Source organism: Hevea brasiliensis, chromosome 3 (assembly GCF_030052815.1).
Source record: "Hevea brasiliensis isolate MT/VB/25A 57/8 chromosome 3, ASM3005281v1, whole genome shotgun sequence".
Lineage (NCBI taxonomy): Eukaryota > Viridiplantae > Streptophyta > Magnoliopsida > Malpighiales > Euphorbiaceae > Hevea > Hevea brasiliensis.
In genome coordinates, this window is record NC_079495.1 from 116,401,308 (window position 1) to 116,473,396 (window position 72,089).

The 72,089-nt window shown below is 33.2% G+C and overlaps 3 protein-coding genes across 12 annotated transcripts; 2 read left to right on the top strand and 1 right to left on the bottom strand.

Moving 5' to 3' along the window:
• The first annotated feature begins 30,324 nt into the window (after positions 1–30,324).
• On the top strand, positions 30,325–35,888 carry LOC110637205 (type I inositol polyphosphate 5-phosphatase 8). 4 transcript variants are annotated; one of them, XM_021787201.2, is made up of 10 exons: positions 30,325–30,822; positions 30,913–30,997; positions 31,077–31,145; positions 31,449–31,536; positions 33,154–33,258; positions 33,489–33,960; positions 34,083–34,279; positions 34,395–34,503; positions 34,629–34,777; positions 35,432–35,888. In XM_021787201.2, exons 1-10 carry the CDS (start codon positions 30,709–30,711, stop codon positions 35,691–35,693), a joined length of 1,650 nt encoding a protein of 549 aa, XP_021642893.2. In that variant the 5' UTR covers positions 30,325–30,708; the 3' UTR covers positions 35,694–35,888. The 4 variants fall into 4 exon arrangements, with proteins under 4 accessions (XP_021642893.2, XP_058000681.1, XP_021642894.2 ...); XM_058144698.1 differs by having other exon boundaries at positions 31,449–31,528; positions 33,152–33,258; XM_021787202.2 differs by having other exon boundaries at positions 31,452–31,536.
• A 14,710-nt stretch (positions 35,889–50,598) lies between these two features.
• On the top strand, positions 50,599–54,539 carry LOC110637218 (uncharacterized). Of its 7 annotated transcripts, none has more exons than XM_021787218.2 (6): positions 50,599–50,896; positions 51,122–51,265; positions 52,263–53,531; positions 53,610–53,678; positions 53,797–53,995; positions 54,116–54,539. In XM_021787218.2, exons 2-6 carry the CDS (start codon positions 51,263–51,265, stop codon positions 54,181–54,183), a joined length of 1,608 nt encoding a protein of 535 aa, XP_021642910.2. In that variant the 5' UTR covers positions 50,599–50,896; positions 51,122–51,262; the 3' UTR covers positions 54,184–54,539. The 7 variants fall into 7 exon arrangements, with proteins under 7 accessions (XP_021642910.2, XP_021642912.2, XP_021642913.2 ...); XM_021787220.2 differs by having other exon boundaries at positions 50,599–50,766; positions 51,729–53,531; XM_021787221.2 differs by having other exon boundaries at positions 50,599–50,766; positions 51,745–53,531.
• Positions 54,540–57,572: 3,033 nt separating this feature from the next.
• Positions 57,573–58,851, bottom strand: LOC131178469 (WAT1-related protein At2g37460-like). Its single transcript, XM_058143433.1, has 3 exons — positions 58,696–58,851; positions 57,832–57,931; positions 57,573–57,733 (listed from the first exon to the last, which is right to left on the bottom strand). Exons 1-3 carry the CDS (start codon positions 58,849–58,851, stop codon positions 57,573–57,575), a joined length of 417 nt encoding a protein of 138 aa, XP_057999416.1.
• Between the last annotated feature and the right edge of the window lie 13,238 nt (positions 58,852–72,089).

The following is a 72,089-nucleotide window of genomic DNA, read 5'->3' on the forward strand; positions in this document are numbered from 1 at the left end:
AAATAAAAAATATTATTATTTTTTTTACTTTTAGTTAAATTAATATTATTTTTATATTAAATTAAAATAAGAATATTTTAATTTTATTTGTGATAAAAGAGTTTTATGATTTTTAATTTTAATTATTATATAAAAATAATAATGTGTTATTAAAAATAAAAATAATTAAAATGAGTTAAAAGTAGAAAATGGGCTAAATTTGACGTACTAATGAATAAAAGTTGAGCATTATTCCTTAAATATTTAGTTTGTTTGGCACGTGTGTCAACTTTAGATGGACTCACAAATTCCTTGAAGGGGGATAATCTGGTATATACTTCAAAGAGGAGGGCGTGAGATCCACAAGACGTCTTGAGGGGAGTGATATGGTGGATACTCCAAAAACAAGGGGCCTAGAAAAGAGGAAACCGAATAAGGCAATTTGGTGTCTTCGATCCTATTTGTTCGATATGATATGTTAATGACATGGCTAGGCAATCACCAGTGGCAATCACTAAGCCCCTAGCTCACTCCCTCTTTTATTGTCTCTCCCTTTAGGGACAATTCTAAAAAATATAGTCAATTAGTTTTGCTTGCTAAGTTTCAAATGTTACTGCCTCAATTTTACTCAAAGTATAAAAATAAATCTTAATAGATCATAATAATCATAAACATAAGATTCAACTATCACCCTAATAATAGATCTTGAACAAATAGATTCTCACAGATTTAGAAAGCGTACCTGATGTGGAGTTTAATTGAGTCATACTAATAATTGAGTGAGACCCTTTAATTTAATAAACCGATTCTCCCTCTTGACCCTTCTTGACTCACACACAAGATTTTAGCGATGGAAGATTTTCTTAAAATAACCCTATTATTTCTGACTTTATAAAAGAGAATTTGCGTGACCTTATGGGTAGAGAGAGGACCGGCTCATATATATATATATATATATATATATCCAATACTTAATCTAGTATGTCCACCAAGTATCCTTATACAATTAGAATTAGGATTTACTTCAATTAAAGTAATCATTGTATAATTAGTATTTGTATTAATTAAAGTAAATATCAATTAATATTGGGCCATAAAAGAATTGATTTTGACCCGTATGGTAATATTAATTATCGGACAAAATCTTACATTCTCCTACTTGATACAATAATTAAGTGATATAAACTTTAATAATATAAACATTAGGCGCGCATGAAATAAACAAATCCTTTCTATAATGTACTTCGTAATTACCTTCATATAATAAATTATTAAGTGTGAGTTATGGCGGTTATACATTATTTAATCATATAATTCCTTCCATATACCACAACACTGGCAACTTACCATAGTAGGTACATAATGGATATATGTATATCACACCATGGTCCACAATAATGTCTTGAAAAAACTTTTTCTGTTATCATTCACTCAAGATATTATGTGTACACAATTATGAAAAAATAGAAAATCCATTAATATATGTCAGCAAATACATCAATGAGCTCAAAGTGTCAAGGAAAATACATCATTAATTAATACAACCAAGACCCATTCTAAGCATATATTTTTTAAATGTCTTAGGTTGTAAACCTTTAGTCAATGGATCTGCAATCATGAGATTAGTATTAATGTGCTCAATAGACACTCTTCGTTTCTGAACTTCCTCCTTAACGATAAAATACTTTAATTCCATATGTTTGGCACCCTTTGAATATTTGTCGTTCTTGGAGAAAAATACTGCTGTGGAATTATCACAATAAATTTTGTCACACCTTACCCCTCTATAAGGCATAACATGATCCCGTAGAATACCTAATGAACTACCGAACTTCACCTACCGATAACTCATTAAGTACCCTACAAGGAATTTTAAAACAATTTTCTTATTTTTGGTAAGTGGTGAGCATTTTCTAATAGGTGTTTAAAACATTTAATTGAAATTAAAAACTAGTTAAAACTTTTGGCCCATTTTATTTTTCTGCAAATTTTATAAAAATTTTGACAGAGTTCTGTTTGTATTTTGAGAAACCAGTTCTTCAAATACCTGTAAAAAGCACTTCTAAAAATTTTTCTCAACAACCACTTCAATTTCACAATCAAACTCAATCCATTTCAACAACTCCACAATCATTTCAATCAATTTCTCAAGTTCAAATTCAATAATCCTCAAAATACTAGCAATACATTTCATTCAGATTAAATAAAATAGTTCCACTCATATTTCATTAGAGACAAAATAATTTATATTCATCATACTAGAAATTTACATTAAGAAAATTCAAACTAAATTTATTACAACTTTATGCAAACTTTGTACAAACTGCTCAAGACCGATTTTACAAGTCCATACAATTACGTGCAATACATACATCAAAATGAATATTTACAGTCAAGGTATAAATTATACCCGATAACTTCTAGCAGGTAGCTCCCCTGTCCTCAGCAGCTCAATCTGCTGCTCCTCTAGTCTCTATATCTGCGACAGCATACAAAGCTATCGCTGAGTGGTGAACTCAGTGGTGCACAAACTAATAATTTAAAACTTAATACAATTTACGGTTGACAATTCATAACAAATAGAATTTAAAATTTTCTAATTTCTTCAAAATTCATGACCTTCAGAAATCAATATTTTCATTCATGCAAATTATTCATTTGAATAACATTTTGATCAAATAGTAACTATTTATTTACATTTCTTTTAAATTCCGAAACAATACAAAAAATTTTGAATCACTGACAAATTATTTATTTCAATAACAATTTATCAAATCATGCAAAATTTAAAGGGCGTTGCCAACAATACACACAGTCGAACCCATGACCCAAAATTCAAATAAATGCTGTGTTGTACACCACGACATTTCACATTCTCCCAATAACCGAGGCTAAAAGGGAGAAACAAAGACTAGCTAGTATATATGAGTACTCATTCACATCATTCTCCAACTGGCAAGCCAGAGAGGAAGAAACTCTTCCCATCAAGTGGAGGAGTTATCTCACTAGACAAGCTAATGAGAATTCACAACATATTTTGTCATGTCAACTGTGATTTCAAATCATATTCAAAATAATTTCTATTTACAAAGTGTTTACAAATCATTAACATATTTAATCATCATAAATTCATGCTCAAGGTTGGCAACACATCAAACTTAAAATTTACAATCCTCAAAATAATGCAATAAATCCTTAAATGCATAAGAAAATTTATATTCAAATTATACAATTTCATTCAATAAGTTAAAATTCTCAACACAACAAAAATCATAAATCATACAATAAATTTATTTCAAATCAATTTGGAATTGAAAAATAACAAAAAAGTTAGTTGTGCACAAATCTCAAGCGAGTCGCCTCTTGGCCTTGACTCGGTTCCTCGGGTTCTTTCCCGGTATTCTTTTCAACTGAAACACACAATTTTATAATGTTTCAGTACTAGAACTTAACATAAATTCAAAATAAATTTAGCTTCACTTTTACCTAACTCTAACGTGCTAAACTCGACATTCTTGAAATTTTTGTGTTTCGGGTTACTATTCACTACACTATTCAAGTCAAATTATTGACTTTCTAAGGCTTAATAGGTATGGGAACTCCAACTTCACACACATACCATATTTTGGACACTAAACTTGTTGGTTTTGGTCATTTTCTCAAAACTTAGGTCTTTTAGGCAAAATTGCCAATTTTTAGTTTTGTTGTCCCTAATTGTACTGTTTCATTGGTCAGTTTACTGTTGAAATTTGGCAAAACTTTCTTCATAGAAAATGTTTCCCATTGTTTTAAGTTTATTCTCCTTTTTGAATCACCCCAATTGGAGTTTTGTAGCTCAAGTTATACCCAAATTATGGTTACTGTTCATGCTGCAGAATTTATTTCTGGCAGATTTATTGCTCCAACTTCATTCAGCAATTTGATCAAGTTAAGTCCATAATTTGGTCTAACTTTCTTCATATGAAATGTTCTACTATGCCTTAGGTTTCCATTGGTTCAAGAATCACCTAAATCAGAGTTTTCTAGAGAGAGCTATAGCCATTGAAACTTTACTATTTAAATGGCAAATCTGCAGTCTGCAGATTCAATGATCCAACTTGGCTCAGTAATTTGATTGGGTTAATGGCATAATTTGGGTTGGTGTTCTTCATGAAAGTTTTAGGTCTATATCTCATCTAACCACTGGTAAAATTTCAGATCATTTTGACCTACCTAGCTCGAGTTATGACTAAATGAACAAATACTGTTCATTTGGTCAGTTTGTGCAGGGCAGCCTGCCATTTTGCAACTTTGGTCACTTTGTTCACTAGGTTTTAGTCACTTTTTGGGCATGCTTTCTGAATGAAAATTGTGTCATTTAGTTCCTATTTTCAGTCACAATTGGTCCCATACCAATTGGACTTGTAAAATTCCATTTTTGGTCCCTCAAAGTTGACTTTTGGTCATGGTGCATACCAAATCCGAATTTGACTTTGATTCAAACACTTCTAACACACTTAATTAGGTCACAAATGACCATTTCTCTCCTTAAACTATGTCAAAGACATCATTTAACACTTCTTCACATTTTTGGTCTCTAAACCCTAATGTCCAAAACCCTAATTCATGTCATTTGTTGCATTTAACTAATTAAACACTTATAAACATGCTCCCTTAACTCAATTAAGCTTCCTAACATGTTTAGCTCAACAAATTTATACTTTGTCCAACCAAACCCTAGCTGTCCAAAATTCTATATAATCCCTCAACAAATTTTCTTTCCATTTTAAGTTTATTTACAAGCTCAATAAGTTAGAAATGTAAGAATCAAACTCAAATTATCAAATTTGATTACTAACCTTTTATGTAGAATTTCCAAGTCTTTATTTCTTCAATTTTTCCTTTTCTTTCTTGCTCCAATCTTCTTTTCAAGACTCAAAGACAAGGTTTAACATGAGGAACTAGGAAATTTATGGTGTAATTTATGGTTTTAAAAGCTTAAATATAAGCTTTAATGGTGGAAAAATAAAAAGAAAGGGAGAGGAGAGCTTGGGAGAGAGAGAAACGTAAATGAATGGAAGATGAGTGTTTTTTTTATTTTTTTTCTTTTCTTTTTCTTTTATATCTTTAGTCTTATGGAAGACCATAAATCTAATTAATTAAATATATTAATTATTATTTTTATGGCATCATGCATGATGTCATGCATGATGTCATCACCTTTTTAACTTTTTTATTTTCCCTTCTTTTTTTTATTTTTTTATTAGTTCTTTAATTCAATTCTCGATTCCGAAATTTTTTTTTCTCAGATTTTATTTCATAGTTAGGTCAGGAGTCAGCTCTCGGGGTCAATTGACCAAATTGCCCCTCGCCGGTTCATCCCGGTTTGCAATTAATTCCATATTTCTTCCGGCTCCCTGACCTAATTATTTGACTGGCTTAACAGTTCTTTTTCATGATTTTCTCTTTTCCACCGTGTTCGTAATGGTCCTAAGGACTGCAGCGTCACATTTTACGGTTCGAAATTTGAGTTTAAAATGACTTCGCAGTCGTTCCCGAGACGGTCATCCATCGCTGTGACTCTCGGCTCGTTTAACTTCTTATGTTCTGTTTTTCTTATTCATACTTAACTAATTGGACATTACTAATTATTTGTGTTTATGGTTTATCTAGTTGTCTTAAGTATGGTTCTAATCCTCTTAATTGTCCGGACCGACATCGGTCACCGGAACAGTAAAATATACCAGGCTATACAAATAGGGGTGTTACAAATTTTCAGCGGCTTGCTAATGGTGTCGACTACCCCAAGTCCCGAGATAAAGTTCTGCATCCATAATGAATGAATTGTGGCTTCAAAACATGCCACAAATTCTGCTTACATAGTGGATGAAGCAATAATAAACAGTTTGGCACTTTTCCATGATACTGCCCCTTCAACTAATAGGAACAAGTAGCCAAAAGTAAACTTTCTACTGTCAACACATCTAGCAAAATCTGAATCTGAGTATCAAACCACTTCTAAATGATTAAATCTCCTATAAGTGAGCATGTGATCCTTAGTTCCTTACAGGTATCATAAAACTTTCTTTACAGCTTTCCAGTTATGGATTCCACGATTGCTTTGATATCTACTGTCACACCTTACCCCTCTGTAAGGCATAACATGATCCTATAATATACCTAATGAATTACCGAACTTTGCCTACCGATAACCCATTAAATACAATACAAGGGATTTTAAATAAATTCAATTCATTTTAAGATATAAAGTGATGTTAAATCATTATTAAAAAGCCATTAATTGGAATTTAGGTTATGAGTTAAAATTTTAATTAATTCGTTATTTCTGCAAATTTTACAAAAATTTTAGCAGAGTGCCGGCTATAATTTGAGAAAATAGTTCTTCAAAAACCTGTTAAAAACACTTCCAGTAAAGTTCTTAACCACAACTCCAATTAATCTCAACAATCCATCTCATTTCAATCAACACAATGCAACACATTTTCAATAAATCTCATCATCATTAATTTTAACTCATTTTACATATAAAAGTCTCAATCTACAAAAAGAAAACAAAAAATAATATCATTACAAACTTTACTGTACAACTGCTCGACTAGTTCCATAGATACATAAGAACAAAATTTACATCAAAAGAAATTACAAGGGTATAAAATATTATACCCGTAAAAAGTCCTCAAAAGGTGCTTCTTTGCCACTATAGCAGCTTACTCTGCTGCTTTATCCTTTTTCCTACCTGCGACAGCAATAAAAAGTCATCGCTGAGTAATTTTAATCAGTGGTACACAATAAAAATTTTAAAGTTACTGAAGATAAAAGCATTCATCGATAAACAAAAATTTAAAACCTTTCACAATTACATTTCACAAAATTGATGTTAACATTTATAATACCATTTTATCAAATAATTTATAAATCATAGTGTTGCCAATCAATAACACAACTTAGGTCATGACACAAAATTTCCAAACAATGTCGTGTTATACACCACGACAAAGCAATCTTAACCCCACTAATCGAAATCAATGAGGGAGGTGGCCAGCTAGCTATATGAGTACTCATCCAATCTCAACCTCAGAATGGTAAGCCAGAGAGACAGGAACATAGTCAATCTCAACCCCATGAATAGAGGAGGAACACAATGATATTGTCATGCCAAGTGTGAATCCAAAACCAAATTCAAATTCATATTATTCAAACATTTCATGCAAAGCACTAAGCATTTTTCATTCCAAATTTTCATTTGTAAAATCGGCAACACAACATTTCTCAAAGCCATAATAAGCACAAATTGTTCACCATAAATATTCAAATAAAATTTTCAAGTAACAAATAAGAAGTCAAGAATTATTGTGCACAAACCTCATATATTAGCTTTTCCGTAATTCACTCCCGTCTATTTCCTTCTTTGGAAGGCTCCTTTTCCATTGAAATATAAAATTAAGGTGTTTCAAGATTTATCAAATTATTTCTAATAATAAGTCCAACAATTGAATTTTTGTATACTAATTTCACTTATAAGGTTTCATAAGTTAAGTTATTTGTGTTTTTTTATTATGATGATTACTATTCATTTAGCTAATTAGGTAAAATATTGACTTTTTCATACTTAAGGGGTATACTAGTTCTAATTGCACCCACATATTACATTTTGTGTTACAATTGTGTTGGCATTGATTGCTAACTGAAATTCAAAACTCCCTAAGAGAAATTTCAAAATTTCAGTTTAGTCACTTGGGTTTACTATTCTATTGGACCTATCTACAGTGGAGATTTGGCCAAATTTTTCTTCATCAAAGTTATTCCTTAATGTATCTAGTTTAATTCCCCTTTTGAATCACTTCATTTGGATTTTTGTAGCTCAAGTTATGCCATTTTTACTAAGGCTAGCCGGATTGGTCGAAATCCAGAAATTCTGGGTAAATTTAGGTCTGGTAGATTTGGGGACCTAAGTTTGGTTGACAATTTGACTAGGTTATGGTCAGAATTTAGATTTGTGTTCTCCATAAAAGTTGTTCTAATATGTCTAAGCTTTCCAATGGTATAAAAATCAGATCATTTAGACCTTTCTGTACCAAGTTATGACCATTTGAACATGTACTGTTCATATAATCAGTTTTGTCCAGTGGCAGGGTACCTAATCTGGATTTAACCAAATTTTATACTAACTTTTGGTAGGTTTTAGGGCAAGGTTTCTACATGAAAATTGTTGCTTTGGATCTTAATTTTCATTTTCAATTGGTCTCACACCAATTGGAGCAATAGCATTTCAGTTAGAGCCATTTGAGTGGACAAGGGTCAAGCTGTCCAGATTTGGACATTACCACATTCACACTTCAATTCCATTCCATGTATTCAATCATACTCATAAGCACACCAATTGGCCAATTTAAGCATCAATTATGTCAATTGGGCATTAATTCACCAAAATCCCCAAATTTCCAACCAAAACCCTAAGTGCCAAGAACCCTAATTTCCAATTGTCACAATTCATGAAATTAAAGTGTACCACTAACATCTACTCACTCAATTGGGCTTGTATACATGATTAATTGAATTAAATAACATCATTTCCCTCAATTAACCATGGCTACCAAAATTTCCTATCCCCTTAATATGCATGATTTTTCCATTTTTCTAAGTCAATTCTACTTGCTCAATATTAATTCCACAACTATAAACCAATAGGAATGTAAAAAGAAACTTACCTTATATAGAGCTCTTAAATCCTCAATTCTTTCTCCAAATTCTTTTAATTTCTCCCTCCAATTCTTCTCATCAAGGTCAATTAAGAGGTTTTAATGGGTTTTTGTTAGGGTTTATAGGGTGGAATTAAGCTTTGAAAGCTTGAAAATGCTTAACAATGGTGGAAATTTTTTAGAGAGAAAATGAGAGAGAGAGTGGCAGCACTTAGAGGAAGAAGAAGACCAATTTTAGCTTTTTAATTTCCATTTATTTCCTATTTATACTTTCCCAAAAATAGTTAAGTAAATCATAAATATTTATTATGTCATGCTTGCATCATATGGTGACGTCATAATTCCTTTTAAGTTGATTTTCTTTTCTTTTTCTTTCACTCACCTCTTCACTTGTAATCTATTTTTCACAATTTTAATTTTTTATATTTTAATGCACTTTTAGGCCAAAAGTCACCTTTAAGGGTGAATTGACCAAATTGCCCCTTACCGGTCTGATCTATTTTTCCAATAGCATTAAATTACTTTCGGAACTCTGATTTAATTATTTAAGTTGGTTCTCTATTCTTTTTTGTGGTTTTCACAATACCATTAACTTTGCAATAATCCTTAGGCCTGGGGTGCCATAAGGTCCCACTCGAAAATAGGACAGCGACTGAACTCGCAGTCACTTCCCGGTTCGGTCACCCATCGCTGTGGCCTCAGCTCATTTAACCCATTATGCCTTGTTTCCTTGATTTCTATTTTACCTTCATGTAATTATTATTAATTTTTGTTTGTGGCTTTTCTAGGTGACTTAAATATAGTTTTAAACCCCTTGAATGTCTGGACCAACACTAATCACCGGAACAGTGAAATGTACAGAACTAATGAATATAGGGGTGTTACATCTACCAAGCATTCCAACGACAAAGCTAATGTCGGGTCTTGTGCAAGTTTGAGCATACATCAAACTGCCCATAACTGAAGCATAAGGAATTGATTCCATTTCTTTATGTTCTACATCATTCTTTGGACATTGATTGAGACTGAATTTGTCCCCTTTTTATATGGGAACAATTCCTGCTGAATATTTATGCATATTAAATCTCTTTAGAATTCTATCAATATAGGCTATCTGAGACAATCCCAACAGCCTTTGTGATCCATTACGGAATATTTCTATTCCAATCACAAAGGATGCCTCTCCCATATCTTTCATTTCAAAATTCATTGAGAGAAAATCTTTAGTCTCACGTAATATGCCCAAATCATTTGCAGCAAGCAAGATATCATCAACATACAGAATTAAGAAAATAAATTTACTCCCATTGATCTTTTGGTATATACATCGATCAACGACATTTTCCTTAAAATCAAAAGACTTTATGATATCATTGAACTTAATATACCATTGGCGGGAAGCTTGCTTAAGTCCATATATTGATTTCTTAAGTTTACACACCATATGGCCTTTTCCTTCAACTGAGAAATCTTCAGGTTGGTCCATATAAACTTCCTCTTCAAGTTCTCCATTTAGAAAGGTTATTTTCACATCCATTTGGTGCAACTCTAAGTCATAATGAGCCACCAATACCATGATAATTCTTAATGAGTCTTTCTTTGAGACTGGTGAAAATGTTTCTTTATAGTCAACACCATCCTTCTGAGTTATCCCTTGGCAATAAGTCTTGCTTTATATCGTTCGATTTTGCCATTCGAGTCACGCTTGATCTTAAAGACCCATTTACACCCAACTCATTTAGATCCTTTAGGCAATTTGACGAGATCCCATACTTTGTTTTGTTCCATAGATTTTAACTCATCTTTTATGGCATCTAACAACTTATCAGACTCATTGCTTTCTATAACTTATGAAAAGAAAACTGGATCTTTATTAATTCCTATGTCAAAAATCTGACTCTTGCAAGTAAACCACGTAATCATCAGTAATTGCCGATCTTCTTTCTCTTTGAGATCTTCTTTCTTTTTGAGATCTTCTTAATGGCATTTCTTATGGTTCATATTGCACTCATTTCATATAGGCATTTTAGAGTAGTTTTGCATCCATTTTGCCCTTACATTTTAGTATATTTTATGTTTTCAGCTTTATTTTAGCTTATTTGTTAACTTTAGTTACTTTATATTTGATTTTTATAATTTTGTTGTTTTAATAGGTTTTGGTGGCAAATTGAGGGCCAATGAGTGCATTAGGAATTGATTTGAAGAAATTTGGAGTTCCTTAAGCATGGAAGAAAGTTGAAGAAATCAAGCCTTGAAAGATCAAGTTAGCTAAAATTTGCTTAAGACTTTGCTTATGATGCTGCTCAAAGTATGTCATATTGCTTAACCTTAAGCTTGAGCAAGCCACAAGTCAAGCACAGCTTAAATCCTACACATTCAAGCTTTCATCTCAAAACCTGCCGAGATTTGCTTAAGATCTTGCTTAGGGTAAGCAGCAGTGTTTAAAGTGCAACACAAGTCAAGCTGAAAGTCAAGCATGAGCAGAAAAGCTCATTTTATTTCAAATCTGCCGAGATTTGCTGAAGGTCTGCTTAACCTTAAGCAGACAGTGCAACCACAGTCCGAAAGTTGCTGAAGAAGCTGCTTAGGATAAGCAGTACCCTAAGCAGATGTCAAAAATGTGGATAACTCTACTGACATGGATATTTTTACACCTCATTTTCTATCCACTCCTTGGCTCTTATCTATTTTTAGGGCAACTTTTGGGACCATATAAAAGGATCATTTTCTAGTTTTTACCACAAGAGGTAGTAAGAGGAAAGAATAAGAAACAAAAAGGAAAGAAAAATTACAAAAAGAAAAGGGAAGAGGACGCCATAAATTCTGCAGAAGAAGAGCTACTGCAGCCATTTCTGGAAGCTCCAAGACTCGAAGTTTTTGGTCCCTCTACCTGAGTTTTTCTATTTTTAGTCCCCTTATCATGTTTTTGTTTACTTTTCCATAAATTTCTCTTGTAAATACCAACATGAGTGAGTAAACTCTCTGGATTTCAGAGTTGGGAAATATGTTTTAGATTAATTTGTGGATTTGGACTGGTTATTTCCATATTTTATATAAATATGAGTTTTGATTCTTTGCTTGTGTGCTTGATTTACTTGCCTAATGTTGGTACCCATTGGATATTGTGTTAATCTTTGATTTAAGGACCAAAAGGTGAAGATCATTAATAGATAATCAAGGATTGGAACTTAAAATCACCTAGATTTAGAAATAAACTAGGGTTTTAAGAGGAATTAATAATTGGTTACAAAACTTAATGGGTTTTAAAGTAATCAAATATCATACGAAAGTAGGTTTGGTTATTTTAGAACACACTTTGGTTTACTTGAAAAAGATATCAAAGGAACTTAGAATCAATCACCTTCAAACTCTATTTTCCTTTAAAATTAGAATGCTCAAGACAAATCCTAATTAATTTATGCATAAACCCCCAACTCTGAAATCATTTTTATCATAATTAGACTTTTATTCAAATTACCCATTGTTAATTTAGTTAAATTGCATCTAGATTTAGAATTTATTTGCTTGCTCTTTACCCATTTCAATTAGATTCATCAATTTACTTTGCTCATTTACATTTACCATTTATTCATCAATCATTAGCCCAAATAATCTCTTCATTCATAGTTTGGTACTCAAACAGCAAATCCTCGTGGGAACGATACTTGACTTATCACTCTATTACTTGGTACGACCCGTATACTTGTGGATTCAAATGGCCCCATATGAGTTTGAGGGGAGTTGGGATAGATATCTCCCACTGGCAGAATTTGCATATAATAATAGCTACCAAGCTAGCATTCAAATGGCCCCGTATGAAGCACTGTATGGGAGGAAGTGTAGAACCCCTGTATGTTGGACTGAATTGGGCGAAGATAAGCTGATAGGACCAGACCTGGTGAAACAGACTGAGGAGAAAGTAAAAATAATCAAAGCAAATTTGAAGGTTGCCTCAGATAGATAAAAATCTTATGCTAACTTGAAGAGAAAAGAGATAGAGTATGCAGTTGGCGATAAAGTGTTTCTCAAAGTCTCACCATGGAAGAAAGTACTGAGATTTGGAAGAAAGGGTAAGTTAAGCCCTAGGTTTATTGGCCTATATGAAGTCATTGAACGTGTGGGTCCAATAGCCTACAGGGTAGCTTTACCACCAGAACTGGATAAAATCCATAATGTATTCCATGTTTCTATGATAAGAAGATATCGCTCAGATAGCCTTTGGCTATGTTAATTGAGTTATTATACCTGAATTTTATCCCTGATGATTATTATAGCTTATTAGTATTCGATTTGCACTGCGTGAGACGCAATGTGACCGATGGTGTGATGGTCCGAGGTACTTAGTATTCAGTGCCAGTTTACCTGTTTATCCAGTCCAGTCGACTAATAGGGGTTACTCGGGCAATGATAATGAATCTTACAAAATTTTAATCGAATAATGCTGCAATAAATGCCAGAAATTAAGTCTACCTAAAATGTAAACATACATTCTGCATATTTATGTTATTTTAGTTATTTTATTTTATATTATCACCACTAAGCAGAATTACTTAGCGCGTCGCTTTTGCCACACGCAGGTACTGGAGACATAGCTGGAGAGTCCAGCAGACCTCATACTAGGTGAGCTTTCAGACCTGCACACGGAGTCCAAAGTCACCTCACATTTGCAGTGCATTAGTAGGACATTAGGCTATTTTTGGTCTTTTGTATTTGTAAACTTTTGTTATGTATATTTTCAACTCATGTAATTATGCTTTTGATGTATTATTTATAAACCATGTTCAGTAATAATTTGAGTTTTTCTTATGGAATTGAGTATGATATGAATGAATTAAAATTTTGAAATATTGATGTCATTTGAGAAAATGTGGAAAGATGTTGGTGGTTGACTAAGACTGAAATTTTGATTATATTGGAAGTGTTTTTATGATTGGAAGAAGCTTTTTCCAATTCTGATTGGCACTCTGCCGAATTTTCTAATGAAATTTGCGAAAAACTCAGATTAATAAAAAATTGCGAATAAATGAATTAAAAAGGGTAAATTGTAATAGAAATATGAATTGGTGCTCCGGCACACTATGTGGCATATCTTGCTCGGCTACACTGTAGACAGGTAAGGAGTGTCACACACATCCTGTCTCTCAACACTCCTACTAACTTCACCATTCTCAAGGAATCTTGCATTACCAGTTTCCATAATTCTTGGACTATGGTTTGGAGCATAAAACCTATATCCTTTATATTTCTCTAAATAACCAATAAAGTATCCACCTATCGTTTGAGAATTTAATTTCTTTTCATGTGGATTATAAATTCTTGCTTCTGCTTGGCAACCCCAAACATGCAGGTGCCTGAAATTAAGTTTCCTTCCAGTCCACAATTCATAGGTGTTTTTGAGATTGCCTTACTAGGAACCCTATTTAACAAGTATACAGCGGTTTTAAGTGCAAACATCCACAAATATATAGGTAAAGAAGAGTTACTCATCATACTCCTAACCATATCCATTAAAGTCCTATTTCGCCTTTTCGCCACCTCATTTTATTGAGGAGTACTTGGCATAATATATTATGCACATATGCTATGACTTTCTAAGAACTTTACAAATGGACCAGGACATTGTCCCATTTTATTGTGTTTTTCATAGTATTCACCACCTTTATTTGACCTTACTATTTTCACTTTTCTATCTAATTGTCTCTCAACCTTATTTATGTACACTTCAAGTGCATTTATTGATTGACATTTTTCATTAAGCAAATAAATATGTTCATAATGTGAAAAATCATCAATAAAGGTAATAAAATATTTTTCTCTACCAAAAGATAGAGTATCAAAAGGCCCACATATATCAGTGCATATAATTTCAAGAAGCTTATTGCTTCTTGTAGCTTCTTTCTTATTGTGTTTTGTTTGCTTTCTCTTAATGCAATCTACACACATTAAGAGCAATAATATCTAAACTTAGTAGAATCCCATTCTTTATTGACTTTTCTAATCTTTATTTGGATATGTGACTTGATCCTTCTTGATTCACACATAAGACTTTAGCGATTAAAGACTTTCTTGAGATGACCCTATTATCTCTAACTTTATAAAAGAGAATATACGTAGCTTTTTGGGTAGAGAGAGGACCAACTCATATATATATATATATATATATCCAAGACTTAATCTGATACGTCTATCAAGTATCTTATACAATTAGAATTAGGATTTACTTTAACTAAAGTGATCATTGTATAATTAGGATTTGTATTAATCAAAGTAAATATCAATTAATATTGGGTCACATTAAAAGAATTGATTTTGGCCCATATGGTAATATTAATTACTGAACAAAATCTTATATAAAAGTGTATGTATATTTTGTGGAACTCCCTTTCGTTATGACATGTGTAATCTTACCATTGTACTATTATGTTTTGGAACTCATTATTTTGTAAGATAACAATGCAATTATTGTTTTATGTTTAGTAAAGTATTTTTCATGAATAATATGAGCTCTAAATAAGATAATGGTATACATTAGGCTTGGTACGGGCTTAGGAGGCTTTATTGGCTTAAGTCCCAGTACCAGTAATGGACCTAGATTTGGGTCGTTACAATTTTTTATATCTTTTGTTAGCTAAATCAAAATAGATAGACATATAGATAGATAGATAAATTATAGAGAATGGCAGGAATAAGACTGGCTCTGTTTATTATGTTTCCATGAAAAATGTTTTTAAGAAAATGATTTTTTTATTAAAATAGTTTTCATTATTTAATTGCAATATTAAATCAATGGTTTGTTTTTATGTTATATATATATATATATATATATATATATATATATTTCATATTTTAATAAGGTTATTAATGTCCAGAAACAGCTTTCTTTTTACAAAAGAGAAGTCATTTTCCTTAAAAATGACTTACTTTTCCTTTTAATCAGAAAAATATTTTTCGTTAACTAATTTTTCTAAGTGTATTAAACGTTAGAAAATACAAAAATTATTATCTAGGAAAATATTTTTCATGAAACAAGCGGAGTCTTCATTTCTATAATCATTTATTTCACCTTCATTATTTTTTTCCTTCTCTTTCTATACATAATCCCCTTTTTTGGAATCCAGAATTTTACAAGAATTCAATTCAATTAATTTCTTTTCGATTTATTCTCATATTTAGAAGGAAATAATTCAAATTTTTTTAACTTAGAAAAATTATTTTCAAAGAAATAGTAATAAGTATAATTGTGTGGAAATTCAATTAATTTTTTTTTTATAAATGATTTATTCCAAACAAAATCAATACAAATAGCATAGATACGTATGTAGCCTATATTATGAATGCATACACATTCTTTAATAAATATCTTGCACACATCCCTAAATACATGGATTATTATTCAATCACTTTAATTCATGTAATTAACCTTTTATTTCCCTAGGGCATAAATTAAGCTTATCTAAACTATTAATAACTATTGTAATCATATAAAAAAAAAAATCTTACAATTCCTAACAATGTTTTGCTATATATTCAATATGGCATTCAAAGTGTGCTTTTTGAAGAGGACTGTCTTTCAGCAATTAGAGCCTTCAAGGGGAGAAATCATTTCATGCAATCATTGTATGTACAACGATTAGATTTTTAATTATTAATTATGATGGGATTCACATGAGACTCACCATGATTAATTGGCAATAACAAAACAATTGTAAATATAATGATTGTATTTTAAAATTTCTCCATCAAACGGAAAGCTGAGGTCTCCTCAGATATTAGTTCGAATGTTTTTATCCCATTTAGTGAACTTCCTTTACCTTTGACCAGAAAAAAAAAAAAATTATCATTAGTTTTTAGTAGGAAATCCAAAAATAAAAGGTTGAGAAGGAAAATGCAAATGAAAAAAGAAATACTAAAACTGTTTATTGTTCATTTGAAAGTTGAAATGAAATTTCTCATGCGCTGAAAATTAAACCATATGATGGGGTTTCCAAAAAGGGAAACCACAGGATGGATCCATTCAAGCTGCCACACTGATGCATACAAATCAACCATGACAATTATGAGCTTTTGTTCGTTTATAGGTAATTGTGTTTTGGGTGAAAATTGTAGCAATTTTGTACGCATTTCTATTTTTTCCAACTAAAACCCTTGCACTAAAAGTAAACTTTTGCGTAAACATGATAATTAAGAATCCATATAAATGTGTTGAGGCAGATTTTATATATATTAGATTTTTTTTTGGTACATTAAATTTTAGATGAGGGAGGCCCCCTTATTCCAGAGTTAGGACATTTCACCATCCTCATTTACCTTTGTTTGGATCCTTAACTTGGTAAGGGAAATAGAGAGAAATTAAAGAGGAAAAATAAAGAGGAAAAAAAAAAAGAAAATTTAATTTACTCTATATTGTTTGGATAAATTATTAGAGTAGGAGAGAAATATATTTTCTATTAGAGGGAAAATAACTATTGTACCCTTATTTTCTTTCTTATGTTTATATTGTATAAAGATATTTAAGTATGTTAATAATTATTTCTCCCCATTTCTCTCCATTTCCCACCAATTTGAAGAATGGAGAGAAATATTTTGGGTAAAAATTTCTCCTCTTTCTCTTGCTTTCTCTTCATCACTTTCTTCTATTTGATATCCAAACAAGAGAATTTCAAAAAATTAAACTTCTTTTATTCTCTCTGCCCTCCATTTCCGTCAATCCAAACAAAGGGTCAGAGATTACCTTGAAATTTATAGATTGCTCACTAAGAAAGATAGTTGGTAATTAAGATTAGAATTCTCAATCTAATGGGAACACTAATTAAGTTTTACCAATTGAATCAACACTCTTGACTTAGATTTTTAATTATTAATCTTCTATAATATAAATATTCAATCACAATTATTAGTTAAATAATAAATTATATTTTACTTTGAAAGTGAGAAGGATGCTTTATATTAGGCAAAATTTTCTTGTTATATTTTCTTTTTAGTGATGATGAAATTAATCACTGCTCTTCCTGAATTGCTTAGGTCAACCATTCTAATTTGTTCATTGGTAGAAGGGTTGAAAATTAGGAACAATTATTTGATTAATATTTGAAATTAGAGCTATTAAAATTACTAAACTTTATATTGCCAAATTTTCTGCCCCAAAAGACCCATTTTCAACTCCACACCATTGACACTTCTCATCTTCTGTATGACGCAATTGACTTTGTGCACTCTTTTGCCCATGTTCATCACATTCTGAAACTATGCCAAGCAAGGTGGTTGAAGCTTAAATGCAACTACATTGCCTCTGGATACAATTCTAACATGAATTATGTTATGCTATGCTTATCACGCACTCAATTCAGAAAGTATTCATCCTCTCCGAATTCATTAGTGTCATCATGTCACATCAAGGGAAAGATTTGGAGTTCATTTGAAAGAAAAAAAAAATACTTTCAATATTAGTTGTATATAAATTATTACATGATTCAATATTAAGAAAAGTTGAGATTATTATTAGTGACATTAGAATCCAAATCTCTCTTGGGTGAGCAGTTTTTAGTTTAATAATTAAAAAAAAATTAAACTGACTTGAACTAATTTTGTCTATTTGATTTTACTAGTCAGTTCAATTAGTTTGATTAGTTATTTTTTCAAATTTCAATTTTTAATTCAATTATTTTATTAAATTAATTGAAAAATGGCTTGTGAAAAGGGATAAATGGAAGAGAAAGAATCATTTAATCGTTAGTTTAAGTATACACGGGGTTGAAACTATGACAAATCAATCTAATTAGATAGTATTATTCGCTTTAGCCGAATTAGCCTCAAGGATTTGTCCTTGGATTGCTTCTTTAAGACCCAAAAGTACATTATCTATTAAAGTGGTTCCTCCTCTTATAGGAGCAAAGAATAATTCTCCTCACAAACTTATAGGATGTTACATGTCCACCAACTTCCGTCCTAGTTCGCCCTTGATCTACATTGAACTGAGGGAGGTCCAGTTCTGATAGCCGTTATAACAACCTAGTTCAACTGGATAGTGTTATCTGCTTTGACTCATTACAAATTTATCTCTTATACCTCTTTTTTTGAAGCCTAAAAGTGCGCTATCCAATTAAGTAATTTGTCCCCTCTTATATGTAACTTAACTTTCTCTTCTCGTTTCAATATGGGTACTCAGTTCATTCTTAGCCCCTCTTTCAGTATTAAAGCGAAGAAGCAATCATCTCATGAAGTTACGGATGTTATAAAAACTGTCTTGGTCTGTTAATTAACTGATCTTTTTAGAGAGGGAGATTCTGTGTCCATATATATTTGTTGGATTGAATGTTAAGCAACGCTAAACCAGAGGAACGAATAGAGGATGATGGATCTATTATTTTTAAAATAATTCTCTAAAAAAGTTTCTTCTTTTTGTTCTTCTTTTCAGGCCTCAATTATTTTTTCAAGCAATTTTTTAATGTCAATTCGATTTCTATGAATTGATTGGTGATGGATTTGTTAATGGTAGGATTTTTTACCAGGTTTCAATATTTTGATTTTTTTTCTTTTTATGATTATTTTATAGTCAATAAACCTACTATATTATATATGATTAATAATTTTATTAATAAATTTAATAAAATAATTTTATTAATAAATAATTGTTAATTTATTTGAAAAAAGATTAGAGAAAGAAAGAGGAAGAAAAATAAGTAAAATAATAATTTTATTTTGTAAAAGAGCAAAACGAAGGATTTTTTTTTAACTTGTGGATTTATTATCGCTGATTAAATGAATTTTTTTAAGTAAAATTAAAATTTAAGGAAATTTTAATAATAAATTGAAGTTAAAAATTTCCTTAATAATAAATTAAAGTTAAGGAACATAAATAAAATAATTCTCAAAATTAGAGATCGCCAATAAAAATCACCTAAAGTTTAGATTTCTATCCAATAATTAAAATATCAAATTTGATTTGATACAAATTTATTTTAAGGAATATAATTTATTTCTAATTTATGGATGAATTTTTTAATAACAATTATATTTTTATTTAATTTAATTTCCATTTTATTTATATGAATATATGTATATTATAATTCAATGTATTATCATGATGTATTAATTTTTTATATTTATAATTATTACTTTATTTCATATATATTTAAAAAAGTTATATTTAAAATTTATTTATAGATAATTCTTTTAAAAAATATGAATCCACATAAAATGCACAAATTTAAAAAATTAATAAAATAAAAATGATTTAAAGTTTAATTGCACCTCTGTATTTATTGAAGAAGTTTAATTTACTATATTTTCAACTTTTTATCAAAGTTAGCTTATAAATTTTAATTTAAGATAATTTAACTCAAAAATTAAAAAAAAATAAGAAATTGAGTTTCTTGATTTCTAGACTTAAAAAAATTAAGAAATTTAGTTTCAAAATTAAGAAATTGAACTTTTTAATTTTTTATTTAATTCAATAAATTAAGAAATATAGTCCACAAATTTTAATTTCAAAGTTTAAATCAAGAAATCAAGAAATTTATTCTAAAATTAAAAAATTAAACTTCTTGATTTTTTTTAAATCAATAAATCAAGAAATTTAGCTTATAAATTTTAATTTTTAGACTAAATTAAGCTTAAATTAAAACTTTTCTCCTAATTTAGATGAAAAATTAAAAATATACTAAATTAAACTTCCCCAATAAATAAAGAAGTTAAATTAAAATTCCCTAATATTTTAATTTTAGAGCTTAAATAAAGAAATTAAAAAATTTTGTTCAAAAATTAAAAAATTAAATTTCTTAATTTTTTTATTTAAATAAAAAAATTTAGCCAATAAATTTTAATTTTTGAATTAAATTGAATTTAAATTAAAATTTTTTCTCTTTATTTAGATAAAAAAAATAATCTAAATTTAATTTTTTAATAAATAAAAAAATTAAATTAAAATTTCTTAATAAATATAAAACCTAAATTCAACATCTTACAAAATAAATATAAATGGTCCCCTACTGTCTAGCTTCTCTTCCCGTCAACAAAAGTGTACTTGGGGCTGCTACTTTGTCTTTTTGATCGGTACTCCTTTTTCAATTTTTTCTTTTTTCAACAAAATGAGTTATTTAAATCTAATTTCTTTAATTATCTTCATTTTTAATTTTTTTTCTTAATTTTATTTCTCTTTATATAAGATTTTTTTTTTTTTAGCTTTTGATACTTGAAAAAAATGAAACGATTGTGATGAAGGGCTTATTTGATATTATTTTTAGAATTATTATTGAAAAAATCACCTTTTTAGAATTATTATTGAGAAAATTATCTTTTTAAATATATTAATTAGAAAGTATTAAAAAATAATTTAAAATTAAATTTAATAAATTTTAATTATAAAAATACTAAATTAATTTCATAATACTACAGGATTGAGCTAATTTGCAGCTATTAGTGTATAACGGCATAATTTCAATTTGTTAATTTATATTAAAATTGAGATCATTTTTAATATATATATGAACCATGATGGGAATAATTAATCAACTTGTACACTACCCATGACGATATGACAATATCTATCCTTGTTTGAAAATTAAAATTTTATAACAATTTAATTTAATTATTTTTTTAAAATTTTTATGTTTAAAAAATAATTTAATTTTTCTAATTTTAACAAATTTATTTAAAAAAAAATAAAACTTTAGTATGATTGTGTGAGAATTTAATTAAATTTTCTTTTACAAATAATTTATTTCAAAAGAAGTCTATAAAAAAATTTGATCAACATAGCCATCAGTTAAATGGTGAATTAAAGGGAAAAAGAGTATACGAAAAAAATAAACTAAATTAATATATTTTAAAGACCTTAGATTGATTTCAAAATCGTTTACTAGTTTTGTTTATGAAGAAATCAATAAATTATTTTTCAGGAATTTTATTTGAAATAATTAACTAAAAATTAACCTAAAAAAATTATACTTATAAATATATGTTGTTTTTTATTTCAAATTTAAATTTATTACAAAAATTTTGAATTATAAAATACTAAAATTTAATTAAGGATTTATTTGGTATAACCATTAGATACAGTGGATAGATTGTAACTGATAAATCTTAAGCTTTAGTAAAATTAAATATAACTATTAAAGAAATATTTCATTTAAGCGTGAAGTAAAATTGATAGTTAATAGCTTATTATAGCTGATAAATTATAAACTCTAGTAAAATGAAGTATAATTATTGATATGTAAAATAACTAATATATATATATATATATATATATATATATTATTTATTTTATTTTTAAAATATACATATAATTATTAATTTATTATATAATATATATAAGAATTAAAAATATAATTATTTTTTAATGTATATACATACTTTTATCATATAAGAATGAATATTATAACTAGTTTAATTATTATTTATAATACTTTTGTTTTCATCTTTTATTTCTTATAATAATAAATAATTTATTAATATAAAAAATTAATTTCAACACAAAAATTTTGTAATTGACAAATTTTAAAAACGTAATATAGGCTAAGTAAAAAATAGATAACGAGATTATTTAGGCCATTAAAGTTTGGTCCAATAGTCAAATAAATATTTTAAATTTTTAGACATTAAATTAAGTCCTTCAAATTTTAAAAATAAATCAAATAAGTTCTTAGGGACTAAAAAGCCTTTTAAATTTTAAAATACATTAAATAAGTTATTGCTTCCAATTTATATCTCTTTTTTCATGTTCTACCTCCCCGCCAACTGAAGGCAGTAATCTTCCGACCCCTTTAATTCAAAGAACACAATTTTGAACATTGCTCGAGATTCAAGTCAAACCCTAGACTCAAAAGCTTAAATACAGGTTCACATCCACATACCCACCAGAGAAACTTTCTTCAAAATCCAAACTCTAGCCTCTAAATACTGATTGTTTCTCTAGCATTATGTAACATGTACCCCTCTTTTAACACCATTACCTCCATTGAAGAAGAGGATGACGATGACAATGATAAAGAGGAAAATAATTCTCAACAGAATAATTAAAAACAAATCTCATTAGATCATAATCAAATTGATGGTAGTGACTACGTTAAAAGACAATGAATCCATAAAAAAATTTTGAAAATATTTAACAAATAATAATTTATCAATATGCTCAAGGATGTAGCAAATATCCTCCCAAATATTACAGATCGGATACGTAGGATAGCTAATGAGGACCTTGTACACTAAAAAATTCTTCATGCATGACATTGGCTGGATTTGAATTGAATGCAAGTTATAGTCTAATCACTTTTGATTTACTTTTAAAAGTTAAAGTGCTTATTTGATGTATTTTTAAAATTTGAAAGAAATTATATATTTTTTTTAATATGAAGGACTTAATTGAATTTCGAAAAACTTAAAGGGCTTATTTGACTATTAGATCAAACTTTAAAGGTTTAAATATAATTTTTGCTTGAAAAATAAAATAAAATTAATTACTAATTAATGAAAAAATGCTCATATTTCAGAACTAATACAAATAATAACTGATAGATAATCTATAATCTATCGACTAGTTCAACTATTTATATATCTATTAATTATTAATTGTATCTAACAATTAAATCAAATACCCTAAAAAATTAGAAATGAAATGGGAATCTTTGTTCTAACACCAAAATTAATGCAATATGTAATATATAAATATTAGGTGTACATATGTAATTCATCTTTATTTTAATAAGTAATATATTAATATTTTTATTCTAAGAAAATCAAATGAAGATTATAAAAATTTTCATAAAATGGAAATGGAAATGGAAAGAATTCCACGTCATTCTTAAATTTTAGAACTTATAGCATAGTCAATTATCCCAAAAATGAACTAATACGAGCACATTGTAAAACCATTCAAAAAAGAGAATGCTTTGTAAAAATAAGTTACATTGACCAAAAAGATATACCTAAAGTTTAGTAAAATAAAATTACCTTTTGGAAAACTAAATTTAAATCTTTATTTTGATTGCTGATTATATTTGAAACTTTTAATTTTTGACAATTTAATCATAGTGTTTAAAATTACAAAATTTTTATCTAAAATTCAAAAATTAATTTAGAAATTTTAACTTTTTACCCCTTGATTGCCATGTGCCATGGCATGTCACTTTCTCTGTCTCTCTCTCTCTCCCTCTCCCTATGCTCTCTCTCTCTCTCTCTCCATTCTGAGCAATCAAGCTTAGTGTGGAATTCCTACTCTGATAGGTCCCAGTCAAAGCCGAAGAAAATAGTTCTCAAAATGAGAGATTGGTTGTATTTTTCATTGATGAATATCTGCTGCTGTTACAAGGAATAAATAGGAAAAAAAAATTGAATAACAAATTCAGACCTATTCTAAAGGCAATAGGGGCTTTATTTCAGCTAACAAATGCTGAAAAATCTCAACAACATTTGACCAATTATTAAGCAGTAATTAACTAAGTAACTATAGCAGCAAAATAACAAAGACTTCAGTCAAAATATTTTCTGTTTTTAACAGGTACTCTGGAACTTCTTCGTGGTCTATCATTGCTTTCCCCTTTTGAAGGAACCTTGTCCTCAAGGTTCAAAGTTGGATAACATACACGTAATCCGTTGGTGCTTTCCCAAGTAGCATCTTCCTTGGGCAAGTCCTTCCATTGAACCAAGCTTTCATGATTAATTGTGGAACCTGTTTGAATCATCCTTGTGTCCAGCACCTGTGCGGGTTCTAATAAAACATCACCATCAGCAGAAAATGGAGGCAAATCTGTAGACACAGGGACAACATCTCCAATATGCTTTTTGAGGAGAGAAACATGAAAAACCGGGTGAATTTTGGAACTTTCTGGGAGCTGCAATTTGTAAGCTAATTTGCCAATTCGTTCTTCAATCAAGTAGGGCCCAAAGAAACGACTTGCTAATTTCTGTGAAGCTCTGCGATAGGCGAATGTTGATGCAGTGGAGTTTAAGATAAACAAGATCCCCCACTTGAAACTCGACATCTCGACGCTTTAAATCAGCCATTTGTTTCATTTTATTAGCAGCACGGGAAAGGTGAGTTTTCAATTCAATCAAGATCTCATCTCGTGATGCTAGCATCTGATCCACCTCATGAAATAAAGATTGGCCAGCTTCATAATGTGGTATTGCAGGTGGTAGTCGACCATACAAAGCTAGGAAGGGTGACATACCAATTGAAATATGGAAAGAAGTATTGTACCAGTACTCCGCCCAAGGCAAAAACAAACTCCAACGCCGAGGTTGCTGGGATGCAAAGCAACGAAGGTATTGTTCCAGACAACGATTAGTTACCTCAGATTGGCTATCTGTTTCTGGATGGTATGAAGAACTCATATTCAATTATGTACCCGAAAGCTTAAAAAATTCCCCCCAGAAATTGCTCATAAAAATGGGATCTCGATCGCTGATTATTGAACGAGGCATCCCATGGTATTTGACAACCCCTTCCACAAACTTATCAGCAATAATTTTAGCAGAATATGGGTGAGATAAGGGCAGGAAGTGGGCGTACTTACTGAGCCTATCAATGACCACCAGAATTGAATTTTTACCCTGAGAAGTAGGCAGACCATCGATAAAATCCATTGCTATATCATCCCAGACCTGATGAGGAATTGGCAGTGGTTGTAAAAGTCCCGCCGGAGAAGAAGTGACTGTTTTGTTTTTCTGACAAACGGTACATGCAGCTATGTACTCTTGAATCTGCTTTCTCATCGAAGGCCAATAAAATTGTGGGGCGACTCTTTTATATGTTCGCAAGACGCCTGAATGCCCTCCACTAGGGGAATCATGAAATTCCTGCAGAATCTTGAGAGTTAAATCAGACTTAGGAGGTACCACAACCCGATTTTTATAAAGAATCAAGCCATTACGCCAAGAGTAAGGAGCTCCTGGGTTCTCCGAAGCTAAACTGCCCAGCTTGATCATGTAGGGATGAGAAGAAATAGCTGCTCTAATTTGATCCCATAGTGAAGAATGAGGGATGAAAAGGGCGTTGAGGCTTGGGCTGCCACTAACTCTGGATAAGGCATCAGCGACTGTATTCTCCTTTCTAGGTTTGTATATGATCTCGTAGTCAAATCCCAGTAATTTGGAGACCCATTTTTGCTGTTCAGGTGTAATGACTCTCTGTTCCACCATGTACTTCAAGCTGCGCTGATCAGTTTGGATATAAAACTTTCGGCCAAGCAAATAAGGGCGCCATGTTCGAATAGCTTGCAGTATTGCTAACATCTCCTTAGCGTATGTGGACCAAGACTGTTTTGAAAACCCTAGAGCACGGCTCATGAAAGCAATGGGCCGATCATGTTGTGATAATACAGCTCCGATGCCGTTGTTGGAAGCATCAGTGGTGATAACAAAAGGGGCATCAAAATTCGGCATTGCAAGTATTGGTGTGGAGGCCATGGCTTTTTTCAGTGCAGTAAAGGAATCATCTGCTTCCGAATTCCAGAGAAATTGACCCTTCTTCAAAAGGTTGGTTAGTGGCCAAGCAATGGTTCCATAATCACAAACAAATTTCCTGTAATATCCTGTCAAGCCCAAAAATCCACGCAAATCAGATACATTAGTGGGTTTAGGCCAATCAATCATAACCTGTATCTTCCTTTGATCCACCTGAACACCATTACAAGAGACGATGTGTCCCAAATATTCTATCTGCTGCTGTCCAAAAGCACACTTGCTGAGTTTGATATAAAATTGATGTTGCCGCAATAATTCAAAAGCAGTGCGTACATGTTGCAGGTGTAATTCCCAAGTGGGGCTGTAAATCAACACATCATCAAAAAAGACTAACACAAATTTTCGCAAGTGAGGACGAAAAATTGTGTTCATGAGCGCTTGGAAAGTGGAGGGAGCATTACACAAGCCGAAAGGCATTACTAGGTACTCGTAGTGACCATTGTGAGTACGGAAAGCGGTCTTGTGACTGTCAGCATGGTGGACTTGAACTTGATGGAATCCAGCAATAAAGTCTAGTTTTGTAAAGTAAGCTGCTCCATACAACTCATCCAGCATATCGTCAACTGTAGGGATGGGAAATCTGTCTCGTATGGTCACCTCATTAAGAGCCCGGTAGTCTGTACAAAATCGCCAAGTCCCATCTTTCTTACGGACAATGTCTGGTGAAGAGAAAGGACTGGTACTTGCCTGAATAAATCCCGATTTCAACATGTCATGAACCTGCTTCTCAATTTCTGCCTTTTGGAAGTGAGCATATCTGTATGGCCGAACATTAATAGGATTAGTGCCTTCCTTGAGGTTGATTCGATGGTTGATTTCACGTAGCTGACTTGGCTTTTGATAAATATCTGGAAACTGATCCAATAAGAGTTTCATCTCAGGATGAATTCCTTCGGGAAAGACAGTCGAAGTGGTTTCCACGCAAATGGCAAAGAGTGAATTATTGTGTTTCAAATCTTTGGCCATTGCTTTCAAAGAAGAAGCTTTAATTGGCTGACCCTTAATTCCCTGTAGATGGTGCTGCTCCCCTTTCCATAGAAAATCCATTGTCAGTTTGTCCCAATTTTTCTCAACCATTGAACTCCCGAACCATCCAAACCTATAATCGGCAAGGAATAGAGCGTGATGGTGAAGGGAATTCCTGTAAAAGAGCAGGGTATTCTGAATTTGAGAGGATCCGTTGGCCACCTTCACGTTGAATGGTGAAGTCGGCTCAGCTGGTAATTTTAATATTCCTGCTATTCTCTCATTGATGAAATTGTGGGTGGACCCACTGTCAATTAGACAAATTAATTCCATCGGATTGATTCGTATATTAACCCTCATTGTACCAGCCGACGACCATCCCATGAGAGCATGAAGCGAAATCTCTGGTTCACTATCATCATCCTCCTCTTCAATTCCAATTCCGCCATCAAGAAGAAGAAGCTGCGGTTTGGAGCACCTGTGTCCAGGAACAAATCGCTCATCACAGTTAAAACATAGTCCCTTAGCCCGACGATTCTGCATCTCCTCCCAAGAGAGTCGCTTAATAGGCGTGCTCTGTTTTGTTTTAGTTGGAGAAGAAGAGCTCGGTTGATAAGATGGGCGAATTGCCTTCTTTGTCGCAAAGAATTGCTCATCCCTCATACGAGCTAAGCTGATTGCATCCTTAAGAGTCTGTGGCTTGAACATTCGAATACCCTCAGAGATTTCTGACTTGAGACCGCCCATAAAAGTCCCCACTAGTGCCTTTTGAGTCCAGCCCTTAACTCGGTTTCCCAGCCTTTCAAACTCCCTCTGATAATCACGTAGGGGTCCTGTTTGCCGGATTTTTGATAACGATTCGTCAAAATCCTCGCAATCAGTAGGCCCAAATCGTGACCACAGTTCTGCAGAAAAGATTTCCCATGTTACTGTTTTTCCCGCTTCTGTGTGAGTTCTGCGTAACCACTGCCACCACTCGTTCGCTTCCCCCCGAAGGTGATAAGAAGCCAAGGACACTTTCTCTGATTCTGGCATTCCTTGATACTCGAAGAATTGATCAACTCTGGTGAACCATTCGGTTGGATCATCTCCAGAATATTTCGGAAACTCCAGTTTCGCTAATTTAGCGGAGTACAAAGGTTTTCCCCCTTCTCTGGATTCATCTTGGCGAGTGCGGACTCTTTGGTCGCTTCTTTGCTAGAGAGAGTAAGTTCGGAGAATTTAGTGATGGTTGCTTTGATTTGCTGCAACTCATCGCTAATTCCTCATTCCATTTTTGACAGGTTATCTTGGAGCTGGCCGAAGCCAACTTCCAAATTTTCGATTCGCTCCTTGTTGGTTGTCATAGGAGAAGAAGAGAAAAAGATAGTAGGATAAGATAGGCTCTGATACCACTGATAGGTCCCAGTCAAAGCTGAAGAAAATAGTTCTCAAAATAAGAGATTGGTTGTATTTTTCATTGATGAATATCTGCTGTTGTTACAAGGAATAAATAGGAAAAAAAATTGAATAACAAATTCAGACATATTCTAAAGGCAATAGGGGCTTTATTTTAGCTAACAAATGCTGAAAAATCTCAACAATATTTGACCAATTATTAAGCAGTAATTAACTAAGTAACTATAGCAGCAAAATAACAAAGACTTCAATAAAAATATTTTCTGTTTTTAACAGGTACTCTGGAACTTCTTCGTGGTCTATCATACTCTTTTGTTTAGAGAGAGAGAGAGAGAGAGAGAGAGAGACAGAAAGTGAGGGAGACGGAGAACAAGAGAGAGAGAGAGAGAAAGTGAGAGAGTGAGGGAAAGATAGAAATATATTAAATAAAAAAAATGAAAAATTTAATGTGGCATGACATATAGCAATTCAAAGGTAAAAAGTTAAAATCTCTAAATTTATTTTGAATTCACATAAAATTTTTTAATTTAATTTATAATTAAATTTTTTAAAAGTAAATTTTTTTTGATATAATCAGAAACTAATGTAAAGGTTTGATTTCATTTAGCCAATAAGTTAAAAAAAATTTCATGAGTTTTAATTCGGTGATATTAAAATTATTTTTAAAATTATGAGATTTTAAATATAAATTATAATGAAGTTAATTATATTAAAAAATTTGTTCAAATACATTAAAATCGTTTTTAAAATTAATTAATTTTAAATTTAAAATTAAATTTTAATAAGAATTAATTAAAAATCCACATTATTTAAGAGAAAAAAAACTAAATTTGGCCAGCCCCCTCTTCCCTTGCCATCTCCCCCTCTCTCTCTCTCTCTCTCTCTCTCTCTCTCTCTCGCACTTATAAAAATGAGAAGCAAATTCCCCTTTTTATCTCTCTCCCGCACTTATAAATTTGAGAACCAAATTCTCCGTTTTTGCAATTACGAGGAACGTCTACCAAATCTTCCCTCTGGGTTTCTCCTTCTCAACCAACCAACCAACCAAAACGACACACCCAAACAAAAACTCAACCACACTCTCTCTCTCTCTCTCTCTCCCTCTCTCTCTCTACACAAATGAAAAGGAAAGCTGGATTTTAGAGCAGAAGAAAAGATACACCAAGTCTTTTCAATCTCACCTGCACTGTTCCATCCTTTCTCTGGAACTTCACTTCACTTCATTTCTTTTCCCAACTTTCTTTTGCCTGTAAGTGATTATTTATTCTTCCTTTTTTATTTGCTAAATTTTCTGTGCGATCATTTTGCTTCCTTTTCTGGTATTGTTTCCATTTTCCTTTCTTGTTTAGCCTTCTTGATTCGTATCTAATTTTGCAATGTCGTCGTTGAACTCTCTCTCCACTGACAATCTACTGAATTTATGCTTCTCTGTTTCATTCATCTCTACCAGTGAGTTCTCTTTGTTTCAGATTTAAAATCAAGATTCTGGGCTCTTTTTTCTAAATTCTGGCGTCAATTTTCCTTCCATTCCTTTGATCTATCTTTCGATTGAGTTGTAAAATCTTCGCTTCCCATTTACCCTATTATGTTTATGCATAACTTGTGTTTTTCTTTTTTGGGTTCAACTCATAAAAAAAGCCCTTTTTTGTGGTTTCTTGAGATTTTATTTCTCAATAAAAATCCATTACTCAAATATTTTCATTGTTTAAAATCTTAATCTTCCACTCTGTCCTCCTCTCTGTAAAGGGTTTTAATCAACAACTTGAAATTGAAAATATTCTATCATTAAAAACGATCAACCTGGTCAGGCCAGTGGCCACTCTCTCTATCTGTCTCTCTTATTAGTCTTGCATTTTATATTCTATTCACAATAATTTTCTTTCCCTTTACGTTTCTCTCTGGCAAGTTGTCTCCATTTCCCCTGCAACTGGGTCTTTTTCTAATTCCCGTTGAATACTCCCTTTGACACTAATTTAGTTCCAAAACACATACGTTTTCTCCTCCAGCAAATTATTTAAATAATCAAATTTCTTCATATAAAACTCATACACAAACACCATTTATAATGCAATTTCCTCTGCAACTGGGTCTTTTTTAAGTCTTCCTTGCTATTTTTTTAAATACCTATTTTGTTTTCATTCGAAGACTTTCATATGAAATCTCCCTCAACAGAAACATCCAAACTTCCTAATCCAAAACTCGCATGCATTTCGCTTTTGGTTTCACACCCATATTTTTAATTGGTTTCTATTTGATTTCTACTCTCTACAGATTAGAAGGCCGATCAATGAGAACAGAAATCAGAAAGATCTCCAAGGTATGCAATTTTTCATGTAATCCGATATCTTATATTTCGGGAATATATTGTTGCTTAATTCCACCGAAGCTAAAATTGATTTCTCCTTAGTCTGCTTGGCCTAAAGTAGTTGCGCGGAAATGGCTAAATATACAGAGTGGAGCAGACGAGTTTCATTCCGATTATTGCATAAGAGGTAAAACTAATTCCGATTTCTCACTTTTCAAATCGGGATTTAAATAAATTAAACCGGTTTTGGTTTCGTTTTTATGCAGACAAAGCTAAGGGAAGGAAGAGCTGTTCAGACGGGGACTATTACGTTTTCGTACCAGAAGACTTATCAGGTAATACGACTGTAGACTTTGTTAAGTACAGATGTGGATCTCAGCCGTCAAATCTCATTACTCTAATTTACTCTTTAGCGCATTTTAGCCGTCAGATTTAATTTGATTAAATATGATTGGACATTGGAAAAGAAAGGGGTCCGTTGTTTTTGGTTGGGTCCCGTCATTGGTTTGGTGGTGCGTTACTGTGCCACGTGGATCGCGGGGGTACAGGGGATTCTATGCTCTGTTTGGATTGTTCGTCATGCGTTTTCGTTTTCTTATTATTTATATATATATATTTTTTAATTAAATTTTTATTAGAAGGGTGGTTGATGGAAGCCAGTAATGGAGTTAAACGGTCAAAAATGGAGCAGGAAGCATCACCTCCCACCGATTCTCTCAATCTCAGGTACGCCTGCATTTGAATTGTAATCGTATCTTGCGATTTCTCTTGTTCTTGAAAACAATTCAACATTTATGTTCATTAGAAATTTTATGGAAGTGTAATAAGTTAGCAAGTAAACGATTGGAGATTTAATTTAATTTTTTTTTTTAATACTCACAAGGTGTTTTCACCTGTTAATGTGGATGAGATTAATACCCTCTCGGGTGATGGGATTTGGCCGTGAGGGATAAAGCTCTCTTTTTTTTTTTCTTCCCACAAGGTTCTAATTCTGTTAATTCATAGGTAAAGTGCACTCATGGTATCTAAGCTACCACTCATGGTTAGGGAGAGATTTAAAATGGCGTGGAGAGAATTATTATAATTTTTAGATATTGATGTGAGTTTGGTGTTTAATAAACTTGAATAAAAAAAATTATTTATATAATTGATCTCAATTAATTTAAAATTAAAACTTAATTATTTTTGTTACAAGTAATTCAAGATTTGAGACTCATACATTAGGGTGATATTTTTTTTATTATTTACTGAAGGCTTAATGATTAGATGATAATTAATAGATTACCTATTGGAATGTAACTTACCTTTTTTTTTTCATTATAAAGATAATTAATTTTATAATAAATAGATGAGGAGATTTACATTTAAAAATAAAATAATAATAAAAAAGATTATTTTCGATAAAAATTTTTTATTTAAATTTAATTTATTATAAATTTAAAATATAAATATTTAAAATTTATATATTTAATAAGTTGGTTAACCATTCCTATTGTATTTTGAGTCAATTAGAAAAATCCATTTCGAATTTATTAATAGAGTGATAGTGTAGTTGCATCTTATTTTTTTTGTCCATATTTTGTGCCCCAAAAGATATAGAACGAAGAAAAGATATTGTAGTAATTTTTATTCTTTTGGGTTACAAGTTGATTAAATCCGTTGAATTATAAATTAAATTATTTAATTTTTAATTTTATTTTTATTTTTATCATAAAAATGTTACAATTTTTTTTTTCAATTCCATCAATTTTTGATGAATGGAGCCCAATAGGTTGACTGATCCACCATGAGGACTTAATTTTCAAAACACAGATAATTAGTACTAATAATGTTGGAACACGTGGATGCATCCTCGGCAGATAGAGGCCAATAACGGGAACAAGTGCGTTAATGGGTCATTAGTGGGAACTAAATCATTGCGCTTATCTTTTCATTATTATGTGTGGTATTACCAATTTTTATCCTTTCTATATAATCATAAAAAAGACATCGAAAATGACATCTAATTTAATGAAATTTGACACACACAAAGTTTTAGAAAGGTGTGGTTGAAGAAGAAGATCATCCGTGATTGATATGCTTAGTTGGCTATCAATCAGTGATTAGGATTTTCACTTAGAGTTGTTTTTTCTTTTAGTTTTTTTTAATTGATATTATTATAACATGTAGTTCATTTGCACCTATTTAGTACAGTTTTTTATGCGATTGTTCATAAATTTGTACTTCCTCATACTAATAGAGTGAGTGCAAATTTGCAATCATTAGAAAAACTGTTTTCTTTTCCTTGTTTATTATGAGGTATAGGATAATCATTGTTGGTCTTAGTCTTGAAACTTAATATAGGATGTTCGTGGGTACATGGAATGTTGGAGGGAAGTGTCCCCACGATGGTCTCAACTTGAGAGATTGGCTAAAGTCGCCTGCTCCTGCTGACATTTATGTTCTCGGGTATGGTATTTTTCTTTCCCCTACATTCCAATTTCTTGTTTTCCTTTGCTTGTCTTTTTACCTGCTAAGAAATTCCCTGAGAGCCTTACTTATATGCAAGCGTTATTTTCATATTGCTGGAAGACAGGCACTTAGAGGTTCAAAAATTGGAATGATAAAGAGCTTTCAGTTCTTTTTGTACTTGTGAATTTGATCTCTTGGCCTCGGACTTATTCACAGTTGTGACTCAGGTTCCAGGAAATTGTGCCCCTGAATGCAGGGAACGTACTTGGAGCAGAGGACAATGGCCCAGCTGTCAAGTGGCTTTGCCTAATTCGACAAGCACTCAACAGGAATAAAAATGACCAAGAATTTCCTCAATATTACAAAAATGCTACTGAAGCTAAACATTCATCTTCACCACAAGCTGATCAACAAGCTTGCTTCAAACCTAGAGTCAGCTTTTCTGACTTGCTTTCATTAGAAGATGAGCTTGGGAATGAGGATTTTAAAAGATTACTATGCTTAAGTGAAGAAGGCTCTCCTAGCCCACCTTGCTTCTCTGCAGGCAGTCCAATGAGGCAGCATTACTGCCTAGCAGTTAGCAAGCAAATGGTTGGAATCTTCTTATGCGTGTGGGTTCGATCAGACCTCTACAAACATATTAGTAATTTGAAGGTCTCATGTGTTGGTCGTGGCATTATGGGTTACCTTGGCAACAAGGTTAGATATTGCCAATGAACACGAGTCTATTAAGGTTTGAGAGTTTTTTTTATATTGGTTTCTCATAGCAGAAGTATCACTCTGAATTTATCTTTTTGTTTGTGTTTTCATCTGGCAAATAGGGCTCGATTTCGATCAGTATGACGTTGCACCAGACAACATTTTGCTTTGTTTGCACGCACTTGACTTCTGGGGAGAAAGAAGGCGATGAGGTCAGAAGAAACTCAGATGTCACTGAAATATTAAAGAAAACTAGGTTTTTTCATTCATGTAGAGGTCTTAGTCAACCTCTTCCTCCTGAAAGTATATTAGATCATGAGTAAGTCTACTATTCCCCAATTGTTTGAAAAAATAACACCTGGTTGATTTTGTATTTTTAGTAGGAAATAGATGTTTCTTAACCTTTTTGTTTTTTTATCTTTTTGTCAATTCAGCAAGATCATTTGGCTTGGAGATTTGAATTATCGGCTAGCAGCAGGTTGTGGAGACACACATGAGCTTCTAAAGAAGAATGACTGGCAAGCACTTTTAGAAAAAGATCAGGTATTATTAATTAAGACCCTTATAGAAGTAGCTCCAAATTTTTTTTACATTCCCATGCCAAATATCTAAAGGCCTTATCTTTGCATTATGTGAAGTAAATATGAATATTCTGACTTGTATGGCAGCTAAAGATAGAGCAAAGAGCTGGTCGAGTGTTCAAAGGATGGGAAGAAGGGAGGATATATTTTGCTCCAACTTACAAGTACCTTACCAATTCAGATCATTACGTAGTCCAAACCTCAAAATCCAAAGAGAAACGTCGCACTCCTGCTTGGTACATAAGATTTCTAATAATTTGTTTCTTTTTTCCACAAGGTTTCAGCTCTCGTTTTCTTTTAATAAAATAAATAATTAAATAGGCCAACGAGTCTTCATCAGACCACCCATTAAGGCTTTAGTTACGAAGTCAAAAGTTAGAACCAGTGAAGGTGCCATGCATAGATAGCTGCAATAGGCTTTCCAGATTATTATAATCAAAGCCTGCAGCTAATCTTGTTTTTAACTGCAATACTCAATAATTAAATACGAACATGAAGTTTTCTTGCCAAGAATGATCGACATATGCAATTAGTTAGCATTATTATCCTGCCACTCCCAGGGTCAACATGGTATGCATGGGACACTGGTTTCAATTTTATGACTTGAGTCTTCTGCATACAGCTTTTGGCTTGTAAAAACTTGTTATTTTTTTATTCAAATAATTGAAAATGACATGTTTTTCATATTAATGAAAATGTTTATGCACGACTTGTACAAGCCGACCATCTTTATTTTATGCCATAAGTCGCTAAAGTTGACTATGGAGATCTCAGGCATTTGCCTTTCAGATTACTCCTCCCCTGGCTGTTCTGTAGTTTAATACGTTTCAGTATCCTGTCACGTGATTGGTTTCTTCTAACATAATGTTTTCTTTTGCTACAATGAGCAGGTGCGACCGAATCCTGTGGAAAGGTGAAGGTCTTAAACAGATGTGGTATGTAAGAGGGGAGTCAAGATTCTCAGACCATAGACCTGTCTATTCTTTATTCTCCGTCCAAGTCAGCCTGTCATATTCAAAAACAAGCCAAAAATCAGGAAGATCTTTAACAAGTTCTGTTTTGCAATCTACTTGTGTGGCCAAAGTCCAAGCAGAGGAACTCTTGATAATTCCCAGGGCACAATGCTGCATAGACACAGCCCCCAGGTTATAATAATCATTGCTATAATATGTAATCTAAACCTCATTTTGTAAAGCAATAGTCCAGGCACCGCCAGACACTTCCAACGTCACCGGCATTTTTACGGTATGGGATGGCGTGCCCTGCAGTTTCCGTGATGATTAGACCAACAAGAACCTTTTTGTTGTTGTATTAGTAGAAAATTATCAAATGAAAAGAAAAGAAAAGTGCCAAGGGGTTTCGCGTGCCTGAAATTTTTTACTTTAAAATATATGGGATTGAGAAAAGAAAACATGGAGATTAGGCTATGTTTGTTATACGAGTTTTGAAGTAAAATAGCGCCTGAGCAAGAATTGGGTCGATCTCTGGGCTTCTTTTGAATCATTTGTGTTGAAGCTCCTGCAGGTGCATAAGAAGATGTTTGATTTGCTTGTCATTCTTAGAGATTCTGATTAAAATGTAAATTAAGAAGTACACATCTCTTTCACAAGAAATGGGATTTTAAATATGATAGTCTTGGGAGACTCAGTAAGCCTTTTGAATTGTTAATTTTGTTTTCGGTATAGTTAATGCTAGTGGAAAATTTTCCAATTTTCTAAAATTTTCCAATTTTCTAAAATTTCATCTTCTTAGGTTGGTGGAAAATTTTAAGTCTTTCCTTTCACACTGCATACCCTTTTGTTAATTTCAAGGAATCAAATTAAATCGATTGAAATTGATTTAGATACCCAATTGGAGAACCGAATGGAAAATTGTATGGACCCTTTGATTTTCATTTCAATTTGATTAAATTTAATTGTTAAATTTTTTTAACCTTTTTATTTTTTAAATAAAAAATTAATTTTATCACATAACCAAATCGGTCTATTTCATTCTAGTAAAAATCCAGTTTTGATTAGTTCTGGGCTTGGAGTTTGGGGCGAGTGAAACCTGATTATGTCAAAGTTTTGAGACTCAAACTCGAAGGGTACACTAGGCCGATTGTAGAAGCTTGGAAGGAACTCTAGGCTGTTTGGTTAGGTAGGAACAACGCCTTAACTCGATTAGTCTTCCTTTCTCTGATGCATGAGCCTAATTGAGGTTGATTTACCCTAATGAGCATCCATCGGCAATTTTGCAAGGATCTCAAGCTTTGACATTGGGTAAAGATAGAGCTGGCAATTTTTTTATACAACTTGATTATACCATACAACCCGATACATAATTAAATGGGTTTGACTTTAGTAAAAATATATTTAGGTTATAAATGGATCAATCCTATTTAAGATACGACACATAATTAAAAGGGTTTGAATTTAGTATAAATATGTTTAAGTCATAAATGGATCAACCCCATTTAAGATAGGTTCAAAATAAAGGTTTAATTGGGTTAATCCGCTTAACCTGATAAGACATACAATAACTCGTTTATTTAATCAAGTTAATAGATTAACCTATTTTATTTTGATTTATTTAAATTTGTTATGATCCCTTTTATTTGTAATTAAAAATATAATTTTACTCTCAATATCTTGTAATTTATATATTTTTTTATTTTTATGAAATACTTAATATTAAAAGAAAATCTAAATTTTTATTAATATCATAATTAACTTTATTTGTATAAAAATAATTATGATATTAAACAAGTTACATAGTGAACTAAAAGAAAAAAATTTAGACTCAAACATTATAATTGATTTCATTATAACATAACTAATCAATTTATATATGAATAAATTATATGAGGTTACTAAAATAAAACTACATCATTATTCTAAATTTCTTTTGAAGATTGTTAATATTTAAAAACAAAATTTTATGTATTTTAAGAATAAAAATAGAGGAATAAATTTAATAAAAATTTATTATTGATTAAAACATAATTTCTGCGAATATACTAATAAAGTAAATTATTGATATCATTAATTGTTTATTTTAATATAATTTTAATTTATATAATAATTTAATAGATGTAATTCATATATATACATATAAAGAAGAACATTATAAAATTGAAGTGTAATATAGTTGGTTATTAATTATATGAGCATTTGATAGACTCAGGTGGAATTAAGTTGATGCTAGGAGGGGTCATAGTCTCTGCAAACTTTGCAAAATTTATATTTAGCCCCTTAAATTTTGAAAATTATAGCGCATTGAATTTTTAAATAATTATTTTATATGTAAATTATAATATTTTACTTTATTAAATATTAGGAAAATTAAATTTGAATTTTCTGGATTTTTAAAATCGGGTTTGATTTTCTTAAGACAATAAATTTCATCTATTTTTAAAAATTAATTTAAAGACTATGTGGCAAATTTAAAAATATATTTGAACTCCATAAATTTTTTTGAATTTTCTATTATTTTTTTGAAATTTTTAGGCCTCGTTTTAAGTCTCAAGGCAGAGTAAAAATTTAATTTTCGGATATTCTAGATCGAGCCGGATGACTCAAACCAAACTGAATCGGACCGGTCCTCTTTTTCTTCCCTTCCTTCTCCCTGCGAGCGACCTCCTCTCCCTTTCTCCTTATTTTCTCTCTCCTCTCTCCTCTCCATCGTCGGCCACCACCTTTCCTCCCTCCCCAGCTCATCAGCACACCACCAAACCTAATCCTCCCCGCCGGCCGCTGTCCCAAATGCCGGAAAATCCTGCTTGAAACTCCTTCACGCGCAGCACGCAACTCTTCAACTTTTCGGCCAAAATCCGACTATCAATCGAACTGGGTCCAGTCCCAATCACCTTCTACACTTCAAGAGCTTTTCAAAGACACTGAGAACATGAATTTTCATTGAGCAGCTTGTCCGATTTAAGCTCGAGAAGTTTTAACCCATTTGGACTTTTGGGCTAAATTTCTTCCAACCAGAAACCCCACGGAGATTTCGAGAGTACCAGTGTGCTCTACTTAGCGAGAGCTTCACGGTAATATAAATTTTAAAATTTTTCGACACCAAAAATCTAGTGGGTCTCATGAATTTCGCAATATTTTTTCGAGCCTTAAATGAGCTTTTTTAATTTCATAAAAATTATATTCAACTCTTAGTGTTGTGAGCTTCGCGTAGGCAACTTCATTTCACAGAAATTTCACTGGTGATAGGATCTGCATTTTCAGGTTAGACAGACGAGCTTCCAGAGTCGCTTTGGAAATGGGTCAAAATTAGAGTCCTCACCACCATTTTCAGATGCCCCGGATGCATTTCAAGTTTCAAAATCGACGTAGGTAAACCTGAATTCTAAATTTCCTTATTTACCTAGTGCCAGGTTTAGAATAAAAATCCATAAAATATTCGTGGGTGGTTAAAAAATTATGATTCCTTTTACAATAGTCTTATAGCATTGTTAAGGACCGCGAGACAAAATTTTAGAATTTTTAGAGCTAGTTTGAATGACTTTTGCAAAATGTCAGTTTTAAACTTTATAATTGAATTGTCGGATTGTGTGAGATTTGTCTGGATTGGAGGGCCCATGAGGGGTTAAGTGATGTTATTAAGTTGACTTGTGACTTTGGAAGTATAATTTGAGCTACTTTGCAGGTTGGGTAGGTCCTAAATACATGAGAAACTCTGCTGAATTTTCAGTATACATTAGGGTGTCTTTTGACTCTTTAAAGTCTTATTTTGAGTTCATTCTGATAACTTTATAATATAATTGTTTAGGTGATTAGGGTCAACCATCCTCCTTCACTCAGCTGCCACAGTGATTCTCGGTGTACTGTAAGTAGATATTGATTTTATTTATAATTTTAATATTATTATACATACAAGGCAAGCTCATGCATTCACTTATAATTATATGTATATATCTATTATAGACATGCTTTGTGTTATATTATTATTTAATGAAATTGATGTAGGTGTCGCCTTAGAGTAATTTGGAGCTGTGTGCATGTGTTAGCGTGCATGAGGTGTGGTACTGGATATGGGTAGGATGGGCAGATCGGCTTGAGCTAGTCTCGCTTGGGGCTCGGTCCTTTTTGTGATAAGTCAGGGTGAGTACGGCTTTGAGTTGATCTCACTGACCCCCACATTTAGATTATTAAGAGAAAGTCTGGCTCGAGTTGATCTCACTGACAGAGGTTGGAATTAAGAGAGCTGTGCAGAGAATCAGCTCCCATATATATATATATATTTGATTAATATGACACATGGGTGTGTGAGTGCTCCAAATTATTCTTTGTGTGAATATTGTTTGAACTTGGTTGAATGTGTTGATATATGCTATATTTCTTTCTTAAGGATGCATTAGCCCTAGATAGTTATAGAAATTATATTTAAAATCAATATCTTACCCTATGAGTCGAATGCTCACTCCTGTTCATCATATTTTTTTCCACGTTACAGGAGGTTCTCTTTCTTTTTGATTAACCTGCTTCCTTTCTCGCAGGTTTACTAGCAGCAAATATCAGTATTTTATAGTATTGATTAAAAATATAAACTCCGCATGTGCTAAGAATATTATATTTGATGTGGGACTGTAAAAGATTATTTTTTTTGAAATTGTAAACCTATATTTATCCATGTATGGTTGAATGGGATAAATATATGTCTTGGATAAGGGAGCTGAGCTCCCATTTGATATAATTGTTATGTTGAGGATTGTGAGGGTGAGTAGAGCTTTCCAAATTTATATATTTTGTGATCATAGGTCGAGTGAGCTAAAACTCCCTATTGGATAGTCCAGTTTATGGCTGGACTCTGTCCGGTTAATTTTTTAAAAATGAGCTCTATATATGGGTTTTATGGTTAGGCTAAAATCAGTTAGGCTCACTATGAGTTTTGGGGGCCTTATGCTGAACTAAGTCCTAGTGTCAGTCTGGCCCATAATTTGAGTTGTGACAAAGTTAGTATTAGAGCTTAGGCTCCAGATTCATGGGAAATACATCCACTGTCATCCTTACATGTAGTTTATGCTTTGTGTACCTTTATGTAATTATGAGTTTATAGAGATGCTTAGTACATTGTTTTGGATTTTTGTGGGCTAATGCTGCTGAATTTTAGAAAAATACGTAGAGGTAGGAGAGCTGCCATACCGCCAGAATGGAAAGTGCTGGACAAAGTATCGGCACAAGATGAGGCACCTAGGGGTGAGCATTTAGTTCAAATCGAACCGAACCGAACTGAATTAAATTATAAAAATCGAATTACACATTTTAAAAATCGAACCGAACCGAAATGGATAAAAAATAGAATCAAACCGAACCGCTCTATTTTGGTTCGATTCGGTTCAAACTGATCAGTTTTTATTTTTTATTAATTTTTTAATAAAAACTTGATTTTTAAGTTGTTTGATCTAATTTTAACTTTAGTTTGAACCTAATAAACATTAATCAATGAAATTAAACAATTTTTATATATATAATTAAATATAATTTATAAATTCTCCATAAAAATAAATCAATTCAAAAATCAATTTGATTCAATTCGGTTCGATTTAAATATATAAAATTACTATTCGGTTCAGTTTAACTAATTTTTTTCTCTTCAAAACTGAACCGAACAGAAATAACCGAAATTTTTATAATATAAAACCAAACTGAATCAATTAAATTTTAAAATCGAACTTATTGAATCGAATTGACTCTGTTTGGTTTGATTTTTCAGTTTAAATCGAAATCTGCTCACCCCTAGAGGCACCTACCCTGAGGAGACGGGGTAGGAGACCTAGAATTGCTCAAGTGGAAGAGCAGTAGCCACAAGTATAGGAATAGTCCTTTATGGCCTAGGGTCCTATGGGTCTAATGGCAGCCACACTAGCTGGTCTATAGAGGACCATTGACATGATGGTGCAGTATATGGTCTGCCCTCCATAACAGTAGTAGCCCCCAGTACAGAGAGGGGAACCTTATAAGCAAATAATAAATTTCAAGAAGTTGGTGCCTGGTACATATGATAATACAGATGATGCATATCAGTTTTTGGACTCTTGCAAATAGGCAGGAGTGGAGTTGCAGTTAACTAATAAGAGGCTAATAGAGTATGTGCAGCATGTGATGGGACCTGTGCCTAGATAGTGGATGATGGATTATGTGTTCCCTCATATTGAGGTGTTATCCTGGGCACAGTTTGTGGAACTATTCATAAACAGGTTCGTGCCAGAGAGTTTCAAAGATTAGAAGCAGTGGGCCTTTGAGGCTTTAAGATAAAATAGTAGATCAATGGATGAATATGCCTCTTAGTTTTTGGAGTTGAGCAGGTATGCCCTTACTGTAGTGGCCATAGAAAGCATGGAAGTGAAAAGATTCCTGAGGGGGCTAAACAGGAAGTATGCAAATTTGGCTATATTGTTAGACCAACCATTTGATGTGGTAGTTGATCGAGCTCGACAGATTAAAATTAGTTATATGGGAGATGATGAGAGCAGAGCAAAGAAAAATAGAGCTGAAGGGTCATCAAGTATGCCATATATAAGCACCATGGGTGGTGGCAGCCAGGGCCACCAAAGTGGAAAGAGTAGAGGGAATAAGAAAACAGGCCTTAAACATAGAGTCAGAGGATTCAGGCCAAGCTATGGGTCTAGCAGTGGATAGAGTTCTGGCTACAGCAGTTTTGGATCTGGTTCAGGATCTTCCTTGGTGCCATGCACACAATGTAGCAAAGTATACTCAGGGCCTTGTTTGATAAGTTCTGGTGGATGTTTCAGATGTGGGTAACAGGGCTACTTTTGCCAGGGAATGTCCCATGTTCAGTGAACACTTGATGGGGTCACAGGGTTTTATTGCTAATGTACCCTATCAGTTACACCCTAGTACTTCCAGCATGACAGGTAGCCAGTTTAGTGGCCAATAAGGCCGTGGACAGGAAGGACGTGAATTTGGGGGTAGATCTGGAGGTAGGAGTCAACTTCAGGGTTCTATAGTTCAGGGCAGAGGTCAGGCTCTGGTTTTCACCTTGACCCACCAAGATGCTTAGGCTTCAAATGCAGTAGTGGCAGGTATTCTTCTAGTTTGTTCTTTTGAGGCACGTGTTTTAATAGACCTGAGTGCTACACACTCATTTATTTCCCCTGTGTTCGCCTTAAGGTTGGGTAAGAATCCTACAACTCTAGAGTCTCCCTTGTCTGTAGCTACCCCTCTTAGTGATAACATAGATGTAGATATGATTTTTTCGGGTAGCCCAGTAGTAGTGGATGGAAAGATCCTCCTAACAGACTTAGTTCCTTTGCCAATGATAGATTTTAATGTGATCTTGGGGATGGATTGGCTGTCAACTCATTATGCCACCCTAGATTGCAAAAACAAAAAGGTGTATTTCCATGTGCCTGGAGTAGAAGAGTTTAACTTCGATGGTGATAGAAACATGGCTCCGTACAACCTAGTATCAATCATTAGTGCCAAGAAGGGTTATTTAGCACTGGTAAGGGACACATCTATTGAAGGTGTCAGTGTGGAAGATATTCCTGTTGTCAGGGAATTTATAGATGTGTTTCCTAAGAAACTTCTAGGGTTGCCACCGGATCGAGAGATAGAGTTCTGCATAGAAACTGTTCCAGGTACAAACCCCATTTCTATGCCACCCTACAGGATGGCACCAGTAGAGTTAAAGGAACTAAAGGAGTAACAACAAGAGCTTTTGGACAAGGGTTTCAGGTCAAGCACTTCACCTTGGGGTGCTCCTATTCTGTTTGTGAGAAAGAAGGATATATCTTTGAGGTTGTGTATTGATTATAGACAGCTAAATAAAGTAATTGTTAAGAATAAATATCTACTTCCTCGGATTGATGACCTGTTTGATTAGCTGCAAAGGGCTAGATTTTTCTTAAAAATAGACCTAAGGTCGGGCTATCATCAGTTGAGGATCAGAAGTGAGGATGTGCCAAAGACAGCGTTTAGGACTAGGTATGGTCATTATGAGTTCCTGGTGATGTCTTTTGGACTCACTAATGCCCCAACAGCCTTTATGGATTTAATGAATAGGGTATTTAGGTTGTTCCTAGATTGCTTTGTCATTGTATTCATAGATGACATTTTGGTATATTCTTGCACTAAGGAAGAGCATGTTTGGTACTTAAGGATGGTACTGCAGACCTTAAGGGAGCATCAATTATATGCAAAATTTTCAAAATATGAGTTCTGGCTATAGAGTATCTCATTCTTGAGATATGTAGTCTCTAATTAAGGTATTCAGGTAGATCTTAAGAAAATTGAAGTAGTAACTGATTGGCTTAAGCCTATAACAGTCACTGAAGTGTAGAGTTTTCTAGGCCTAGCAGGCTACTAAGGCACTTTGTACAAAATTTCTCCAGAATAACAGCTCTTTTGACTAGGTTGATTCGAAAGAATGTCTCATTCTTCTGGTCAAACGAGTATGAGGAAAGCTTTCAAAAACTTAAGGAATGTCTAACTATTGCCCCTGTGTTAACATTGTCAGTGAGTGGAGAAGGATACACAGTGTATTGTGATGACTCTAGAGTTGGGTTGGAATGTGTTTTAATGCAGCACGGTAAAGTAGTGGTTTATGCTTCAAGATAGTTAAAAAAACACAAGTAGAACTACCCCAGTCATGACCTAGAAATAGCAGCTGTAGTTTTTGCATTAAAGATATGGAGGTATTATCTGTATGGTATAGTGTGTTAGATATACATTGATCACAAAAGCCTAAAGTACTTTTTTCAGCAGAGGGACTTAAACTTGAGACAGAGGAAATGAATGGAGCTTCTAAATGATTATGACTGCACCATTCAATACCAACTAGGTAAGGTGAATGTGGTGGTAGATACCTTGAGCACAAAATCTTCTGGCAACTTGGTGCATATATTAATAGAAAGGAGACCATTGATCTAGGAGTTGCATGAATTGATGGATCAGAGATTGATCTTGGATATATCAGATGAGGGTGCACTGTTGGCACATTTTAGAGTAAGGCTAGACCTGAGGGATAGGATTAGAGTTGCTCAACACAGAGATACGCAATTAATAGGAATTAAAGAAAGGGTGCAGCAGGGAGAAAAGTGTGAAAGTGTGAATTTGGGTGTGATATAGATGGTGCTCTTATGCAAGGCTCCAAGATATGTGTGCTAAATGTGGACAACCTTAGACACGAGATTATGTAGGAGGCACACCATGCACCCTACAATATCCACTCAAGCTCCACCAAGATGTACCATGATGTAAAAGATAGGTACTGATGAAATGGCATGAAGAGAGACATAGAAGATTTTGCGTCCAAGTGCTTAACTTGTCAGAAGATGAAGTTTGAACATTAGAGGCCATTAGGGAAGTTGCAGGAGATTCCCATTCTAGAGTGGACGTGGGAAATGATTACTATGGACTTCGTGACTGGGTTGCCTCGTACCACACAAGGATATGATTTTATTTAGGTAACAATGGATCATTTAACCAAGTCAGCTCACTTATTACCGGTACAAACCACTTATTCAGTAGCCTAGTATGTAAGGGTGTACATTCGTGAAATAGTTAAATTGCATGGAGTTCCTGCTTCTATAATATCTAAAAGAATGCCCCAGTTCACTTCTCGATTTTAGAGAAAACTTCAAGAGGCACTTGGCACATAGTTAAACTTTAGTACAACCTTCCACTCTCAAAAAGATGGACAATCTAAGAGAATAATTGAGACCTTAGAAGATATGTTTTGTATGTGTGCCCTGGATTTTGGAGGACAGTGGGATGATCAGTTGCCATTAGTGGAGTTTGCTTATAATAACAGCTATCATTTCAGCATTAGAATGGCACCTTATGAGGCACTATATGGTAGGAAGTATAGGTCTCCTCAATGTTGGACAGAAGTTGGAGAAGCAATGGTACATGATGTAGACCTATTACAATACACTTCAGAGATGGTCCCTTTGATCAGAGAATGTCTTAAAACAGCCTTTAGTAGGCAAAAGAGCTATGCAGATCCTAGGCGAAAGGATGTAGAGTTTGCAGTGAGTGACTATGTGTTCCGGAAGGTCTCCCCTATAAAGGGAGTCATGAGATTTGGGAAGAAAGACAAACTGGCACCCCGATACATAGGGCCTTTTGAGATCATGGATAAAGTAGGAGCAGTTGCCTACTGGTTGGAGGTACCACCAAGCCTTTCCAATGTCCACCTAGTGTTCCACATTTCCATACTTAGGAAGTATGTTCTTGACCCTTCTCATGTGCTGCAGCCAGATACGGTGGAGTTAAATGAGGATTTGACCTTCAAGGAGTAGCCTGTTGCACAGTGGACTATCAGATGAGACAGCTTCAATCAAAGCAAATCCCTATGGTTAAAGTTTAGTGGAGGAGCCAATCAGTGGAGGAATGCACCTAGAGTCAGAGCAGGATATGCACAGCAAGTACCCATATTTATTTAATATGTAATCCTATACTTTTATTCTGCATTGTATAAAATTCGAGGATAAATTTTCTATAAGGGGGGAAGAATGTAACACCTCGAATTTTTAAATAATTATTTTATATGTAAATTATAATCTTTTACTTTATTAAATATTATGGAAATTAAATTTGAATTTTCTAGATTTTTAAAATCGGGTTTGATTTTCTTAAGATAATAAATTTCATCTATTTTTAAAATTTAATTTAAAGATCACGTGACAAATTTAAAAATATATTTGGACTTCACAAAATTTTCTAAATTTTTTATAATTTTTTTAGAATTTTTGAGTCTCATTTTAGGTCCTAAGATAGAGTAAAAATTCAATTTTAGGTATCCTAAATTGAACCAGCCAACTAGAATCGGACCGAGTTAGATAGATCGAATCGGATTGGTCCTCTTTTTCTTCCCCTCCTTCTCTCCTGGGCTTGACCTCCTTTCCCTTTCTCTTCATTCTCTCTCTCCTCTCCCCACTGCAGGCCACGACCTCCCCTCCCTTCCCAGCTTGCCGGCGCACCACCAGACCTCCTTCCCACTGTCGGCCACTGTCCCAAATGCCAAAAAATTCGACTTGAAACTCCCTCATGCACAACGCATGACTCTTCAACTTCTTGATCAAAATCTAACTGATCCGGCCACCAATCGGACGGGGTCCAGTCCCAATCACCTTCTACACTTTGAGAGCTTTTCAAAGGCACCAAGAACATGAATTTTTGTTGAGCTTTTTGTCCGACTTAAGCTCGGAAAATTTTAGTTCATTTTGATTTTTTAGCTAAATTTCTCTAAAACCGGGAACCCTATAGAGATTCTGAGAGTATCGACATGTTCCACTCGGTGAGTGCTTTACGGTGGTATAAATTTTAAAATTTTTCAACACTAAAAATTCGATGGGTTCCATGGACTTCGCAGTGTTTTTTCGAGCCTTAAACGAGCTTATTTAATTTCATAAAAATTATATTCTAACTCCTAGTGTTATGGGCTTCACGTAGGTACCTTCATTTTACGGAAATTTTACCGGCAACCGAATTTACATTTTCAAGCCAGATAGACGAGCAGCCGGAGTCGCTTCAGAAATGGGTCAAAATTATAGTTCTTGCCACTATTTTAAGATGCCCCGAACACGTTCCAAGCATCAGAATCGGCGTAGGTAAACCTGAACTCTAAATTTCCTTATTTACCTAGTGCCAGATTTAGAATAAAAATTCATAAAATATTCATGGGTGATTAAAAAATTATGATTCCTTTTGCAATGGTTTTATAACATTGTTAAAGACCGCAGGGCAAAATTTTAGAATTTTTAGAGTTACTTTGAATGACTTTTGCAAAATATTAATTTTAAGCCTTATAATTAAATTATCAGACTGTGTGAGATTTGTCTGGATTGAAGGCCCAGGAGGGGCCAAGTAATGTTGTTGAGTTGACTTGTGACTTTAGAAGTGTAATTTGAGCTACTTTGCAGGTTGAGTAGATCATAGGTACAGGAGAAACTCTACCGAATTTTCGACATACATTAGGGTGTCTTTTGACTCTTTAAAATATTGTTTTGAGTTAATTATGATAACTTTATAATATAATTGTTTAGGTGATCAGGGTCAGCCATCCTCCTTCACTTAGCCACCACAGTGATTCCCGATGTACTGTGAGTATTTATTGATTTTATTTATAATTTCAATATTATTATACATATAAGGCATGCTCATGCATTTACTTATAATTATATGTATATAGCTGTTATAGGCACCCTTTGTGTTATATTATTATTTGATGAAATTGATGTGGGTGTCGCCTTAGTGTAATTTGGAGCTGTGTGCGTGTGTTGGCGTGCTTGAGGTATGGTACTAGGTATGGGTAGGACAAGCAGATCGGCTTGAGCTAGTCTCGCTTAGAGCCCAATCGTTTTTTGATAAGTCGAGGTAAGTACGGCTTTAAGTTAATCTCACTAAACCCCGCATTTGGATTATTAAGAGAAAATCCAACTCAAGTTGATCTCACTGGTAAAGGTTGGAATTAAGAGAGCTGTGTAGGGAACCAGCTTCCATATATATATATATATTTGATTGATATGACACACGGGTGTGTGAGCGCTCTAAATTATTCTTTGTGTGAATATTGTTTGAACTTGGTTAAATATGTTGATATATGCTGCATTTCATCCTTATAAATGCATTAGCCCTAGATAATTATAGAAAATGTATTTAAAATCAATATCTTACTCTATGAGTAGAACGCTCACTCCTATTCACCCTTTTTTTTCTAGGTTACAGGAGGTTCTCTTTCTTTGTGATTAACCTGCTTCATTCCTTGCAGGTCTACTAGCAGTAAATATCAATATTTCATAGTATTGATTAAAAATCTATATTCCGTATGTGCTAGAAATATTATATTTAGTGTGGGACTATAAAAGATTATTTGTTTTGAAACTGTAAAAGATTATTTGTTTTGAAATTGTAAACCTATATTTATGCATGTGTGGTTGAATGGGATGAATATATGCCTTGGATGAGGGAGCTGAGCTCCCATTTGATATAATTGTTATGTTAAGGATTGTGAGAGTGAGCAGAGCTCCCCAAATTTATATATTTTGTGATCACAGGTCAGGTAATCTAAAACTCCCCGTTGGATAGTCCAATTTATGGTTAAACTCTGTCCAGTTGATTTATTAAAAATGGGTTCTAGATATGGGCTCTATGATTGGGCTAAAATCAATTGGGCTTACTACGGGTTTTGGAAGCTTTATGCTGACTTGTCCTAGTGCCGATCCTGCCCATAATTTGGGCTGTGACAAAATATTCTTATAAACATTGAAATCTTTCAATTTTTTATTGTTATTTTTTTACTTGCAATCCTTTTAAATTTAATTTTCAATAGACTCTTGAAATTTTTATATTCTTTTTGAGTAATATAGTTACTTTATGGCTTTTAAAATAAAAAAAATTTCATTGAATTCTTTAAATATTCAAAATTTTATTTGCTATCATTACTCTTTGCCCCCCAATCTCAATGTTCCATATTTGCCTCTGGATAGACTCAGGTTCAAGTCCTATCTCACCCTTGCAACCTTATCAAATTTTTTAATTAAATAAGTCATAGGGGTGATTAAATGAGTTATATGAGTTGTGTCTAACTTATTTAGATAACTTGTTTGATAAATAGAGTATTAAATAGGTTATAAAAAGTCATGTTGTGTGACCTATTTATTAAATAGGTTACACGAGTTGTATTGTGCAACCTATTTAATAAATGGGTCATGTTCAGGTTGGAGGTTTATGACATGATTAATAATTGTGTTGTGTTCGGATCGAGCATAATCTTATAGTATCAGAATGAGACACTACTCATTTAGACACATTATGATATCTCTAGGTAAAGATTCTAAGTCTCTAAGAAGAGAGTATATTTCACTCATAATCTCTCAACTTAGGTGTTTATATCAATAATGTCCCTTAATTTTAAGTTATATAAAAAAAATTATAGAACTTCAATTTGAATATTACTAAAAACTCTATTATCTGCTATTACAGATTAATTTATAATTAAATTTTATTGATCATCCCTTAATTTAAATTAGTATATTACAATCGTCGCTCATTTTTATAGTCAATTTAAAATTTAAAATTTTCATTTATTTAAAATAAAATCATAATTTTACAAAGTAGTATAATATTTTTATAAATATTTACAATTAATCAATTATTTAATTTATCTTTTAAAATATTTTTACATGTATTATTTTTAATTTGATTTTAAGTTAATATTAAAAGATTTATGCTTAATTTATTTTATTTCCTTTGATTTTATTTTAATTAAGAAAAATTAATAATATGTTTTATTTTACTTTATTTTAATAATATTCAAACTCTAATTTAAGTATGGATATTTTTTTTATATAGTTTTTGTTTTTGTTTCTTGCATTAGTGAAATAATATATCCAATCTTAATTATTATTTACCGTATTTTATATTAAAATTATTTATATATTAAATTAAAGTTTAGAAATTTTTGTGAAATAAATTTAAATTGAAAGAAGTTTGTAGTACATTTATCAAAGTTGAGAGACAATTAGTAAAATTTCATTATAAATTAATTTAAAAACTTATAATAGCAAATTATAAAAATTTTAATAATATTTAAGTTAAAATTAGAATTTTTATAATACAAATTAAAGTTGATAGATATTGCTTATATAATCACATAAGTTGGGAGATTATGAGTGAAATTGCTCAGAAAGTGATTCCAAGTTAAAAGTATAATTTGTAATTAATTTTATTAATAACACAATTTTTTTACATAATTTGTGATTATTTTTTAAATACATAATATGCATTAATATTATAATTATAATTTCATATCGGACAATACAATAAATTAATCTAAAAATGAAAATAGCAATAGGATAATATTATTCTAAAATATGTTTTAAATTTTTACATCTAATAAAATTTTAAAATTTAAATTCTATTTATTGCAAAAAATAATTTATATATAAAAAATATATTTCATTAAAATATTTTCTAAAAAAAAATTCTCGGCTCAGATAGCAACGCTAAAAGCCCAACCCACAAGATCCGGCCCGCTTACTGTAAGCTGAACCGGGTCATTATAAATCAAGCGGCCGTGCCTATGTACCAGTTACCGAATCAAAATCCCCTCTCTGGTTCTCCCGCACCAGAAGCAACTCAAAATCTATCAACTTTTCCGCTGAGCGGATCTCGCCGAAATCCCTGTCCTTACAATTGCCGGTGCATTCTCCGGCCAATTGGTGACGGGACTATCTTCGATCTCCTGTGTAAAAAAGAAAAATATCGTTTGTTCTCAAACCTTCAAATATCTTATGCATTTTTATTCCATTAACAGTCGATCAAATTAAAATTCCCCTCTATCTCTTGGTTCTAATTTAGGGCCTGCGTTTCATTATCGCATTTTCTATTTTCTTGGTAATGCATTTGGTTCTTAGTGAAATGAAGAAAAATAGAACCAAATATTTTGGGCTTTTATTGCTCTTTTTGTTTTCATTGTGATTGCATGGGGCTTGGTTCAGTGAGTTTTTAATCATCTGGTGCTTGAAAACACCAAAGATTTAAAATATAATTTTACAGTTTTCTCCTTGCTACGAAACAGTGGTTTAGTGACCCTTGCTGATTTTTTCCCCCTTTTGGCAGGTAAGCTTGAGGTGGGCTATTAGTTTCTGCTCAAATTGCTGTTTTTGCTTAAACCAGGACTTGAAGAAATTTGTAGAACTGTTTGGTTTCAAGCTAGAAGTATCAATAGCTCACTGCAAATAAAAGAAAAAGAAACTAGAAATGGTATGTTTCTTGTATCTGTTACCAAATTTGAACTTCAAGTTAAGATTTTGTGTTGTGCTTTTAGAACCTGTATGCTAATATTGAATGTGAAATTGAGAAGTTAAGAGCTAAGGAATTTGTTAGGCCTTATTGGTTTAGCTGTTTGACTTTGCACAAGCTGTGCTCTTATTTCGTAATGGCCTGTTAATTTTGTTATGAAATGCTTGGGTTCCTTTAAGTGGGTGTGGGAATCATGGGTTGTATAATGATTGCTGAGATTGTTTCATTATTATAATCTTGATCAGTCCTATCATAAAATATGCATTTAATATTCATTTGGCTTGATGCCACTTATGAAATCTTTGATTTGCTTTCCTTGTACTCTCCAAGATCTTGCATACATCTGATCATTTGAATATTTTTCTAGCACATAATGTGTCTTTAGTTTGATGGATGTAACTTTTATCAGTTAACACTTTTGCAGAATTTTGGTTTTGCAGTCGAAACTATTAATCTAAAATTCATGAAGTCTGATCGTAGACAAATGGATTGTAGCATTTCATCAGCATACAAATCCCTTTAATAACTTAAGAGAAATTCTTGGAATTGGATACTTTCAAACATCATTTGAAGTTTACATTGTGGCTTTTTAGCTTGACTACTTTCTCCTTCTTTGGCATTAAAAGAACAGCATAATTATTTGGTGTAGATTGGTTCCAGTAATTCTTGTCAAATTGTGCACTAATAAGAAGTTGTTGGATGTTGTAATTCTGCATGGCTCACTTAATGGAGGGAACTAAAGATACAGAAGAGGGATAGTGATTAAAGACGTAAAGTTTAATGGGCTTTTTTATTTTGCACATATCTTGGTTACTATTAAGAAGTTAAACCTATTGATTAAAATGTTTCATTTTTGGTTACATACTTGGCAAGGACTGAGGATATTATTCTGCTCTTATTGTTCTTTTATGGATGTGATAAGGGACTTCTTTCTTTATTTTCATACTTTGTTTGGTAGTCTTTCCAGAATCAAGGTTTTTGGATGGCAAAAAGTGCCGAGTCAATAAATGATGGTGAGATTAATTATGATTCATCTAGAATTGAGATGAAGCGTTCTCATCAGTGGTTTATGGATGGTTCTGAGGTAGAACTATTTTCCAACAAGAAACAAGCAGTAGGAGTTCCAACCAACAACTTATTTACAGGAATGATAAATTCAAATGTTTCTCAATGGGGAAATGCTTCTAGTTTTCAGTCAATGTCTGGCCATTTTTCTGAACGGTTATTTGATTCTGATATAGCAAGGACTGCTAATTTTGATGACAGAAACATTTCATTGGTTAGCTCAGAAAAGTTTACTATGGGGAGGAAGGTCAATGAGGATCCATTTGGGAATGATTCCTCATTTAATTTATCTATGTCTCACACGCTGGAAGATCCTAGATCAAGTTTAAATTGTAGTGGGATTAGAAAAGTGAAAGTTAGCGAGGTCAAGGAATCTGAGAATATCATGCATTTACCAATGGAACATGACTACAGTAGGGTGGATAGCGATAATATGTCAACTTCTAATGCTTATGATAAGGGTGAAAATACCATATCAATGGATCTTGCTTATAACAAAGGGGGCGGCCACATCATGCCTGTGGGTGAAACCTATGACAGGGAGAGTAACATTTTCATTTCAATGGGACAACCCTATAGCAAGGGAGATGACAACATAACGATGAGTCAAACATACAAAGATAATAATAATACCATGGCAATGGGTCACACATTTAGTAAGGGTGACAACAATATCATATCTATGGGTCAAACCTTCACGCCAGATGAAAACACCATGTCAATGGGGCACCTTTTCAGCAAAGGCAATGACAGTACTGTTTTAATGGGTCATACATACAACAAACGCAACAACAAAAATTTGTCAGTTGGTCAGTCTTTTAATAAAAGAGAGAGTACTATGATATCCTTTGGTGGCTATGATGACGACGATACAAGTCCCTCAGGACAGCTCATATCCAATTATGACTTGTTGATGGCTCATTCTTCTCTTCAGAATTCAGAAGTAATAAATGAGAAAGATGTAGTCAATTCACATGTGGATGCACATGCATCTGCTGTCCATACAACTGCCTCTGGAACTGAAAATACTTCTAAGAAGAAAGAGGACCTAAAAGCATCTAAGAAGGCGCCTTCAAATAACTTCCCTTCAAATGTTAGAAGTTTACTGTCCACTGGAATGCTGGATGGAGTTGCTGTAAAGTATATAGCATGGTCACAGGAGGTAAGTTTTAATTTTATGCATAAATCTCTAAGACAAACTTATCCTGTGATGACATGTTCTAGTTCTTATGTATGATAGAAGGAGCTTTGTGGTGTTATAAAAGGTTCTGGATATTTATGTGGCTGTCAGACATGCAATTTCTCTAAGGTGAGCATTTTCATTATGATTCTTTTTCCAAAGAAAAGTTCCAAGTATACTCTTGGTCAAGAATTTCTGAATAGTTTGTTGAATGTGTACCCAGTATAGTAATAACTTCTCTTTATAGGTAATTAATGCCTATGAATTTGAGCGACATGCTAATTGTAAAACAAAACACCCCAATAATCACATATATTTTGAGAATGGGAAGACCATCTATGGCATTGTCCAAGAGCTAAGAAGCACTCCTCAGAGTATGCTTTTTGAAGTTATTCAGACAATAACTGGATCACCTATCAACCAGAAGTCCTTTCATCTTTGGAAAGGTGATGCAAAGTATATGTTTCAATTATGTTGCTCTAAATTTTAAATTATCCGTTCTTCTTCCATTGTTTTTCCTCTGATTTTTTGGTCATCTCGTGTATGCTCTTCTGTCTCCTTTACAGAATCATTTCTAGCTGCGACCCGTGAACTTCAACGAATTTATGGAAAAGATGAAGGGAAACCGTTATAAAAAAAAAGAAGCCTTGTTCAAGTTGTAAGGTAGGACCATTTTTGTGTTGTGCATACAAGTGATCTTTTTGGCTACACCTTGTATTGGTTAAGGTGGCGGTGCTACTAACTTGAGATCATTGGGTGTTTGCAAAATTGGAGACCAATGAGCAAAGGAAACTTTTAATCTTGTCACTGGATTTATTAAAGCAGCACATAGCCCAGATGCTGAAGGGCAAATGAAATTCAAAAATATGTGCTACTTGTTAACGGAAGGAATCTTTTTTGTAACTTTCCTGTGGTGATTTCCTTCTTGGTATTCTTTATCACCATAACAGGTTTCTCCTTTTTTGAATGAGTAGATTACATTTTACAGAATGTCAAACTGCCATATTTGTCTGGATTGCTCTATTCAACTCCAATCTTGTGAGAATTAAATTTTGTTTCAATTTAGACATAAATAGTGTTTTGATCCAGCAAAAGTTAGGATCCCCAACGTTTCATAATCTGAATTTTTTTCGTTGAAAATCACCTTCACATATGGACTCTTTGCTCAACCTCTTGAAGCAGATGCTCACACAATGGTTATAGTGTAAAACATTAAACTGCATCCATTTTTGTCATGTTTACCCATGGAAATAACAAGAGTCCAGCATGCTGAAATTATTGATGTACTCTAAATTTCATTTCCTAGTTCATTATGTTGTGAAAAAGGCATGTCAATAGGCCCTAATAAATGGTTGACAATATTATATAATGTGTCTTTTTTTTCTTCTGGGCAAAAGATTTATGATAACTAATTAATTAATTCTTTCTTGTCTCTTAGGATCACTCTGTTGTAACCAAATACATTTGGGGAAGGTTTTAGTGCCTATCTAGTTCAGCTATAGTTGTTGGATATAGCCGATTGGAGCTGATATATCTAAGAGTGCGGTAAAATTATATCTTCTTGTTGATATGTAAAATGAGGGGTATATATTATCATAGTTGTTAAAGGCGCGCCTTAGGCTTAAGGCTCATCAGACTCAAACCCTAGTGCCTTATGCGCCTAGGTGTGTGCCTTTGTTCTGGGCACAATGTTCTAGAAAGGCATGCCTTATTTATTTCTATCTTTAGCGAGCATTTTTATCAGCAAAAAGGACTACCATTTAAACTCAAATCAGCAAATTCAATTAAAAATATATGCCAAAGAAAAAAAGAAAAAATATGATATTTATTTGATTTTTATGAATTTTTTAAATTTTTTACTTTGCGCCTCACCTTGCTAAGGCGCGCGCTCGCACTTTGTGCCTAGGTTCCAGGACTCTTTGGCGCCTTAGTGCGCTTGAGCCTTTAATAACTACGTATATTATATTATATTATTTATTTTATTATTGAAATAAATATAATTATTAATTTATTATATAATGTATAAGAATTAAAAATATAATTTTTAAAAAATAATTTTTTATCATATAAAAATGAATATTATAACTAGTTTAATTATTATTTATATTTATTTATTATTTCTTATAACTATAAATAATTTATTGATATAAAAAAATTAATTTGGAGATAAATTGTAATTAATAAATTTTAAAAGTGTAATATAGCTTAAATAAAAAAATTAAATCAAATCAATTATTAACCGATGAAAAAAAAAATGTATTTTATAGCTAGTGCAAACTACAGTATGGATTATTAGTTGCATTTTTAATAGATTTATCAAACAAGTTGGTTCAGCTATATGTACGTCTATCAATGTTTTCTTGCTCCTTTTCAACTAAATCACTTTGCTATTTGAAATCATCTGATGCTTCTGCTTGTGGTTCCTCTCGGACTGGCCTCATGGGGATGTAAAACATATAATCCTCTTTAGTGGGTTTTGTCCATTTATTTTGTTCACAAAAATTTGAATAAAATGTTATGAAGTCTGAAATGCATAAAAATCATGTCATATTGGTGGAATAGGTATACTTAATCCCCTTGAAATTAGTCTCAATTTCTTTGTTTTGTCAACACTCTTTGTATTGAATTCATTCATGCGTTTGGAAAAGTATCATCAAAGGTTAAGGCAGAAAACACATTGCATAACTTTTTCAATTATATGATTATATCAATGTTTAGATTTCCACTACATAATTCCTATTTCCTCTCTCAAATTTCCATATTTGTCTCTCTTTGATTCTATGGAGTGATACCAACTTTTCTTTACCCATTTCTCATCGTAAAATATTATTATCCGTTCAAATTAACTGTTATGTTTAACTAATTATTTCAAGTGTTAATGAAGTGTTAGTAAGTATATTTTGTATGATGTTTATGTAGTTTAATTTTGGCAGTAAAATGCTGGCATGCATTTTTGCACGCCTATATACAATTTGTTGAAAATCTTATAAGCTTTTTTTTTTTTTTCTTAAGTAAAGAATTTAATTAATTACCCCACAATCATATTATTTTTTTGCTTGATTTCTATATATATATATATATTTTAATTTTTTTCGATTAAAAAGAATTGAATTTTTTTCATCTTAAGTTTTCAAAAATGAGAATTGACAAAAGAACTCAATTTTTTTTTTTAAAGATAAAGATTTCATTCATTCATATAAAGAGAGTGTAGATGGGGATAAAACCTTTACAATGAAAAACACTTGCTTACCCATACACTTATACTCCTCAAAAATGTTAAGACTAAGAAAATAGATACCCTTGCAAAGATTTGGGGAGTAAAAACAGTATGCATTGATCTCCAAGTAGATTTGTCTAAAGGTTTTCTACCATCTGTAATGTAACTTGGTGGCATCACATAAGTTCACCATGATTTTTACTTGAAAATTTTCTTGCCCACAGGTATGTTGAGGTAACAATCTTCAAGAAAATGTGGAGATAACTCTTTTTTCAAGCTTAGAAATCCCATAAAGAGGACAAAACCAAAAATCATAGAAGGCCAACTTTACAAGCAAGAGTTCTTTACAAACTAAATAAATTCATGAAAAAATTCATGTATTTGGAAGAACCACCTTTATTTACAAGGAAAATAGCCGAAAAAGCAAAGAAAAGGCCACTGAGTCAGGGAAAGGCCAACAACAGCTCTTAGTTGGGTCGTGAGAGAAACTCTAGAGAGAAAAGCTCGAGTAAAGCAATGCGAAGTAAATAAAAATGATTCAACTGATTTGAATTCTTGCAAATTCTAATTTTCAATAAGAGGGATAAAGAAATCATAAGATTTGGTTATCAACAACACTTGCAACGTTGACATTGTGGAATCTGGTGAACGACTATTCATCTCAATCAAATGGCCTACATTGTGAGTTCTTTCTTGTAGGTAGTAATTTCCTTCTGTATCATTAACTCGTCATATTTATATGCGAAACCAGTAAATTTCATTTTATCTTTTTTGCTGAAAAGGGTGTTGCAATATAATTATGGTATCTATATCTGTTGGATGGGTTGTGCAACTTGTTGATCAAAGTTTTCTTTCTCATGATTCCCTGGGTCTGTTGTTTGTTTTGTTAGTATCATTTGGTCATCAACTGTTGGAGACGAGTTGTAGTCCTTGCTTTTTCTCCACACAACAAGATATAGACCAGCAACTAAGAATGATTGCTCCAATTACCCTGTAAAATTCAGATTAGTTTAGTTCTGGTCAATGGTCGCCGTAATAGTAATGAAAGTTGAGTAAAATAGATACCTGCCAGGTACATTTTCTCTACCAAAATGATGGAACTCATGACAGCAACTATAACCATGCATAGAGGGCTAAAAGCCATCACAGAAACAGGACCTCTATCCTGCATTATTACTCCTTGAACGTAATTGTTATTTTTATGTATATGAATTTTGGATATGTCTTTCCATGAAACCGAATTATGATCCGACCTGAAAGTTTCACGTAATCATCTGATTGGAATAAAAAGTGAGGTTTATTGCTTCGGGTGTGGACCATTATTAATATTATATTTCCTGCTATTTGGGGTTGATTTGTGAGATATTTGAAAAGTACATTAGGATTGGATTAGGGTAAGCTAGGATTTGAGAATTCTGAGTGATTATATCTTACTTTCTTTTTTCAGTGGAAATTTTTCTCTCCTCTTTACCTGCGAACATTTACTATTGCTGCTAAAACTTCATAATTTCATGTTACATATGTAGCTTGCCCCTATAGCTGTGCTAAATTAAGTTGGTTAGGGATGTCATTATCTTGGTTTAGATTAATTGGTAATTACTCCATTACAATAATGAATCTAGCAAGACAAAACGCACCTTAAACTAAATGGGAAGAAAAAGAAAACCCAAAAGAGCTTATAGTCGATTCTTACACTGTAGACAGGTTTTCCTCTTTCCATTACCAGTACCGTGAGAGAGCTCTCGGTAGGGTATGTCTTCAGTGTAATTGCATGCCTATAGAAATGAGAAAGAGGTTAAAAGGAAAATTTTTTGAACAATATTAAAAAATTGTGAAAATTCTAACACGGTGACTTGATTACTTGCAGGATTATGAAACAGGCCCAGCTGAAGCACCCAACAGTGATCATATAGATTTATGGAAATATACAGCCCCTGCTGCATTTTCATGGGCATGGTAAAGCAAATCAACCGGTGGGCCTCTCATTAATGTCATGACCATCGCTTCTGCAACTGTTGCTATTGTCCCTGCTATCTTGGGTCGGCTGTGTAGAGTTGTGATTTTCACCTTCTCAAGCGTATGCATTTGTGATTAAGAGCATGTGTGTGTGTACATATACATATATAAAGAAAATAGAGGATATTAAGATTTAAATCTCAACCTCAACATCCTCTCTACCAAAAAGTATTGAAGGAATCCAAATTTTCATTTGTTTCTGGAAATTTTTTTCCTCAAGGATTATTATTTTTTTTAACTTTTTTTTTCTTTTGTAAAAGCTTTTTCTTTTATATCAATGAAATTTAGTTTTCTCTATCTAAAACTTTGAGGTCTCAAATTCGAGCTTTAATTGAAGTCAATTGTTTCAAAAAATTTTTTTTTTAATAAATTCAATTTTGATATATGAATTCCATAATGAAATAATATAATTGATAAACATAATTTTGCTTTAGGAAATGAGGAAAGGAAAATGATAATTATAACAATCAATTTTTTTAAAAACTTATCTAATTAAATTTATTGTGGGACTTACATATTAAAGGTGTATTAAATATATTGATCTTACGTATTTATATCGGGTTCATGATGACTCAAATCTAAGAATGAATTTCCTATAATTAAATATTGCAAAAAGACATCGAAATCAGAAATTCATTTTGAAACAAATAAAATTACTTTAATAAACTTAGCACCATTATCTTCATGAAGATTGAGCGAGTCATCTTTGGCCTTACTAACCTTTGGTGCACTTTAAATTGGAAACACCCTATCAATCTCATCGATACGAACCATTTCACATCTTTTATGTTATCATGTATGTATATATATATATATATATATATATATATATATATATATATATATGGAGAGAGAGAGAGAGAGAGAGAGAGAGAGAGAGAGAGAGGATGTTTTTATCTAGAAGAACAGCAAAAGGGGCAACATTGACGAGGGTGGCTACGGCATGGCCTCGGTTAAGTTCAGCCTTGGAATGAATATCCATCCATGCAAACCCTAATTGCATGAATATTACTGCAATGAATGGCTTCATTCGTTTATACAAACTTTCTATTCGATTCTTCATCTTCTTTATTTTGCAATTACTATATCTTTCAACTTAGAGAGAATTGCATTTCCACCTATTGCTTTTCTTATATACAAGGCTGTGACACTGTTACATTACGTATTCCCAGCTTGATGTTCCATTAAGACCATGTTTCAGCTACTGCCTCTCTTGGAATACCCATTTAATCTTTTAAAAACTAATAAATAAATAAAAGAAAGAGCCGTATGGGTTTGGCCAATCAAAGAATCAGCTCCGAGAAGCAATTATTAAGCGCCAAATGGGTTCTCAATCAAAGTTTTTGCATGGTTAATTGAGTTTGTGAATGGTGGAATTGCTTTTCTCATTATCAATTTCATGAAAAAGTTGGCTTATAGGACTGTTCTTCATTGATACCATGGCAATTTGTATGTTCCTTGGAAATATTTTCTCTCCTTTTACTGAGGCTCAAAGTACGCTTTAAAGGACAGTTCACTAACAAGGAGTCAGTGGGTGTTTTCATAAGCCACTGATAGAATTTAGTGTTTGTGCTTTATGATGGCATTGTTATCCATTTGAGATGCATAAACCACTAATGTGTTCAGGGTATCTCCACCGCGTTTTACGGGTTTGATGAAAAACTAATCTATTCGAGCTGGTTAGATAAAATACTAATCTATTTAGATGATTATGTTAAAGTTCTTCTTATGGATGGCGACTCCACTATTCGAATCTACATTTAAATATGGAGGTACAAGTGTGCATCACCACTCAGCTAACCCTTGAATTGATGTGATTCCTTTTGTGGGTATTTGAAACTTTTTTTTTTTAAATTTCCATTTCAGTAAAGTAGAGAATATGATTTTCACAATTAAGGGATCAAAATGTATAAATGAGAATTGTTATTTTATTAAAGGCTAAAAGCTCAATTTAACTAATTTACTTATTGGGATGTTTCCCTTTTTAGATTTTCATATTATTAATTAAAATAAAATATAAAAATAATACTTTTATATTTTTATATATTTAATCAAATAAAAATATTAACTCCGCCTAAGTAGTTTGCGCTTAACCGGTCCCAAGCCCGGATAAAGGAGGAGAGTTGCGGCAGGTGACAACCAGTGTAAAAATTTCGTCACACCTTATGATATGGATTTAAATGATATAAACGTTGGGACGTCCTCTACTTACGATGTGCTACATCGGAGCCCGGGTGTAGTGAGAAATATGCAAGGGTGTAGGGCGTTCACCGAAAGCTACAAGCCATGCTGGCCCCCGGGTGTGGTGTTAAGTCAGCAAGGGTTCCCACATCATGGACTGGTGTGGGTAAAGAAATTAGTCTATGGGACAGATAGTAGAACAGATAGTGGAACAGAACACAAGATAGACATAGAAAACAATAGAAGATATCATAGAAGGAGACTAATTAGGAAGGAACAGGATAGGAGGAGGATCATGATTGGTACTTGGAATGTTGGATCACTTACAGGAAAATTAATGGAGCTTGTGGATACCTTGGAAAGGAGAATGATGAATATTGCTTGCATTCAGGAGACTAAATGGGTAGGAGAGAAAAGCAAGGAAGAGAGTGACATTTAGTGACTTTTAAAAGTGGACAACATAGAAGCCAAATCGACTTCCTCTTAACCAGGAAGACAAATAGAGCTCTATGCAAGGATTGCAAGGTCATTCCAGGAGAGACTTTAGCAAGTCAACATCGGTTAGTGGTCTTGGATGTCAAGTTTAGGAACAATTCAAGTAAGGTTAGAAGAAATAGTGTAGCTCGAACAAAGTGGTGGGAGTTCAAAGCAGTAAAGCAAGTGAAGTTAAAAAATGAGCTTCTCGAGTCCGAAGCATGGAAGCTGGATATGGAGGCCAATGATATGTGGATACAAATGGCATCAAAGATTAGAGAAGTAGCTAGAAAAGTACTTGGAGAGTCTAAAGGACATAGACCACCCTCAAAAGAGAGATGGTGGTGGAATGAGGAAGTACAAAAGGCAGTAAAGAGAAAAAGGGAATGGTATAAGAAATGTAATATCCCTAATTTTCAGATAATTATTATATATATATATTATTCTAACCCTGGTATTGTGGACTTCGCGTATGTACTTTCATTTCGTAGAAATTAGATCGTTACTCGGATCTGTAATTTCGAACCGAGCAGATAAGCTGCTAGAACCATTTCAGAATCGGGTCAAGATTATAGGCTACCCCACCATTTTTAGACGTTCTGGACATGTTCCAGTTGTCAGATTTGGCATAGGTAAACTTGAACTCTACATTACTCAATTTTAGCCTTGTACTGGGTTAAAATAAAATTTATAAAATATTCGTGGATGATAAGAAAATTATGATTCCTATTGCAATAGCCTTATAATATTGTTAAAGACCGCGGGCAAATTTTTAGAATTTTTAGAGCTCATTTGGATAGTTTTTGTAAAAGGGTTAATTATAAGGACTAAACTGTAATTTTTCATATTATGATTGTTGACTGTTTGGATGGGCCCAGGAGGGGCTGTGTGATGTGATTGAGTTGTGGGTATATGGTTTGTGGATATAGAAGTGCGTTTTAAGCCCTTTTGCAGGTAGGGTAGGTCCTAGGTATAGAGGAGACTCTGCCAGATTTTCGGCACGACTTAGGACATCTTTGGTCTTTTCTTAGTTGTATTGAGTCAAATGTATTAAATACTTGTAATAAAATTATCAGGTGAGCCGAGACAGCCTTCCTCCTCCGCCTAGCCGCCACAGTGACTTCGGTTGAGTCTGTGAGTAAAATATTAATTTTAATTGAAATTTCGATATTATTATATGTTCAAGTATGCCCATGCATCACTTATAAATATGTATCTATGTAGTTAAATACTAGGCACGTTTTATATTACATTCGTAATTGTTAAAGTGCTATGGATGTTGTTTGTGGTAATTTGGAGCAGTGTGTGTGCGTGGCGTGCGTGTGGTATGGTATTGGATATGGATAGGATGGGCATACACGGCTTGAAAGACACTCGCTGGGACTCAGTCCTTTGGGGTAGACACGGCTTGAGACACACTCGCTGGGACCCCGCATTTGGTTCATTAAGCGAAAGTCCGACTTGAGAGACACTCGCTGGCAGAGATTGGATTAAGAGGGCTGTATAGGGAATCAGCTCCCATATATGTATTGTTTGACAGTGTTGGGTTTGTGAGTGCTCCAAATTGCCTTTTTGATGTGATTTGTATGAAATTTATGACGATGTTGTATTTCACTCCACAGGGTACATTAGCTTTAGATAGCTATAGAGATTATGGTTAAAATTGATATTTTACTCTCTGAGTCGAACACTCACTCTTGTTCATCTATTTTTCTAGGCTACAAGAGGATTATTTATTGTGGCTAACCTGCTATTCTTCTTTGCAGGTCCATTGATAGTAATTAATGTATTCTGCATAATTGAGTTAAATTTTTAGACTCCGCGTGTGTTAAAAGCACTTATTTTATTTGGGCCTGTATTATAAAAGTTATGTTGGACCTGTAAAATTATTAACTGTATGCATGATGGGATTGGATGAGGGAGCAGAGCTCGTATTTGAGTTATGACATTTTGATTATGTGGAGGGTGAGCTGAGCTCCCCAATTTATTATATATTGTGTTGATAGGTCGGGTGAGTAAAAAATTCTCCGTTAAATGGTCCATTTTATGGCCGGACTCTGTCCGGTTGAATTCTTGAAATTAGGCCCAAATGGGCTTTAGAGTTGGGTTAAGGAATAGTTAGGCTTACTATAGGCCTCGGGGGCTTTAGGCTGGCCCAGGTCCTAGTGCCGGTCCGGTCCATACCGGGTCGTGACAAATGTGGTATCAGAGCTTAGGCTTTAGATTCATGGAAAATGTGCACCCAGAGTTGTCACATGCAGAGTATAGGATCCTATTTTGTCTTTTTCTGTATCTCCTTATTTCTAGCTTCTGCGTTATACCTCGAGTAATATAAGAGTGCTTTAGTTAGTATCTTAATTTTTGTGAGTAATATAAGAGTGCTTTAGTTAGTATCTTAATTTTTGTGGAGTACATAGAGACGTGAAATAGATTTAGCTGATGTGTTTAGGTTTATCATGGAAATACATACTCCAAGAAATGCTATGTTTCTATCAGTATGGGTCCAAGTGTTGTGCTTATCTGGTGCTAGGCACGAGTACATAAAGGTGCATTTTGATAGTATAATTGCACTAGATAAGGGTGAGGATACCACTGCTGGCAGTCGTCAGTGGATGACCCAATCAGAGTAAGTTTATGATAATAGTAGATTCAAGAGAGATAAGAGATTAGGAGACCTAGTCTATCAGGACATATCGTAGTAACTATATAATGTTCTCGATGTCTACTTTGTAAGCTATAGATGGAGTGCGGTTCAAATGCAGTAGGAGAGATAGCCTGAATGCCAGTAGAAGTCTAGCTAGGGTAGTTAGAGGATCAATTTTGAGTAAAATTGAGGTATAAATGACGTGGTAGGGATAGTGGAAAGGTATAAGTTTCTGATATGACAATCAGGTTCAAAAAGAAAATAGAGCTAAAGGATGGAAGAGTGAAAGTTTGGATTTGGATAAGATAAAAAGAGTTGGCTAAAGAATAAACTGGAAAAACAGATTAGGATAAGATTAGGAAGAATAGAGCCAAAATACCGATGAGGTGAATGTGGTTTTAGGAAGGGTAAACGAGATAAAAAAAAAAGGATAGAGAGCGTAGAAAAGGATGGCATTATGAAGAACATTGTTAAGTTATGGAACCTAGAAGTACAGGACTTAGAGCAGGTCATAATTAATGTAGTGTTAGGAGCCTGAGCCTAGAGCTTAGAGTTACAGGATCTAGATTAGATTTTATCTGTTTTCTACCCCCAAGATAGGATAATGGGGCAATAACATAAGAACCCTTTTGGTTGTTGACAGTATAATGGAAATTAGGTGAGATGTGCGACCAAAGTAGGTAGTAACTGTTGAGCGTGCTGTGGTAACTTGAATTGTATTATCAGATAAATAAGCAAGATTAGTAGGAGTAAGTTGGATAAAAGTCAACATAAGGGATATAAATATGCAAGATGAGGGATAATGTCACAGAGGCTTGATATTAAAATTTAGAGTGGTGAGACCTAGAGTCAAAAATTGGAGTTAGACATATATTTTCAGTGTGATCGATATAATAATTATGTAAAAAAAAAAGAGTAATAATAAATAAATAAATAAATAAATAATAGTATGATAATATGTAGCAGAACGCTAATAACGGGCAGAATAGGACAAGATAGGTATAGGTGTAATTATAAGATATTGAGAAGTACATGGATTAGAGGAGTGATAGTTGTAAGATTGGAGTAGATCTGAAAGAATCTGTGAGTGCTTTTATCTTCTAGAATATAACTAAGTATAAGGAGCATTGGACAAATAATTATAAGTATGGAAGATAAATGAAGAGTAAAAAGGAAATAGTAAATTCTAAGATGATGTGTCAGGCAGGATAACAGTATAACAAATAGTATATACAACTGATATCTTGTAATAATGCACAATAATTATAAAGAAATAATGAAACTAAAAAGGGAGACTAAGGGGTATGAGTTAAATCTTGTTTATCAAACAATGGTATACTATAAATGGTGAGAGAACATTTCTCTTTCTTTTCAAATTGGCTCGTGTTTCGATTCTAGGAGATTATGTTAAGAGAGAGGTCGTGTCAAAGTGACCCAATTAATTGAAAATTTGATGGGCATTAGTACATATCCAATCTTTTGAGGCGAAAATGACGATAATGGTGTACCTAATGTTAAGTATGAAAGAATGATTAGAGAGGTGACAGGAGTTAAATCGAGCTAGTTACTAGGGCTTACAATCCTTTTGAACTATAAGTTGGAGGAAGTGCTATTTGCTAATGAGTTACGGCGAATGAAATTGTTGCTAATGGGAAAAGTTAAGGCTGAAGTTTGGAAAGCTATGGGTAGTATATGTGATTATATTAAAGAGAATGAACACGTGAAGTATCCTGTTCAAAATTAAGGCATGGCATATATTTCCCACAGCCGTGTTAGTTCATATGGAACTTATAATTTCTGGGGCTCCTATCCATCCAGGATGAGCAATTTCCTACTAAGGCTGGTAGGGAGTGATAATGTTCTGATAGGTAAGTTGGGAAAGGGGATACAAAAAGAATTTTCTATGATTAATTACAAGTGTTACGTAATGTGAAGAATGTGCTGGTAGGAGTCAATCGTAAAGTTAGAATTCTCGAAGTAATGGAACTAGTAATCAAGATAAGACTAAGAAATAAAAAAAAAAAAAAAGAAAGTTAAAGTTGATGATGGGATGGACATCCCTGAAGGAAAAGGTGTAAGGGTGAGATAGGACTAAGATTAAGGAATAAGTACAGCATGTTGAAAAGATATCAACGATAGCAGAAATAGGAAAAGAAAGTGGATAAGATCCAAAGGACAGGAAGAAAGCTCGGTAGAGCTAGTTATAATGATGAGGATAAGAAGGAATAGGTATGCTAGGAACACACTAAGAGATGTTTGAAACAAGTTATTATGAGATGATAGATTAAAGGAGTCGTAGAGCCTCGATCTAAGTGCCAATGTGTCAGAAGTAGGCCACATACTAAGAAGCTTTAAGAAGAAGTCTAGATATTTCCATTCCAGAGAAGGAGTGAGAAACGATAAAGTTGCATTAACTGAGTCGTCAGGGAATACAAATACATTTGTCCTATAAGAGAAGAGACCCAGTTCCCTTTCCAATATTGATAAGTGGTGTAGGGTACGCTTGACACTTGGATGGAGCTCTACATAACTAGTTACATAAGATGGACAAGAGTTGGTCTAAGGACCTTAGTAATGACACAAAAGATATTGAAAATTTGAAGTATCATGGGAGTGAGAAGATTTATAGGTATTAACCATTGAGGTCATAGGACAAGTAAAGGTTTCGAACAAGATGTAGATGATAGGTGCTACAGGAAAGCATTTCATAGGATATTATAGGGTAAGGAACGTAAGTCATGTTTTTGGGGAACAAAGATTATTAAAACAAAGGAATGAGGACTGAAGTCACCAAAAGACACGTTAGGGCATAATAAAAGTGAGGTAAGCGCTAAAGTTGATTAAAGTTATCAGATATCAAGTCGAGAGTAGTGGAGTTATAATGAGTACTTGAGATGACAAAAAAAAAAAAAGGGGTAAACGAGTAGTCAGATGTGATGGTTTAGACTCAGAAGGAGGATGGTAGCTGGCATACTACGACAGAGGCAGATAGATATAAAAATTTTTAACCATCCATGTAGATCCAAGGCAGAAAGATGTAAAATTTGCAATGGGTGACCGTGTTCTTGAAGGTTTCTCCTATAAAAAGGGTTATGAGATTTGGAAAGAAAAGGCAAATTGGCACTCCATTATATAGGACCTTTTAAAATCATAGACAGAGTGGGAGCAGTTGCCTATCAGTTAGAGTTGCCACTAAACCTTTCTCATGTCCACCCAGTATTCCACATTTTCATGCTTAGAAAGTATGTTCTCGATCCTTCTCATGTGCTGCGACCAGACACAGTGGAGTTAAATGAAAATTTGATCTTTGAGGAGCAACTAGTAGCTATAATAGACTATCAGATGAGATAACTTTGGTCAAGGCCAATCCCTATGGTTAGTCTTGTGGAGGAGTTAATCTATGGAGGAATGCACTTGGAAGTTAGAGCGGGATATGCGCAGCAAGTACTCATAAGTTTAGACTCAGAAGGAGGATGGTAGCTGGCATACTACGACAGAGGCAGATAGACATAAAAATTTTTAACCATCCATGCAAATCCAAGGCAGAAAGATGTAAAATTTGCAATGGGTGACCGTGTTCTTGAAGGTTTCTCCTATAAAAAGGGTTATGAGATTTGGAAAGAAAAGGCAAATTGGCACTCCGTTATATAGGACCTTTTAAAATCATGGACAGAGTGGGAGCAGTTGCCTATCAGTTAGAGTTGCCACCAAACCTTTCTCATGTCCATCCAGTGTTCCACATTTGCATGCTTAGAAAGTATGTTCTCGATCCTTCTCATGTGCTGTGACCAGACACAGTGGAGTTAAATGAAAATTTGATCTTTGAGGAGCAACTAGTAGCTATAGTAGACTATCAGATGAGACAACTTTGGTCAAGGCCAATCCCTATGGTTAGTCTTGCGGAGGAGTTAATCTATGGAGGAATGCACTTGGAAGTTAGAGCGGGATATGTGTCATTGTTCTGCCTTGTGTAAAATTCGAGGACGAATTTTCTATAAGGGGGGAAGAATCTAACATCCCTAATTTTCAAATAATTATTTTATCTATATATATATATATATATATATATATATATATATATATATATTGTTCTAACCTTGGTATTGTGGACTTCGCGTATGTACTTTGATTTAGTGGAAATTCGATCGTCGCCTGGATCTGCAATTTTGGGCCGAGCAGATAAGCTGCTGGAACCATTTCAGAACCGGATCAAGATTATAGGCTACTCCACTGTTTTCAAACGTTCTGGATGCGTTCCAGTTGTCAGATTTGGCATAGGTAAACTCGAACTCTACATTACTCAATTTTTGCCTTGTACTGGATTAAAATAAAATTTATAAAATATTCGTGGATGATAAGAAAATTCTGATTCCTATTGCAATAGCCTTATAATATCGTTAAGGACCGCGGGGCAAAGTTTAAGAATTTTTAGAGCTCATTTGGGTAGTTTTTACAAAAGGGTTAATTATAAGGACTAAACTGTAATTTTTCATATTATGATTGTTGACTGTTTGGATGGGCCTAGGAGGGGCTGTGTGATGTGATTGAGTTATGGGTGTATGGTTTGTGGATATAGAAGTGCGTTTTAAGCCCTTTTGCAGGTTGGGTAGGTCCTAGGTATAGGGGAGACTCTGCCAGATTTTCGGCACGACTTAGGACATCTTTGATCTTTTCTTAGTTGTGTTCAGTCAAATGTATTAAATACTTATAATAAAATTGTCAGGTGAGCCGGAACAGCCTTCCTCCTCCGCCCAGCCGCCACAGTGACTTCGGTTGAGTCTGTGAGTAAAATATTAATTTTAATTGAAATTTCGATATTATTATATGTTCAAGTATGGCCATGCATCACTTATAAATATGTATCTATGTAGTTAAACACTAGGCACATTTTATATTGCATTCGTAATTGTTGAAGTGCTATGGATGTTGTTTGTGGTAATTTGGAGTAGTGTGTGTGCGTGGCGTGCATGTGGTATGGTATTGGATATGGACAGGACGAGTGGACACGGCTTGAGAGACACTCGCTAGGACCCGGTCCTTCAGGGTAGACATGGCTTGAGAGACACTCGCTGGGACCTCACATTTGGTTTATTAATCGAAATTTCGACTTGAGAGACACTCGCTGGCAGAGGTTGGATTAAGAGGGTTGTATAGGGGATCGGCTCCCATATATGTATTGTTTGACAGTGTTGAGTGTGTGAGTGCTCCAAATTACCTTTTTGATGTGATTTGTATGAAATTTATGACGATATTGCATTTCACTCCACAGGGTGCATTAGCTTTAGATAGCTATAGAGATTATGGTTAAAATTGATATTTTACTCTCTGAGCCGAACGCTCACTTCTGTTCATCTATTTTTCCAGGCTATAGGAGGATTATTTATTGTGGCTAACCTGCTATTCTTCTTCGCAGGTCCATTGATAGTAATTAATGTATTATGTATAATTTAGTTAAATTTTTAGACTCCGCGTGTGTTAGAAACACTTATTTTATTTGGGCCTGTATTATAAAAGTTGTGTTGGACCTGTAAAATTATTAACTGTATGCATGATGGGATTGGATGAGGGAGCTGAGCTCCTATTTGAGTTATGACATTTTGATTATGTGGAGGGTGAGCTGAGCTCCCCAATTTATTATATATTGTGTTGACAGGTCGGGTGAGTAAAAAACTCCTCGTTAAATGGTCCATTTTATGGCCGGACTCTGTCCGGTTGAATTCTTGAAATTGAGCCCAAATGGGTCTTAGAGTTGGGTTAAGGAATAGTTAGGCTTACTATGGGCCTCAGGGGCTTTAGGCTGGCCTAGGTCCTAGTGCTGGTCCGGCCCATAGAATTGGGTCGTGACAAGAAATTACCTAAATGTGATAATAATGAGGCATATGAACAATACAAGATAGCAAAGAAAGAGACAAAAAAGGCAGTTAGTCAAGCAAGAGCACAGGTCTTTGAAAAGTTATATGAGAAACTTGGAACTAAAGAAGGGGAGACAGATATTTATAAATTAGCAAGGAGGAGAGAAAGAAAATGTCAAGATCTCAATCAAGTTAGGTGCATTAAGGATAAAGAAGGAAAAGTGTTGGTAAAAGATGAGGACATTAAAGAAAGATGGAGAAATTATTTTAATGATCTCTTTAATAATAGTCAAAATGGTAATAGCATGAATATAGACTATATAACAATAGAAAAGAATGTGAATTATACTAGAATGATTAGATCTTTAGAAGTAAAGGAAGCACTTAAGAGAATGAAAGGGGGTAAAGCCTATGGACCCGATGGAATACCAATTGAAGTGTGGAAGTGTTTAGGAGATATGGGAGTGGCATGGTTAACTAAATTATTTAATAAGATTCTAAACTCAAAGAAAATATTTGATGAATGGAGGAGGAGTATTTTAGTAACTATTTTTAAAAATAAGGGAGACATACAGAGTTACTCAAACTATAGGGGAATTAAACTCATGAGCCATACTATGAAGTTGTGGGAGAGAGTTGTGGAGCATCGACTACGTCATGATACTTCTATCTCTCTCAATCAATTTGGCTTCATGCCCGATTGTTCAACTATGGAAGCGATCTTTCTCATTAGAAGCTTGATGGAGAAATATAGAGATGTGAAGAAAGATCTACATATGGTTTTTATTGATTTGGAGAAGGCTTATGATAGTATTTCAAGAGATGTCTTATGGAGTGTGTTAGAATAAAAGAGGGTATCTATTAGGTACATACAAGTGTTGAAAGATATGTATGAAGGAGCAACTACTATTGTGTGCACAGTGGGAGGGGACATAAGAGATTTTCCGATCTCAATTAGATTACATCAAGGATCAGCTATAAGCCCTTACTTTTTTACATTAGTTTTAGATGAATTGACGAAACATATACAAGAGAGTATTCCTTGGTGCATGATGTTTGCAGATGAAATTGTTCTAATAGATGAGATGCGAGAAGGAGTCAATAGAAAGCTAGAGCTTTGAAAAAATACTCTAGAGTCAAAGGGCTTTAAGTTAAGTAGAACGAAGATAGAATACATGCATTGCAAGTTCAGTGAAGGCCAAACTGGTGGAGTTAGTTTGGATAGAGTGGTACTGTCCCAAAGTAATCATTTTAAATATCTCGGCTCAGTCCTTCAAGTAGATGGGGGATGTAAGGAGGATGTTAGTCATAGGATTAAAGCTGGATGGTTGAAGTAGAGACGTGCCACGAGAGTTTTATGTGATCGCAAGATTCCCAATAAATTGAAAGGAAAATTTTACCGTACAGCCATATGACGGGCCGTGTTATATGGTAATGAGTGTTGGGCACTAAAGGAGTCGTATGCGTCTAAGATAAGAGTTGCGGAGATGAGAATGTTAAGGTGGATGAGTGACCATACTAGACTAGATAAAGTCCGTAATGAGAGTATTAGAGAAAAGGTAGGAGTGGTGCCAATTGAGGAAAAGTTGAGAGAAAGGAGGTTGAGGTGGTTTGGTAATGTAAAGCATAGACATACGGAGACTCCAGTTAGACAAGTAGAGCACATTAGGTTAGAGGATAGAAAGAAAAAAAGGGATAGACCTAAATCGACTTGGAGGAGAGTAGTACAACATGACCTAGAAGCATTACACATTTCTAAAGATTTAACCCAAAATCGTTTAGAGTGGAGAAAGCGAATCCATATAGCCGACTCCAAATTTTTGGGATAAAGGCTTAGTTGAGTTGAGTTGAGTTTAATCAAATAAAATTATTAATATTAATATTAAAATAATTATTAAAATAAAAATATATAAAATAATATTTTTATATTGCATATAATTAATTAAAATAATAAAACTAAAATCAAAATGAAAAATAACTATAATAATTAAAAAAATATTATTTTATATCTTCATATAAATAATTAAAATTAAAATTAATTATACTTAATTAGAATAAAAATAGTAAAAAAATAATTTCTATATTTTCATATAATTAATTAAAATTAAAATATTAAGAATATAATTAATTTTAATTATTTAAATTGAAAAATATTA

Bases quoted from the DNA above. Each gene is read 5' to 3' on its own strand.
- LOC110637205 (XM_021787201.2), top strand. From the start codon at position 30,709: ATGCATTTCGCTTTTGGTTTCACACCCATATTTTTAATTGGTTTCTAT. The intron at 31,146-31,448 runs GTAATACGACTG...AATTTTTATTAG, and splicing joins CGTACCAGAAGACTTATCAG to AAGGGTGGTTGATGGAAGCC. The intron at 34,778-35,431 runs GTACATAAGATT...TACAATGAGCAG, and splicing joins AAACGTCGCACTCCTGCTTG to GTGCGACCGAATCCTGTGGA.
- LOC110637218 (XM_021787218.2), top strand. The intron at 53,532-53,609 runs GTAAGTTTTAAT...TATGTATGATAG, and splicing joins ATATAGCATGGTCACAGGAG to AAGGAGCTTTGTGGTGTTAT. The intron at 53,996-54,115 runs GTGATGCAAAGT...TCTCCTTTACAG, and splicing joins GTCCTTTCATCTTTGGAAAG to AATCATTTCTAGCTGCGACC.
- LOC131178469 (XM_058143433.1), bottom strand. From the start codon at position 58,851: ATGCATACGCTTGAGAAGGTGAAAATCACAACTCTACACAGCCGACCC. The intron at 57,932-58,695 runs GTATATTTCCAT...GTAATAATGCAG, and splicing joins ATGAAAATGCAGCAGGGGCT to GATAGAGGTCCTGTTTCTGT. The intron at 57,734-57,831 runs GTATCTATTTTA...AATCATTCTTAG, and splicing joins AGAGAAAATGTACCTGGCAG to TTGCTGGTCTATATCTTGTT.